A 65,333-nucleotide genomic window follows, 5' to 3' on the forward strand; every position below is an offset into this window, starting at 1 on the left:
CCTACAACAAACGTAGTGAACTTTCAACGCCCACTCATCCTGATGTGAAACGATACTCGACAAGAACCACACCCACACGTGATACCCATAAGTCATATAGTGTCAACCTTGTAAGCCCCATGAACCAACACAAACTATACACAACAGAAACACCTCTCTTGGCAACAGTAACAGGCATTCCCTCATTCCTTACCAGAAACATACAACCTCCCCAACTAACCACAATAGGACTAAAATTGCCCACCACACACAAGGAAGTCATAACGTTGGCCTACTTGGGAACCCACCTACTAATTCTAGGTACTATCTAAGTCAAGCCACCCAATACAACGGTTTAGTCCCCCCTAATTCGACATACACACTATCTCATCCTTTTTTATCTCTCTCCCCCTCAACATTACTGCTATGGGGTCTCCAAATGTTGAGGGCGACAATCCCACTATTCTGAAACCATCTATATACTCCGATTTAATGGGGAGTGGCACATCCTACTCAACTTCGATAACTGTCCCTAGTCTTAAAAACTCCTTGACTGAACCCCCTGATCATTCCCCGGACACATTACCTAACCATTCAACTCTACCTTCCACTCTTAGATATACTTCTTTCACCAAAACCACACCCGACTACCCTTCTTGCATTAACCCTACTGATAATAAACTAAACGCTCATCAATATGGAGTCAACGCTCCCAATTCTCCCTTTTCCCATGGCAAAACAGACAAACCACTGGGCTTACATCATATCCTTCTACTAGACAAACAGTCACCGTACCTGACACTTATGTTAACGCTCGATCTGTACAAAGTAAGATGACTTACCTACGCACCCTATTACTTCTAAACAATCCCTCACTTGTTTTGATAACGGAAAGTTGGCTGTCCTCCGATACCACAGACACATATCTACAAATAGACACCTATGAGCTCTTCCGCTGTGATCGAGTCACCAAGAAGGGTGATGGTTGTCTCGTTTATGTATCAAAAAATTTGGGAGCGGAAATCTATAGCGACCACGTCCTCAGCAAACTTCCTGAATCGATATGGCTTACTGTGCACACTCATGAGTGTAAAATACTAATCGGATGCATATATCGAGCTCCAAACACTCCTAGTTCAACTGACACTATTATAAGTGAGTCATTTGCTCAGGCTGCCTCGCTTGACTTCACTTACAAAATTGTATGTGGTGATTTCAACCTTCCCACCATCAACTGGAAAACACATTCTGGCCCATTGTGCTTTGAAAGCATACTTAGGTCCTTAGACATACATGGCTGGCAACAACGTGTACACCTGCCTACACGAAATCACAACATTCTTGACTTGATATTCTGTCATAATGTCACACCAACATCAATGGTGGTTGGCGAAAAGTTTCACAACAGCGATCATAAAATAGTCCTCTGCACCCTTCCGATTCTTGCCATATGCAACAAATTAAAGACATTAAACACGCGATTCCAATATAGAGACTATGCAAACGCTGACTGGGAAAACTTTCGATTTCTAATAAAGCACTCTAACTGGGGCAGTTTCTTTACCAGTAATAACCTTTTAGAAACATTAGAAATATTCAATATCACCACCAAATCTGCACTAGACACTACTATACACTCTAAAATTGGTTTTACAACAGTTAATCCCTATATAAACCAAAAGACTAGGTCTAAACTGAGAAAACTGAGAAGGACGTACTATATATCAAAAGACTTCGGTGCCCTGCACCAGATATACTCTGTACTTGACGGAGTACAAAGTCAACACAACAAGCATAAACAGGTAGAGGAACGTACTGCGCTCGCTGCTGCATCTAAAGCCCAAGCCTATGTCGTCTCCTCACAAAACGCATAAGAAAGAACACAGACCACAACATTCACTCCTTACTGCACGATGGAGAAACGTATAATGACCAAGCCGTCATATGTGAACTATTAAGTGAATGGTTTTCTCACAATGGCAATACATCTGATGCTCCTGATATCAACATAAAGTGCACCGGCAAAAACTATCTTAGTACCATAAACTTCGACATTAGGAGTATACATACCGCCATTAAAACCCTTAAGCCAAATGCGAGTTCTGGTGCCAATGACATCCCTTCAATCGTTTATAAAATGTCAGGACCGGACATACAGACGCTACTACTCGAAATATACACATTATCTTTAGAGACAGGTACATATCCGGAAACCTGGAAGGTAACGTATGTTCTTCCCAAACACAAATCCGGACCGAGAAACCTGGTTGAAAACGACAGACCTATAAATATCACTCCAGTCATATCACGCATAATGGAAAAAGTGATACAAAATCAACTATCTGATCACCTACTCAAGGAAGATCTAATAGACCCGTCACAACACGGCTTCATTAGGACAAGGTCTTGCAGTACATGCCTGATAGACTTCTTTAACGAGGTTACCCGTATACGCGACCAGAAGACACTAGTTATTATACTATACTTCGATATTAAGAAAGCTTTCGTGAAGCACGCCAACTGTAGTACTGATTTAAACCATCTACATCTATATCTTATAAACTATCAACCCAGCTATGTAATTTACTACACTGTATATTGTATCATTTGTATCAATTTGATCTTGCCTGTCAACTGGCATGCCTCATGTAACAAACTGTTATTTGAGAATAAAATTATCATTATTATTATTATTCTTATTATTATTATGGAGGTTGCGACGTGCAACTGATAGTCGGGAGTAAATCCACGTGAATTTGAGAGCTTCTGAGAACCATGACTTTATATCCTTCTGGGACATCTAGAGCATCAATGATGGAGCAGGATGAATTCACCTGTTCCATAAGTGTTATCGTGGGCATATCTCAAGAGAGCTGAAAAAAGATAGGGACGGGAAGCAAAGTGTGGAAATAGGCACGACAAACTTATTTTCTAAATAGTTTTTGATATTACCTGCATTTATTTCGTTAATTCTCATAGCTTGTATATTGACCACAAATGTTTGTGAAAGTTGTTTAAAATTGCATGACTTTGAAATCTTCCTCTTCCGTTTTGAATCCCTCATAGTGCGACACATGCAGTTACCCGCTCATAAATACACTGCCAAACACATGGCAACCTCATATTTCGATGTCCATGCATATTTAAATTGAGTTACTTGTTGTGAAATAGTGAATGTATGTCTACTTAGTTTAGTTTTTTTATTATCAAGGCACGTTTTGGGCAAGAGCATTCTAGTAGGTTAAAGAAAACAACCGCAAATATTTTATGAATGAAGGTGGTTCGTAAAGATGCTGAAAGTGTAGGATTATGTGACATTTTAAAATATAGTACTGAAAACAGTATTCTTATACACAAATGACTATCTCCCTGTTTTGTCGAAGCTATTTCAGGTCATTTTTATCGATTTCACAGAGTCATGAGCAGGCTTCGGTTTTAGCAAATTGTTCGGTTTTGTTTGTGATAGGATTACTCGGTAGGAAGTGGAACCAATTCAACGTCACGAACATGATTTAAAGAGTTATTTTGTATAACAATTTAGCATAAATTCCATTTGTTCGTGACATCCTATTTGACCATAGGGAGCTTTCATTTAGCACAATGTTCTGCCCTACAAACCTAGATGGATCGAAGTTTTCTCCCCACCATCAATTTTGCTGGTCGGTAGTGTCACCATCCCTTATTTCGTGATAATAAACTCTCTAAACTTTGTTGTTGGAACACAGTTTCAACTAGTTCCGAGCAGATGGTTAAGGCTACTGTATTGTGGGTTAGATATCCATTTAGCATATCACACTGCCATAGAGACAACTAATGGTAAATGTTAAAAAACACAGGTCAGAATATAAGTGGTTTAGAGATAGAACATCAAAGAATGTGAAAGATTTTAGAATTGTAAAATTTTCGGAGCACCGGAGCATAACAAAACACTGAGCGACTCACAAGGATCCAGATCATTATGAGCATCTCATGGTCGGCCGTAGTTGATCAGCGTCCATGAGACCAGTGGGTTATCTGCCTACTTGTAATAGAAACAAATTACATGACATTTAGGACGAATACTAGAGTTATAAACATTAGAGAGATTCGAAATTTGAAAGTGTGGAGTAGGAGCATTAGGGCATAACTAATAATCAATGAATAATGGAAGAGAGCAAACTGTGTGTTCTATCGTTTGGTTATATTCATATTAATGATAATGGGAGTCTGTTATATTCATGATCGGTCTAGATATTAGGCGGTCCATAACAAAGTGCCTCATTGGTGTGCAGAAGTTCATGGAATAGTTGGTGAAGCTCTTTAGTGTCAAAAATAGTGTTAATATTCGAACGTGATGAGTCACAGTTACGGATTGGTATTGGCAACCTGTTCCATAACAAACTATACTGCACTGTAAAAAACTTCCAACGCAATGGTTTTTGGTGTTTTAATTTTGTAGACTGGGTTATAGGTCATGGCTCGGCAGGAAGTTAGAAATGAGAGTCCGTATCTTGCTTTGTATAGAAGTATCAGATTGTTCCTTAGCCGACGATACCATAAAAGTTCTAGGGAGATGTGCTTACACCTACCTGTGTAGTTGAGAGCGTAGTTACATCCTAGCAGTCGACGTGTGAAGCGTCTTTGGACATCTACTCTTATCTTTTCTGTGGTATTCATGTTTGTGAGGATAGATGAGCAATGTTCAAAAGAAGGTAGTATACATATTTTGTAAAGAGTAAGCTTAGCCTCTATTGTGAAGAAATTTCTCATTATGAAACCAATTAACCATCTAGATTTATAAATAATAAATGAGGCATGTTCTTTAAAGTTCAGGCTTCCTGTGTAATTAATTCCTAGATCGTGTACTGATTTAAGTGTTTGAACTCTACTTTTATTTAAGTAACGTTGTAAATCCTATGGATGTTTTCCGATAAGCATGATCCCGCACTTGTTAAGGTTTAACGTTTTTGCTATTTATCACTACGGATATTTAGATTATTAAAATCACCTTGAATCTGGGATACGCATTCAAATAGAGCCTCAGGCTTATAGCTGCATACTATTTTGAGATCATCAGCATGGTATGGTTTCCCAGACTTTATGATGTTACATATATTGTTTGTATACATACGAAACAAGAGGGAACCTAATACACTCCCCTAAATTACTCCACTAGTCGTTGGTCTATGTGATGAGAAGTAGTCATTGTACTTCACCATTCGTTTAATTTCTTCTACGAACGTAGCAAACTATGAATATAGTGGGTTGTTTATTCCGAAGGACTTTAGTTTGACCAGAAGCCTTTGGTGTGGGACCTTATCGAAAGTTTTCCTAAAGTCTGTGAATAGGATTGTTACGAGGAGTCCGTTGTCTCGTTTTAGAGTTATATCATTCAGGTAATGTACTAGGTGTGTATCGCATGATCTGGACCTAAGAAACCCATACAGGGAGGCCGGGATTAGGTTATGAGTAAGTAGATGTTGATCCACCGACGCCCCACTACTTTGCCCTAGATACCACTAAGGTTATGTATATGGGCCAGTAATTTTCAGCATTTGCTTTAGGTCCTGTCTTAATTTTGGGAATGATATGTGTAGTTTTCCAGGCAGTAGGGTAACACACTGTAGAGAGTGATATCGCAAATAGCTTGAGGAGTAAAACACACATATCATCACCTCCACGTTTTAGCATGCTAGCTGGTTCATGAGTGTAGGCGTGTTCCAATGTACTAATTGTCTTAGAAAAATTCTGTACATTGAAGTCTACATTAGTAAATTCACAGGAAGGTACTAAGATTGGTTCTGACTCATTTATTGATGTTTCGTTAGTTAATGAGGAACAAAAGTGTCCACCAAACAGTTCCGTAATAAGTTTAGGATTTTCGTATACTTGCTTGTCCTTAATAAATACGTTTACACCTTTAGATTTAGCACGTTCAAGTGATAGTTCCCACGAATTGTCATGGGTTTGTGCCTACCAGCTGTGGTATTTATATTAAAGCTACATATGACAATGTTATGATCACTACCTGGAAACATTTTTCCAATATACGCAGTGCTATGGGTGGGGCCACTGGTAAAAACTAAGTCCAAGATATTTTGATTTCTGGTAGGGCTACTGACATAATGAGCTAGACATTCAATAAATGATTCATAACGTTTTGGCGCCTTGATTGAGAACCAAGAAATTTCGGGCATGTTGAAGTCACCACAAATAAGCTTGCCTGTGAATGGGACGGATAATGCTAGTGTGAACATCGCCAATAATACTGCTATTTCACCTACTGACGTGTTGGCTTGACGGTAGATACAGCCGAACAGTAAGAAAATGGAATTTGAAGGCTTTAAAACAATCCGCACTGAGTCCTGCAGTTTGTTTAGCTCAGGCATATCACATAATAGTAAGTTCAAGCTAGAGTGAGCGTAAACAAGGCACCCTCCATCTCATCCTTTCAACCCTTCATTTCGATATGGGAAATAGTTATCAAGAGATGTACTTAGGTCGGAAATATTACTGTGAGTCCATGCTTCAGATATCACTAAAAGTGATTACAACTTCGACCCTGAGGAATGTAGACAGATTGTGGGGTGATAAACCTATCATTATCATGCTTATTAATGGTTTTAGGCTTTAGGGGTGAATGAAATCATTGGCACGCTGATAGTTTTATTAGTCTGAGTGTGTAGTGGGTTGCCACCCCCAGACCTAGCACTAGTTTTGCAACTTCGAAGTGTCGACGGCAAGTTATATGACATCAGCGAGGAGAACCTGTTAACTGTTGTTAGGATACCTATGTAGGCCTATCTACAGTAGCTAGCCTAATGATGTAGATCTTGACTACTCAATCAGACATATACTCCATTCCTTAACTAAGTGTGCACAAGGTGACCACCGGGTAGACACTTGCAACAAGTCTGTATGCTACCATATAGACCCTAACAATGTAGATATAAATTCCAATGGTCACACCAATGGTAGTTCTAAAAGCAGTCAAATAGAACTTAGCCTCATCTGAACTATTCAAGACCTACTAAGGTACAAATATTTAATCGGTGTTCCAGAAAATCCTGATCTCGAAATCATAAAAAAATTTGAAAAAGTAATTGACCACATGTCATCTGAAGTGTTGAAAAGACTACAGTGTGTGCACAGTGTCACTGTATATAATATACCTGATAGTGCGAGCGTAAAGTTTGCTTAAAATCCTCCACAACAAGAATGTGGATCGTCGAAATCTTGGTGAGTAACAAGAAGATTACGTAGAGCACAAACTAAAGCCTCTTGTCCCATTCTATTTTGTAGTATCACGGAAGCCAATCACTTCCTTTATAGACAGTCATTATTGAGGTGTATTCCGACATTTGATGATTTTAGATTCATCCATGACAGGACTGATATCTAGCGTCGAATCTTCAATGAATTGCAAACCAGTCAACCTAGTCTACGTAGTAGCGGCAGTTACAACGTTGGCCATTGCACAAATCCCAAAACACCATATCCCACATCTCCCAAAAGCGGTAGAAACCCACAAGTACTCCGGCACCCCTAACCCACCACATGCACCCCTTCACAGCAGTAGAATGCCCTACAACAAACATAGTGGACTGGCACTACCCACTCATCATAACGTGAGGCTACACCCGACAAAAACCACGCCTACACGAGATGCCAGTAGGTCATATAGTGTGGACCTTGCAAGCTCCATGAACCAGTACGCCACACACAACACGAATACCTCTCTCGGCAACAATATAAGGCAATCTACAAATATTTACCAGAAACATAAACCCCCAACTACCCACAAGAGGACTAACATTTTCCGCTGCACGCTAGGAAGCTATAACGTTGGACCACTTGAGCACCCGTCTATTGATTCTAGATACTATCAAAGTCAAACCACCCTATACAACTCTTTGATCTACCGTGGTTCGACATATACACAACCTCATCCTTTTTTATCTCTCTCTCCCTCGACAGTGCTGTTATGGGGTCTACAAATGTTGAGGGAGACAATCCCACTATTCTGAGACCATCTTCTATATACTCCAACTTCATTGGCAGTGACAGATCTTTCTCACCAACGATAACTGTCTCTAGTCTTAAAAGCTCCTTAACTGAACCTTCTGATCACTCCCCGAACACACTACCTGTCCATTCAACTCAATCGATTCTACCTGTCACTCCTAAACATACTTCTTTCAAAGAGAGCAAGAACAAAGGTTAGTGCAGAATAATATGAATTCGTTTTGTTTCGTTAGGTTCTCATCAGCTGCTTACAACCTAAAATATTTGAAATTCAACGTTATTATAGATATTGACATACTTATACAACAGAGGGCGATGAATGATGAATATATGTAAAATAATGTAGCAAAGATTTCGTTAGAGTTAGTGAGGTCATAAAATTTTGTTTTGAATATATAGAGCTTGGGAGAGAAAGTTCCAGAAAATTGAGACAGTGATTAGAAATCATGGAATTAAAACACATTAGACGATTATGTAATGAAGTAACTGAAAATAGATTAATGTTAATAAAGAGAGATATGAATTGAAATTGGTCAGTTATGAATGATGTAATTATAAAATTCAGAAAGAGTTGGAATGACGTAATAAAAATAAATAAAAAATAAAAGGGGGTGGAGTGAATGTTACTAGGGCAAAGAAAGATTTATTACTGTTTATTTTTGTATACAACGATCTGGTTTTAAACGTTTGATTGCTATCGCTTCGACGAATTTCAAAAGGTTTGAATTTGAATGTTTGTTGATCACCTTGAAGGACTTCAGTATATCGACTTCGTGTCCTGTGTCAAGGAGATGTCTTGCGACAGTCAACCTGCACTACACAAAATCAACCTGATATACTGCTAAGTTCTTATCAGTCATTCATAGTGAATTATGGGTCATTGCTGAGAAGCACTCATCTCACTGAAGGATACTATCGTGAAGTCAACTTTTATTGCATACTACAATATCAGAGCACTCATTATTACCGTCATAGGCACATCCGACTAGGCTATGAGAGGTGTCTTTTAACGTTGGGCAAGCAAAACATGTCAATCCTCGGCATTCTTCCCATGTCCTTTTCACGTTACTCAATCGAGATATAACATTTTTAGCTGGTGACTCCTCGTCATGTGTTGTAGTGTACGGTATGTTTGCCATTATGTGGTGGGTAGGTACTTCACTCTGTTAACCGACCATTAACCACCTAAGCTATCTCTTAGTTTGTCTTACCAGTGAATTTGTTCAGCAATTTATATATTTTGCTGGCCAGTTATTATTAAAACCGCTCTTGCGCTCGGCGCCAAGCATTTGAATTCTTCACCTCTAACTAACGTCAGATATAAGTTGTAATGGTTTACGTCATATAATACGAGTTCACTTAGAGTTGCTAGCTATGAAAACGACCAAGGGTAAGGTTTTCATTGCCAAATCATATCATCTATAATTTAATGATGCTCAGCGTCCCTTTTCTTTACTTGTAAAGAATTTCGAGGTAAGAGTTTAGAGTAAAACTATTCTGTCTAGATGTACAAGCTACCTTGACAATGTATTGGAGCTCTTCAAGTTCTTAAAAAGGGGATCCGCATTACGAACAGGAGTCTTATCTAAGTTAACCTAGTACACTAAACAATGAGTATCATCATACAAAAGTCTTCCAAAACGTGTTTTACAGTGACCATACATTCAACTAATTCCAGTTCATGACTGATATGGTCTGTCAAGTGGATCAGCTGGTCCATCCTAACGTATGTAAAGCAGGTATGCAGGGGATTGACTCTACGCTTCTACTGAAAACAGCAAAACTGACGCAGACACATCAGTGGGCAAAACATGGACTTGTGAGTTTTGTGGTCTAGGTCTGTATAAGTGCACTCACCTTTAATGCTAGATTAGCACACCCAATCTGAAATTTAAGCTCTGTCATGATATAACTACCTAATCTATCAGACACTATATGTAATTCACGTCTTTTTACATACTAACTCGTCCTGTTATGACAGTCCGCGGTTGCAACTAAAGTATTTTGAACAGACGTGGGATTGGGTTCAAATAGAATCGTTAAAATGATAAAGCAGTAAATTACACAAAGTAGTCGCACTTGAAGTGCTGAGCGATGCCGTCCATTCTTCTTTCAGCATTCACCATACCTGACCTTTTCTTTAATTTAGATATTTAATGTAGGTCTTTACAGTTATTGTATGTTCGAATTCAAGGATCGTGTGTTTGAAGATCAATGCCTCTACTTACCCCTTTTCGAAAAATATGCAATCAAGTAACTCATCAATTTATACTCTGAACAGTTCCATCGAATTTTCCTACCATCAATCGTGGCACAACAAACACAACAGAACGCTACAGGTTGGTCTTAAATAAGTCCATAAGCATTATCCAGACCAATCTGTGGTCAAGGAGCCAAAAATACTGGTCTCGTATGTCCATTACGGGACAAGAACGCATCATTGCTTTCTCATCTTAATTACGTAGAGGATCGCATTTCAAATGACAAAGATCTGGACAAAGCATAAGCAATGGCACACTGGTTCGAAACAGTTTTCGTTCACAAGGCTCTTTTTAACAAAGAACGTGATTCAAATGCGAATTCGCAAAATTGGTAACTCATTGTGGGCTGTGATCTAAGTGACCTACTGAAGGCACTTATAAACCATAACAATGGCTCGCTCAGAGAAGAACGTATTATTTTCTCTTGGAACTACATAAGATAAATCCTTTCGGAGACATTTACTTATACGCGGCGTTTTTCGCCATACGGTGACATTTAGCAGCTTATATAGTTATGTACATACAACTATTTACCTATTTTGTTTATCTGACAGGACCACAGACAAGCACTTTTAAAGCACTTATAATCCCATAATAACAATAAAAATATTTATGCTTCAGATTTTACAAATTATTGCCTAAATTGCACTTGGATGCTATAATCAACACATTTTCTGAAAATTACCTGTTACGTTCATACACAGATAACTTACCATCCCTTTGGGCGTTGCTCAAATTGGCCGATCATATGAAGCTCGGAATATCATAAATTATTGTGTGTTCATTCCAGTTTGTGTTCTACAGGTTAATAAACATGATTATAACTATTATCATGCAAATATTGTTTTCACCACTTGCCTATCGTCTTACTCTTAGATTTCGCAACCCTAAACTCATTTTTCATATCCTTCGATCAGCTATCTGCCCTTATCGTCTCTAATCGATATACTATTTTACCAGTATGTTACTAGTCTTAGTAATCATACCACTTCATGAATGACTAAACTTCACTAGTCGTGTTCTGCTTCTCGCCCTTCCTTTTCTCTCTCCTTTACAACACTCTCGCATCGTACTACTGAAAACATATATGAAACATATGATTTCATCCTGCGCCGTCATTATAACCCCCGATATTCATCTGGAACCACTATCAAGAAGTACAAAATATTAAGTTAAAGTTGACGTTTTTGACCGACTGGTTATTGATTTACCGCGTTGCCTCCTACCATAAAAAACTCTGGAATTTATTTTCATTCATTCTAAACCACCAACTGCCCATCACGACTCATCCTTCACAAAACGCGACAACCCTTATGTAAGATATTAGACTTTTACTAATGATAGTGTTTTAATTTATGAAAACTTATCCCCTGGTACTATGACTACTGTCCTTTATTACATATCAACCAAATTGAGTAACTTATCGTTAAAGCCTGTAGCATGTGTGACAACTCGACCTCTCCTGTAAACTAAAATATCTCATATAACGTCTTATCACTTGAGAATGTATTACTATAACGCAATGAAAAGGAATGGTTTTAACCTAGAGGGTTATTTGTTTCATGTTGTGGAGGAGAGAGAGAAGTGCCCGTTTTATACTCATGTTTGTTTGATGTGTGACAAGTATGGCCAACAGGAGAAAGTTATTCAGAGGCCAGTTTGGCGTAAGAATTACGCTCGGAAGTGGGTAGGTGGAGTAGAGTGAGTTTTGTGGATAAGTATTGTATTTTGGGAGTAGTTAGGATGGTCAGTCAAAGAGACTGGTTGGCTAGTGACAATTTCGGTGAAGGAAGAGGTCTATCACTCCCCATTAAGTTGGAATATGTGGGTCGAAGCCTCAAAGGAGTCCAATTGTCATCTCCAACAGATGGAGGCGCCATAGCAAAAATTTCGACGGAGAGAAAGCTGAAATAGAATGAGGTGGTGTGTAGTTACGGTCTACTTCGTTATTATTACTGCTCCAATAATAAACCTAATCTTAAAATTGTAGATTTGTCATGATGTAACCGCCTATCTATGAAATCTCACGTGGAAGTCACATCATTGTCTACACCGACTCATTGCCTGCAAGGCCAAGCCATGCCGTCCGATGGATTCGAACTAATTTACTTCATTGTACTGACCTTCTTCATCGTTGGGTTTTTCTCCACGTTAAATGCTGAATGTCTATTTTCCTAGTTCTTTCGTGTTCAGCTTTGAGAATTGTATGATTAGAGTTCAATGCCACCACACGTATATGTGTGAATCGGAGGAATACCAAGTGCTAAGTAAAATAGCTCAACTAGAACGGTGTCTGTGATCATTAGGTATGTACCTAGATGGCCAATATTGTCGTTTTATCGCATACTATATGCCAATTTAGCCCTTTTGAGGCTAGTTTAGTAGGTCGTATGTTTTAGGTTAGAATAAGAGAATTGTTTGAAACTATTTCCAAGGGACGTGTTTGTGTTGTGTAGGGTTGTGCTCTGTTTATTAGAATATTCAGGGTTTGCTCTAAATGGCTTACCAGTGTGGTGAGCTGGTGTGGTGTTAGACGGGCGGAACCTGAAGTTAGGATGGTTGGGTACTGTCATTCTTCTATTTGCTGTAAAATATTCGATTGTCGGTGATGGGCGCCTGTGGTGGGCGAAGGGCGGTTGAGTGATAATGTGTTCCTTCAAAGAGTGAAGTATTATTACGTAATTGTAGTGTTTGAATGAAGTAACGATACCTTTGTACTTACTGAATGCTTGATTTCGAATTCCAAATACAGTACATTCGTTCGTGTTTATCTAGTACTTCTTGATTCGATTACGTTATTTCTGGGATTCTTAGTTCATACTATAATTCAAATAATTTGAAACATTATATTGGCGTCGCGAGCAGAATCCTGTGATGGAACGGTTGTATATACATTCAGATTTTGATGCTTTTGAGGATTACTTTGGAAGGTTCAAAATCTGGGCTATGACCAAGTAAGATGATGAGGATGTTAATATTGTGGCACATTTCCTTACATTATCGGAAAAGAAGCATAAGCTTATTAAGAATTCTGGCTATGCCAGAAAAGCCTATCTCGCTTCCTTGTACAACTCTCAAGGAACTGTTGCTAGATTGTGTTAAGTATACAAATTTAGAACGAAATAAAGGAAGGTTTTTAAAGTGATTCATGAGGTTATAAAAAATTTCACTACATTACTACGTCATCCCAATGCAGTAAATACTCAAGGCTATGCAGATAATTCATTGAGGAGTTGCAATGCACTTCGCGAAGATGGGCACAAATTTGGTCAATGCTTGTCCTGTGGCAGGTTCCACTCTTTTAATTCATGTAAATTTTGTAATTCTATGTGCTTTAAATGTGGTGATATTGAACATATTCAGTCAGTTTGTAATACTACTGTTCATATTACTGCAACTAATATTATGTCTTGTAATTCTGATTCTACTAAGTCGAGTATTTATAATGATCATTTATCTTTATCAACGATTTTAAAAGACAGTGTGGAGTCATATAGCAGTTCGGAGTTAAATGAAACTCAGAATCCTTGTGAGAAAACGGTTTCTAACCAATCAATTTGTCAGAATCCTCATGTTATTGTACCAGATAAGGCTTTTCCTAATGATCCACCTATTTCTGATGAAATTCCTTGCAAATCTGAAAAAAATGTATTGAGTGAACATAATTATGGTCGAAAACCTGATGTAGTTTTGATGGATGCTGACTTTTCTAACAATCCTATGCTCGGCAATGACATTCTTAACAAATTCGAGGAAACTATTTCAGAAGAATCAAATCTTGTGATATCAAATATTATTTGCCCTCATAATGCATTTGCTCCTTGCGAAAACTTGTTCAATGCGAAGCACGAGTACTAAATGAGTTCGATTGTGATTACAGTTTGGATGATTTCATATCAACTGCTGTTTATCCTTATCGCAAAGTCACTTCTAATGTTTATTCTAACCAATGTGAGAAATATGTTTTAAATGAAGCCACAAAATTTACAACTTGGGAATATAAATATCCAACATTATTTCGTGGGGGAGGATAGTGTTGAAAAATCTGTGGTTCGAATACTGGATATTAATGATTCCAGTACAAAACCGACATGCTGATTGTATGAAATTCCAGGTGAGTCTGTTCCGATTTCGGTTGTTAATTCCAATACTGATGAGCACATTCTAGATGATACCGAGTTTTTATCCAGTAAAATGTCGGACAGACATAGGATGAACTTAAGAAGACGTGCAATCGATTACAGACACGTAGACTCTAATTTAAGCTGTGTTGGATGTGGTGTTTGAATGAACTAATGATACCTTTGTACTTACTGAATGCTTGATTTCGAATTCCAAATACAGTACATTCGTTCGTGTTTATCTAGTACTTCTTGATTCGATTACGTTATTTCTGGGATTCTTAGTTCACACTATAATTCAACTAATCCAAAACACTATAGTAATTCAGTGATCGAGCGGTTACAACTTCCAGAGCAATTTCTAGTAGGGTTATTCTTAGTCATTTATGAGTTTTTACCGGAGTCGCTAGAGTAATACTGAGATATTACAGTGGTATAAATGGATTGATATTTCGAAGTAGTTGGGCGTTTCGTCTGGGAATGAACGACTGCAGCTGTTTTTTGGACGGTAGTGATCTTAGAACTAGTTGGCTTACGTGATGTGCCCTCCTTTTTGGTATGTGGGGAATAAGACTTTGGTGTTTGGATAGTGTTCAACGTTTCGCATGTTGCCAACGCAGAGTGGACTGATTGGTTTGCAGTCTGCTGATGATTCGACGTTGGGTATAAGTCCTGGGACAGATGATCCTGATCTTTTTAAATGTCGGAATGCACCTAACTTACGACCGGTTATTAAAAAGGGCAGTTACTCTTTGGTGTTTTATATCGTCTCCAGATTGGAATTTTTAGAACATTGATTGGATATTTGTACGATCAAAAAAAATCAGTGATTTGAATGGCCTTAAGTTCTATTTGGCTGTTCTTAGAGTTGCCATTAAAGATTATATAAATGTTAAGATACTGCTCCTTATGGTCTGACGGAATGCCACGAACAAATGGTATTCATGAGAATCCATTATACAAAATACCTCTTTAAATCATGTTCGTGACGTTGAATTGGTTCCACTTCCTACCGAGTAATCCTATCACAAACAAAACCGAACAATTTGCTAAAACCGAAGCCTGCTCATGACTCTGTGAAATCGATAAAAATGACCTGAAATAGCTTCGACAAAACAGGGAGATAGTCATTTGTGTATAAGAATACTGTTTTCAGTACTATATTTTAAAATGTCACATAATCCTACACTTTCAGCATCTTTACGAACCACCTTCATTCATAAAATATTTGCGGTTGTTTTCTTTAACCTACTAGAATGCTCTTGCCCAAAACGTGCCTTGATAATAAAAAAACTAAACTAAGTAGACATACATTCACTATTTCACAACAAGTAACTCAATTTAAATATGCATGGACATCGAAATATGAGGTTGCCATGTGTTTGGCAGTGTATTTATGAGCGGGTAACTGCATGTGTCGCACTATGAGGGATTCAAAACGGAAGAGGAAGATTTCAAAGTCATGCAATTTTAAACAACTTTCACAAACATTTGTGGTCAATATACAAGCTATGAGAATTAACGAAATAAATGCAGGTAATATCAAAAACTATTTAGAAAATAAGTTTGTCGTGCCTATTTCCACACTTTGCTTCCCGTCCCTATCTTTTTTCAGCTCTCTTGAGATATGCCCACGATAACACTTATGGAACAGGTGAATTCATCCTGCTCCATCATTGATGCTCTAGATGTCCCAGAAGGATATAAAGTCATGGTTCTCAGAAGCTCTCAAATTCACGTGGATTTACTCCCGACTATCAGTTGCACGTCGCAACCTCCATAAAGCGCGCCGACTGTCATATAGACAATACGGATCTTACTGATATTATTCGCTTTCATATGAAAGAAGCGTTATACTGCACAACTTACTGATAGATGTACCTTATAAAATATCAAGCTGAGTAACCTACCACGGTGAAGACTGTATCTTCTGTAACAATTTGATCTTGCCTGTAAACTGGCACGCCTCATATAACAGACTGGTATTTAAGAATAAATTATTATTATTAATTGTTGTAGTCGAGATGGTACGGGAAATCGTGGAAATTAATATAGACCACAATAACTGCGTATCCTTAACTCTGAAGGCTCAAACATGGATCTGTCAGTAGACTGCCTACGTTGGACGATACCTGAAGTGTGTAGTCACGTTTTGCTACCTAGAATAGAACTCGAAAGAGTTAACCAGTTCATATTATCCTAATACAAAAATATTCGACACTGACATAGATTTCCCGGTTTAACCACATGCAATGTGTGTACTTTTACCGAAGAAGTTGTAGCCAGATTTTTGTTGGCAGCTTGATGCAAAAGTCGGTCAACTTAAAATCACTTGTATTATTTTGCCTTAAATATCTTATCCTCCAAAGTCAGCTAGTGTGGACGGTGGCCAGAACTAGGACACTCATAAGCACCCTAACAAACGCCTATGTTATATAGTTTCTGACTTCTCATGGTAACCTTCAGTTCGCTTGCAACTGATAGGTCAAAACGAGTAAGGTGGCTTTTGGGGAAGTTCACATAGTCTCACTATGTTGAGGCCACTAAAGCAACACATAAATTGCTTGGTAAACTTCAGGAATTCATAGTTCACGTAGAGAGCATTTCAAGGAACGGCGAAAATTCCTTCGATAGCTTAGACTGCACCTATATTGCTCATTCGTAAGAAACCAGGTGCTCGATCGGACACGCCATAATAATAATTATTTTTAATGGGTCTGTTTTTCAACGGTGACAGCTCCGAAGCACTGTGGTAAACGATAAAACTGGAAACGGAAAGTGAACGAGGAAATATCCCACACCACATCATAGAAGCTTGATCCTGGAGCTAGCGATAATCACAAATATTGTAATGAATTATGAAAAACCATCGAGCGACTTTGGAAACAATGAATTAGCTCATTAGAAAGTTCGTAACACCTAGATACACAACGCAACTAAGTTGCCTCCAAGCCTCAATGATGGAAAACGACCGCAGATCATCAATCTAATCAATTTACGTCGATGCCAGGGGTCTACTTGAGAATTTAAATTTCTGTAATCGATTGTACTTTTTCTCTTCAAGTTCTTCTTGCTTCTCTTGAAGATCGTAATGTTGAAGCTCGTAAAATGTGTTGGATATAGACTATGTAATATGAGTAATCCACTCATTAGTATTAGAGTTAACAAACGAGATTAGGATAGACTTACTGTGTCCTGGAATTGAATACAATCACCATGTCGGTTGTTTAGCGAAACCACTGATATCTAGAATTTGAGTCATGAATGTTCCAAAGCGAAATAATGTAGATTTCTTATGTCACGATTTCATGATAATTCGACGTTCCGAATTCGGGTTATCTCCTTATATCACAAGTTTCGGTTATTATGTGCGCATATTTGCGGACACACATGACACATAATTTGAGGCACTCCCTCGTGTGTTTTTGACTTGCATAAAAATATGATACATGTTCCTTTTGCTATTCATACTACAATACACAGATAAATATGCATTGATATGTATGATTAACACGTATGATTCACCTGTAAAACAAACAAGTGAAAAATATGCAACTGATAGGAAATCAAAAATAATTTCCTCAAATATGTCGAGCATTTAATTAAACAATAATAGATCATTAGAAAAATTATCATCTATCAAAACTGCCTCGGATGTTTTATCACGATTTAATTCGTCCAACATATTTTCTCTCGATTTATAAGAAATCCTATCAGAAATATGTGAATCATTAAGACCAACCATATCTGACAGATGGTGCTTCAATCACGTACTGAGGTAACGAATTCCACACATTGATAATTCGATGAAAAAGTTGATAGTTAGCTGACTAGTCATTTTTTCCGGGCTTGCGAACTTTTCGGAGTGTTCTCGTAAGTTCTCTGTTTTGAAAAACAATAAAAATGAGGGCATATCGGGTGCATATTTACCACTAAGCAATTTGAAAACTATGATCAAGTCGCCACTAGTTTTTCGATATGACAACAGGAATAGGTTTAGCTTGGCCAGTTGAGCATCATACGGGAACTTCACTATTCTGAGAATCAGTTCAGTTGCTGTTCTCTGAACCTGTTTCAAAAGCTCACTGTTTTTTTAATCAGGGGCTAGCCGCTTGTATGTAGCCCTCATGTTTAGGACACACGAACACTGCGTACAAATTTTTAAGAAGTTTTGGCGTCGACATGACTAAAGACCCTACTTGTTGAAATAAGGTTCTAAAACATTTGGTGGCTATTGCACTGCAGTGTGCAGCAGTCCTTAAGTTTTGGCTAACGATGATTCCTAAGTCATTATGTGTCTGGACAACGGGTAGCTCAGTGTTATTGATTGTGTATGTATCTGTACCTTGGTGACGGATATGCACCACAACACACTTGGAAGTATTTATTGGCAACTGCCAAGTTTGAAACTATTCAGATATTTTCTCCAGATCATTTTGGAGTTCTAAGCTATCACCCTTACTTCGTATTGCTCTTCATATCTTGACATCGTCAGCATATAGCCAGACCGATGATGAAAGTGTAGCGTGGCGTCGTGTCGCGGTTCACTATGATCACTACTACAAGAAGATTGCGTACCAGAACAGGCTCAACCTTCGAGTAAACCAGAAATCAGAAGGCGATTGAAGGTTGTAGCGAGATATATTTGTCGGCGATCTCGTGGTATCGAAATAATACCAAGATCGTGCCAAAGGAGCACAAGCGGAACTACTGAGCAAACGTAAGCTTGTGCAAGGTCACAATCAGTGGAAGGAAGAATGCCTTTAGTATAGTTAAACAAACAAGAACGGTAAAACAATCGCTGGTACAATGGGTTATAGTAATAATTGTTTCCATTAAATCAATCGCGTTCTCTTGATAAAAGTATATCACTACAATAGTAAACGACGAAGGTCATTTACATACAAGAGGAATAACACTGGCCCCAAAACTGTATACTTGGGCACTCCACTAAGTACAGTTTCCCAGCTAGATAACTTTGAGTTCACCCGTACTCTTTGTTGGAGCCCAACTAGGAAGTCTTTCATCCACATCAATCGGTTGCCTCCAATTCCGGCATTTCTTGGCTTATATAACAGCCAGTTGTGCGGAACTTTGTCAAAAGCTTTGCTGAAATCAATGTAGGCTACGTCTACGGGTAACTTTTGGTCCTCAAGAGCGCACCAGCTTTCACGGGCGACTAATAAGTTAGTGAGACAAGAATAACCTATTCTGAAACCGTGATGCTTCCACGAAAGGATCCGGTTCTCATCGAGGTACTTAAACAGCTCCTTCCGAATAATTTTTCTAATATTTTAACAACCACACTAGTTAGACTAATGAGTCGGTAATTCTCAGGTTTATGTTTCGTGCCTGTTTTGAAGACAGGACTTACTATGGCGTTCTTCCAGTCTTTTGGTAAACGACCCTGCGTTACGGATAGATTAAAGCATATATTCAAAGTGTTCGCAGCAAAGTTAGATAATTCCTTCAGTAGCCTAGGATGCAATTCATCGGGCCCCGTGGATTTACCTATGTCAAGCTTATTCATCAGACCAAAGACATCAAGTTATTTAATGGTCACACTATCCAGTGTATGTGTGGGGGGATTTGTGTGCGCTGACGAAAAGTGTGCTTCCATGATATATACACTGCTAAAGTAGTTTGAGAACATTTGAGCCTTACCAAAGTCGTCCTCCACCAATGATGCGGCAGTACTGTCTCCACATAGTGCAGGAATATTTCCTCTTCATTTTGTCCTTTGGTTTATATAGGAATACAAGGGTTTAAGACATTCTATGGATTCCTTATCAATTTTTTCTTCGCACAACGTTCTAGACTTACGGAGGGTAGAGGCACAGGTATTCCAAGCTTTTCGATACTGAGATTTTGTCTCATCAGTCTTCAGTAACCTAAATCCATCCAACATTTTTGTTCTCTTACGGAGAAGGATGTGAGCCTCCCTACCGAACCATGGTGGGGAGTTTCTCGGCCCCCTTGGTATAATCCAATGGATGTGGGGTGAGGTAACTTTTAAGTATATATTTCGAAATGCGTCCCAAGCTGATTCAATTGAGGACTTTGGGTCTATTTGCCAATCTACTCACGACGCTGAGTGCATGATATCTGGTATGTTTGCTTTCCAGACGTTAAGTCTGGATTAACCTGATGGATCCTCATTTTTTACAGATGTGTGGAAGTCGAAGGTTAGGACTGCATGATTGCTTTTAATTAGGGGTGGCATGTAATCAGGGTTCGTGACGTCATCCTTATAATCGGTCATTATAAGATCTAGTAAGGGTGAGTCCGGGTCGTACTTAGTCGCTTTTTTCACATGTTGTATTAGGGCACATGTGACAACCACACAAAATAGTTCTTGTTCGAAGGAATTTTCTGAAAATTCAATTATCAGATTTGTCCAGTCTACCGTGGGTGCATTAAATTCTCCTAGGATTAGACATCGACCACTTTGTGACCAAGTACTGAGACTGGTTAGCAAGACCTCATTCGCTCGGACTGCGGTAAAGCAAACCAATCGATAGCTCTTGTCCCTTGGAATGCAAGGGCTAAGAGTACTAATTCACACGTCCCACTCTCATGGGATACACTGTAGATAATAATAAATGAGATAGTATTCCTAATGAATAGAGCTACCCCCTTCCTTTACGCTTCTAGAATATGTCGGCTCTTACTAACGTGAACCCCTCAAAATCAAATTCCTTACCATCTGTCGGCCGCATCAGCGAATTTTCCGTGACTGCGATTGAAACTGTATTTGCGCAGTAATCCGTTTTTGACCTTGAAATGTCATTTGTAACGTCCCTTGCAACTAAATTGAATGAGTTTCTACGTAACGTTTCGACATATCTCTGTCGTTGTCGCATTGCTTCCAGTAATTTCACTGATAATATGTGTTCTTAGATGTATGACTACGAATCCATGTAGCTGGCTTGATTGCACAGTAAAGTGATTTATCACAACGGGAACTTAGGCTTTGTAGGATACCAATTACTTACCGTCTCTAAGTGCTGCTACTGCTGGTAATGGACCTCACAGAGTAATATGGATACTATCAATTCTAATTAGTTCGATTGGGCGGCTGATACTTCTATCAAACAGTTACATAAATTCCCGTAAATTCTCCGATCCATTCTCAGGCGGAGACTATATGTGCATTTCCAACTTGCTATATCTTTCAAGTTTTATTGAAATATTTTCGCTCAATATGCTTAGCATTGTTTCTTCATCTGATAACTACAGTGAGCGTCAACTTTACAACAATTCCTTTCAGTTCAGCACCGCAATTACTTCTGTGTCTTTGCTTTGTTCTCGGTGGTCTACATGATAACAGATGTTTACGTATTACAACTTAAGCTTAAAACAACTGAAAATGCTTTTCTGGTAAGAATAATTTAACCCAATTTCTAAAAACAACTTAACTTGATTGCCGATAATGAAATATGTATCATGTTTTTCTATTCGGTCTTGCCAGTGATTTAACTTTGAGAATTTCATCCGACGGTGTTGTCATTTAGTTGAGTGGTTTGCTCACGTAGTTAAGCTATTCATTTAGCGAATATATTGTTTGGAAGTTTATTGAGCGTAATTAAAACCACGAGTCTGGTATTATGGGTGGTGTCCATAGAGATGTTCCATATTTCCTACTGATTGACTTCCAGGCTACAGTGATGATAATAAAATGCTAGGTAACATTAATTTAATACTTCTCGAATAACCGGATAGTGAAAAAGGTCTCGAAATACCAGGGTGTGAGTATTTCTGTCGTGATTTTCGAGTTTCTATGAGTAGCTAGCTATATATGAATGAAATCATCTAGTGTACGAGACCTCGATATAACTTCCCAACATACTGTTAGACAGTTAGCACAAGAAGGAGAACACCAAATTCATAGAAGCAGTTACTTCAGTGGTAGTAATATACAGAAGGCGACTGCATATAAGAGTATGATACGGGAGGAAAGAATTAGTTTGTGGAAAGAAAGGTATAAATTAATTTTAATCTCACGGTTCGCTCGCAACTGATATTTCCCATTTTGCTGAGGCGTGGTTGCTTGGGCAGGTATACACTCCCACCAACACCTACGTTTTAGACGGTCGATTATCCAGGACATATTTATGAAGTATAATTTACCTTGGCAATTACCTTCTTTGTACAAATGTGTACTAAGCCGCTTTCAACGTCACTCTATGGATGTAACGAGTTTCTGATGTAAGTTTAACTAACACCCAGGTAAGGTTTAAAAACATCGAGAAGATAATTTTAGACTTAACGTTCAAGTTTTGCTTTCACAAATTAAAGTAACATCTATAGCTTTCAGTAAACTCTGAACACACATCAACTTGGTCTAAAGTATTTTCGTGATTAAAACTGAAATGCTGCCAATAATGCGTTTTTATAAACACGTTTTTCATGTGGTTGGATTACATTGTATACGTGTGAACAAAATACGTTGAAGGTGAGGCACAACGAAGTCGAAAGCGCTTGTAGGAGGTAATATACCTGAACTTTTAGTTATGAAGAAGTGTATGTTATGGCTGTTTTTGGCTTCTTAACTTCCAACCGTGTATACACATGTCTTCTTGAATCATTTGCTTTACATAAATGTTTCATGCACCTATATTTTACTATCTAAATATACCGATGATTTCATCGTTTTCCAGAGTAACATATTACGAAAGAAGATATATCTTATGGCGTTCTACTTAATTTGTTTGTTGATTGATGGACTGTGTTATTGGATTCACATGACATTTTGTCCTCCATATGGTACGTTTAATAAACTACAGTACCTATCTAATATTTTAGTTATTTTATTCATCGTAGGGAAAATTCCCAATAGTTTTCTCTGTGTAGTGTGGGTGTAGATTTTTTATTTAGGAGCTCAGTGATACCAAGCGCTTTTAAATGAGCATAATTTCCATTTCATCCTGTTAATTGCTCAACCTAACTGGTGTTACCAATTTTTGACTACCAGTTGATAAGAAGCAACGCGGCGAACAGATTTTCAATCTGAATGTGAGAAAATGGTTCTCTTAATACTAATATGATGTTTAGTAAGGACCGTAAAACAATCCAGAACTGTGTAGTAATCTTGAATTTTTACGAAGTTAATTCACTGGCTAACAAATTTACTGTGAACCTTGAAACTACGTAGTTCACTCTGTCCACTTGAATTTATATCCATGGATATTCATGATATGAGTAATCACTTCTAAGAGAGGAAAGAAGCTCCAGTTGATAGGTTCTCCCAAATGGCGTAGTTGAGTGGTATCCGTGAAAGTACAATCATATTTATAGTGGATATACTTTAAAATCAAGTTATTAAACACAAACGTTTGTGGAACAGCCTATACCTAAAAATAAACTACCTTTGTTGAGTTTATTAAAAGCCAAATACAAACCGGTATTTGCCGGATGTGTTATGTGCTCCCTGGATAAAACTTATACAATCTGAAGAATACCAAACTGCCTCGCAGTCTCGAATGCTACACTATATTTACAGAGGCGTGTGCAACTTGTCTACTCGCTTTATCGTACGAATAGCTTTAATATTTTCATTCAAAATTCACAAGTAAATTCTGATCCGTTATTTTAGTAACGACTCATTCATCTTTGATGTTTCTATTCTAGTTTTTACTGTGTTTTCTGCACTTGAATATGCTGCAATATTTGCAAACATTTTTTATCACTATACAACCTCCAGTACATTTGAAGATATATCAGTGAGGAAAATGATCATTTACTTTTCCACCGGTCGAACTATTCCGTTCGTAAATATGAAGTCAGAACTACCATTGTTGGAAGTAAAATGAATAATTGTTTTTCAAATAGAATTTTATTTAATTCGCTATCATTCTTATGTACGTGAGATTATACAACCCATTAGATTACATAAAGCATATTTTGTTAACTGTATAGTAACGTCGATGAAATACAAAATTTCACACAATCTAAGTGTATATGTGTTACGTCATTGATCCGTTTGCCCACTAATGTACAGGAGAGAATTGTCTCAACCTAGTTTAAAGTCTTGAGGCTGGAGAATGCGTGAGTTCAATTGTGGCTGGAGGGTGTTGAGAACAGAGAAAAGAAAACTTGTATAACTGACCTATTACCTGATTATTAGGTTAACAAGACAGGAAAGAGAAGAATTGGACGGAAAATTACTCGATTTACTCTTGATCTAGTTAGATGTATGACTAGAAAAACTACAACTCACAACAAATAAGAAAAACACAGTTGCGTCCAGTCTAGGGCATTAGAGTAGAAAAATGGAGTGCAAACGTTACGTCAGAATCCCAGTAATTTTGGAATAGAAAAGATTACAGTGACATATACGTTACACGAAAGCTTCCAACATAAAATAAAACAGGGACAAATGTTAGTACTTTAGAGACTTTGAACTAAGTGAAGCGATGTCCTAGGAAATGGCTTCCGTTGTTCAATATCGCTTTTCTATTTCTCTTCACATCAATAAGTTAACACTTAACAATAACGCAATAGGAACATTAACTACTAAGTATCAGTAATGATCTAAAGTATGATAATAAACTGAGACGTGTAAACAAAAACAAGTTGAAAGATAAGTTTAGGGAATTCATTATTTGTAACAGCATAAAGAGTAAAGATATCTCTACCTTCAGCCATTATATGACGCCTACAATCGCTGTATTTTTGTGTCCATTTGAATTAGCAGTAGGTGACGACTGGGCGAACTAACACTAATAAAACCTCGTCTTTTCGTCATTTCCAACTACTCCTCAACATTTCGCGTTGCTCATGACGACGGTTTTCTTCGATATATACCCTGATAGTACCACTACTATCTCTTTTAAAATTAAAAAGAATTATCATTCCATTATGCTTTTATTGGGAAATCCTCACAGATCATAACCTATGACACACGTATACTAAAAGATGAGTTCAATGGCAGTACAGGAATGACTCGTTGTGTTTCTGTTTGAATATATATTTGTAAAGAACATCTGACGAAAAATCGTTACTGTTACAAGTGTATTTCAATAAAAAATCATAAGTGGGAGGTCTTATTTGCTTTACCCAAGCTGGAATCTGCAGATTGTGACAGCTGATGTAAGCTCTGAAACAATTCACCCAAGTTATATGAAAATAAATGTTCTAGATATTTTAACAAGACTTTATTAATTAGAGGTTATCAATAAAGGTTCATGGAAAAATGTGGTACACTACACATATTATTCAGAAGCTTATTCAAAATCACTTCCATACATCGGTACGATATCGTCCTTGCTTTCGTAGGTTTAGTATATAGCTGGTTGCAGCTTCTCTTGTTAATTTGGAATGTTGTACTACTAATTCGATTAAACACAATTGCATGTCACGCACCAAACCAGCGGCATCCCTAGGAAACATGTCGAAAAGCATATTTAGTTCAGACTAATGATTAAGATAAGCAGTTGCACAAGTGATCCCTATTATAAACCACCTAAAGTTATCTAAGGACCATTGGTTAATCTCGCTTAATGGACATAATTTGAATGACACTGATCAGTGAGCTATGAATAGAATTCCGATAACATAGATAAACTATATCTTTCAAAAGGCTTCCGAATATAAATAGGACACATTCGAAAACTTGGTTAGTTAGACGTAATTTGGGGGATTTAAAACTGGTAACTCAAAACAATTATATTAGTAAAGCACCTCCAGCGTGAAAGAATTAAAAACTGAATAAAGCTACGGTTGATAGGAAAATATTGGACTATGTGAAAAGGATAACCAATTTAAGTGACCTACAAAAATCTAAATATTATCAAGAAAAAAGACTCATTACCAAATTACAAAGGACTTGACGTTTATCATCTTGGGGCGCTTTATGAATGTGGCATATGCAAATAGCGTTTATAAACTTGAGATTCAAGTAGTGCGAATGATGAAATTTTGGTGAAAGTAAATACATGGTTAGTCTTAAAAGGTTAAGAAAAGCTTATAGCCTTATGAGCTTTATAAAGTTTCAACGGACTGTGTTTAATATTTATATGACATTGAAGTGGAATTTTCAAAAAATCTAGTGTAAATAATACTTTGCCAACCAATGTACATACTTTTTTCCGTAATCAAATACATTATACAGATACCTCACAACACCTGCCGCGAAATGACAACAAATATCAGAATTTCTTCACAACAAACTTCAAATGTTGTTGAGCAAAGTTCAAAATTACTTACCCACATACATAAATATACGCATAACATTCATCCAAAAGTTTCCACACCATGTTACCCATCTCAAGCATCTTATGCTGAACATAAACTTTATTACCATCGGGAGAGTCACGTGAGAAAGCAGTAAACATTTCAAGTAGGCCAGTAGAACAGGCTTGTTTTAATTCGTCTGAATAAATAAAATCTTCATTTTCATGCCGGCAACCGAAAAATAATACCATCTGTCCATTCTTGCCAACTAAAAAATAGACATGCATGGTATATCGTAAAGAATAGTGAACAAACTGATAAAATACGACTAGCTGCAAACGTAGACAGATGTGTCAGATTTGTGGTATGCAATTACACTAGGCTGGATTTCACTATTTCCGATCGTCCTAATAAATTCAAGAAAAGGTTATTCAGTACGTAATAATATATTTCTATGGTTAGTTTTTTTAAAATAGAACTATGATAAATCCAGTCACTAAAACTACAAATAAAACAGCATTAAACGTTTATAGCTTAACATTGATTTATATTAACTATAGATTTTCGAATTCGAAGTCTGTATTTTATGAGCTACATAATATAATCACATAAGAATATCATCTTCAGTATTTGATGGCGACTATCTGTTATATCCGAGCGAAGATTAAATCACGAGTAACTTCTGAGACATTAATTGACTAATATTATCTATATATTCTTATGGTATAACTATTCAAAAATTAGATTATGTATATTTATATTCCTCTTATTATAAGCTTTATTTTGACCTAGAATTTATTATTGTACGATTTATGGTTCTTAAGCTATGTTCAGTTTATTGACTACTGCTTCCCAAGTTCACAGCCACATTTGGCCAAATATTGTACAAATGTTATTTTCTATTTTATAGTACGTTGTGGTCTGTCTGGTTGATACATAAACCGAGTATATCTGAAATAAACGATTCGATTCATATTGCAGAAGCTGGTATTGTGTTCTGGACTCAAGTGGAAGGGCTATTCGGACATAGGACCAATAAGGACGCTAGACTGCTCATACCGTCGAAGGTTATCGGTTTGACACAGTGCTAAGATTGTATAAATCGTATTTTGATTGGCGGATAAATCACGTGACAAAAAGCCGGACATAAAATCATAACACGATCAATTAACTGAAAAGTAATCAACTTCTCTGTAGCTAGTGACATTTAAATAATCATTACAAAACAATCCCGATTTTAAGTAAGCAAGTTACAAAGTCAATCCAATTTTGATAGGCTATTGTTATTATCATCATTTAGACTATGAAGTGAGACAATTAAATCAAGACATTCCCACTTTATAACATCTAAACTCAAAGAATTGGTTTGAATAAAATTCACACCCTAATGCAGTTAAATTGAACACTTGACTTCGTGTAACTTATCACGCGCGTTTCTATCAGGAAAATGTTGACAAAGATGTGGGCACTCCTGATGGATTCCTTACTTCTATCGATAATTATCACCAGATACAGCATAAATACTATTTTAAACAATATCAAGACACATGTACAATAATCCCGTATGGTAAAATAGAATTGTCAAGCTGGTCCCAAAAGTGTAAGAAACGGAAAATCACAAGCTTCAGTGACAATAGTAGTGTCTCTTCTATAAAAAAGCACCAATAATTTTAGATTTCATGACTAATTATCCATAAATCCTAGGAGTTTGAATCTAAACATTTAGTTGACCTAAGCTACAAATATAGAACTCATATATGTAGTAATGATTTTCTACGAAAAATTATAATAAATCGATGCATTTAGGGAACACCAATGAATTCAAACTGTGGATCACCTTTATCGTGAGCCATCTTTAAGCGCTCTTGTATAAATGCACGGAATGGAGCCAGTCCTGTCCCAGAAGCTATCATAATGACTGGGATTTTACGACTCCGCGGCAAGTTAAAATTACTGGTATGAATGGCGACAGGTATTTTCAAATGTCTCTGAGTGTCTGCTGTCTGCAAGGATTTCAACCAGTTAGTAGCTAGTCCTTTGAATATTCGTCCTGAATATACAAACAACAAAACAATGATACCAGAAAAGATTATTTTGATACATCACGAAAAATTAGAAATAATTTTACTGTGCTATAATATACCCAACATTCGTAAAACAAATATTTGGATTAAATTTTGAAAAACAATTCACTTTACTTATCAGAAAGTTAATGGAAAGTAATTAGTTTGGTAACTGACTGACAAATTATTTTGGTCACAACAGCGTGAAACTCTTCAACAATAGTGAAGAGTTGAGAATCCAACTAAATAATGATATAGGAATTTTAAATTGTTGAAACCAACTCTTTTCAGTGACTTACAAGGTTTATCATACCTACAAAAACTCCAATTATATTACAACTAATAGGTGCATTTTTGGTAAAAGCCTTATTAAAACACTGAATACTTTAACTACTGAAATATCCAATCCACTTATTCTAAAACCGGGGCTGTTATAAAAGTTTTTCACTTTCAACGTTCGCGTCTCCATGTAGATCTATCAATAAACCAGTCTTGTTATAGATCAAAACAAGCATGGCATTGATACGTGCTGTATCTCACGTTTAACAGACAAATAAACTAATATTAATGTGCGATTCAACTGTCATCTTAAAAGTACACTTTATTTACGCTCACCAGGGTCACGTACCATTGAAAATTTAAACAAGCTAAACCAAGCACCATCCCAGCCACTGGCAGCAAGAAGTCTGGTGTGAGCGAAACAATCTGCGAGGATGATGGGATCCCAATCACTAACATCCATCGACGTCATGGACGATGGGCAGAATTTTTCGAAGGGCAGTTCAACTGGCCTGCTGCTCCGGCAACATCGGTCAGACTGTCCTGCCCTCCATGGCCGGTGACGACTGATCCACCGAACGACGAGGAAGTCCGCAAGGAACTCCAACTCTTGAAGCGCTACAAATCACCTGGCCCAGATGACTTACCTCCGGCTCTTTTTAAAGATGGTGGTGACTCTCTGACAAAGGAACTGACGACGTTGTTTACAAAGATCTGGGAGCTAGAGAGTGTACCAACGTCATGGAATGAGTCGATAGTTGTCCCTATCTTTAAAAAGGGTTCATGTCGTTCCTGTAACAAATATCGGGGATAAGTCTACTTCCGATTGCGTCCAAGCTATTGGCTTCCGTCATACTTCGTAGGTTGTTCAGAACCCGTGAAAGATTGACTCGCGAGGAGTAGGCTGGGTTTCGTTCTGGTTGAGGATGTATTGATCATATCTTCACCCTCCGCCAAATGTTAGAACACCGCCATACTTTTCAAAGGCCAACAATCGTAGTGTTTCTTGACATCAGGGCTGCCTTCGATTCGTTGGATAGGACTGTTCTCTGGGATTGTCTATTGAAGAAGGGTGTGTCTGAGAAGTTTATTAACATCCTAAAAGCCCTATATACAAACACTTCATGCAGAGTGAGGGCATACAAACACCTTTCTCCATTGTTCCATTCGAGCAGTGGGGTTAGGCAGGGTTGCCCAATCTCACCATTCCTCTTCAACTTTGCCATCGATGACATTCTGGAAACAGCTCTGATGGATGTAAGTAATGGTGGTGTCGATCTGTTGCCCGGAGAAAGACTTCTCGACCTTGAGTATGCGCATGATATTGTCTTACTGTGCGATAATGCCCAAGCCATGCAATCCGCACTTAATCAGTTGGCAATCAGTGTCCGTAGGTATGGTATGTGCTTTGCACCGTCGAAGTGCAAAGTACTTCTACAAGACTGGCAGGATTCCAATCCTGTACTCACCCTGGATGGTGAGCAGATAGACGTAGTTGAGAAGTTCGTGTATCTGGGTAGCTGCATAAGTGCTGGTGGTGGCGTGAGTGATGAGACCAATGCACGTATAGTGAAAGCCAGAGCGGCTTATGCCAATCTGGGGCATCTTTGGCGCCTTTGTGATGTAAGTCTGGTTGTAAAAGGTCGGATCTACAACACGTCGGTGAGAGCAGTTTTCCTCTATCCTTGTGAAACCTGGCCTCCGAGTTGAGGATGTTAGACGATTCTCTGTGTTCGATCATCGCTGTCTCCGAAGGATTGCTGATATCCAGTGGCAAAATCATGTTAGTAATGCAGAGGTTCGGCATCGTGTGTTCGGGCACAGAGATGATAATGCAATCGGTTTCACCATCTTGAAACACCGACTTCGGTGGCTTGGACATGTTCTACGAATGTCATCCCAGAGAATTCCACTTCGTGCAGTATTTGCCGATGCTGGGACTGGTTGGGAAAAGCGGAGAGGTGGTCAGTGTATGTAATGGTGTCGTGGTATGAAAGAAATATATGTACGGCTGGTTTCTGTTGGTCCTTCATGACTCCCTGGCTGGGGTCCGAGAGATGGTACAACACAGTGGCTAGAGACGTTATCAGATATGGCTCAGAATAGAAGCCAGTGGCGATCATGCTGTAACCTTCTTTTACTTTCTTCATAAAACGTGGTTGTATCTTCCTTAACTGAAAGATTTCTTCTGATTGTACCCTTCTGTTCCCCTACTATTACTATTATTATTACACTAACTTACACCAATCTCTTCGTTATTGTTTTTTTAGTATTTTTTTTACGTTCCCCACTTTTTTCTTTTTCTTCTTCTTAAATTCTCATTGTTTTGTGTGGCGCACATATATTTGGCGCAATCCTGTACCAATATATATGTGTTCAAATAAATAATAAATAAATAAATAAATAAGCACCGAAACCGAATGCATAAGAATCCACTAGAGCTAATATGAACACTGACTGATATGATGTTAAGGCAGAAGGTTAAATTAACAGGCAATACGAATGGTATGATGATAGTTGGTCTTCTTTGTGTACATCGTAAAGCATAGCAACCTGGATGCTATTATGTATGAATTCTACCACCGACTGGGTAATCACAAGTGTTTTCGACAAAAACCACAGTATTATCTGGAGACTTGGTCAGATAAATCCGATTTCTAGACATGAAATCATTATCATGAGCTTCACATGTGCAGGACGCATACCAAACACTAAAGTTACACCTTATATTCTAAAGAACTATGTGTTTCATCAGTATCAATATCGTGTATACTCCAAGTTAAGCAAATCATTAATTAGTTTAATATGCAAAATAGATTAAATGTATTCTCCCCTTCAAAAATCCTTAAGAATCATGAATACAGACCTGAGTTTGTTTTGTAATTTAGTATAGCAGCAGTTATATGTATTCGATTTGTATGAACTAATGAAGATGATGATATACTATACAATCTTGGTTTCAGAGGGTTCAACAATTCCAACAAAAGATCAGCTGGTGGTCGAAATGATTTTAAGTCTTGTAACAAATCGACTAGTCCACGATGATCTTCTAAAATCCATTTTGAGTATAATTTCTTTAAAATTATTAGGAATTTGAAAAATAATGAAAAATAGCATATCTTAGGTAACTTTTTAAAACTTTCTAATGCAAAAAAAGACATTTACGGATATACATACACATATTTAGCAGCATAAAACTTTATGATTACGACCAAAAATCAAAATCCTGCAGACAGCTAACAATCAACTAGTCGATAAATCAGCGCTAGTTATTAGATTGATTAGCATATCGTCACATCATCATGTCAAACAAAACAGTGAAAACTCCATACTGTTATTCTAAATGTTACCTTCAAAACCCTACTTGGTTAAAGATAAATAGTGACTCTATAATCTGCACATTACATTACGAACTATGAAACCATAGCTTTAGAGCTTACTTCACAAAGTAACATATATGACATAATATTCTGTTTGCTTTGCTCTCTGCCACTTATGGTATAATCGTGTCTAACGTAATTCGTGTTTGGAATGCTGAGGGCTTGGCAATCCAAGTATAAAAGCTAATGAATGTTAGAGATAGATGTCGAGTAACTGAGCCATGTAATTGAAGTAGTAATAATGGTAATAATAATAATAATAATAATAATAATAATAATAATAATAATAATAATGAGTTTGACTGTCGACTTCTCTTCCAGACTCAAGGCTGGGGATAGAGAGCAAATTGCAGATTGGCGACCAATAACGGTGTAGCTTACGTTAGCTCAGGGTTCATTGTGCCGGACAGAACCCTTCACTGGTTAGGGCTAAAGACGCTAGGCTGTAGTCAGGATAGCAGACAAGTTTGGGAGATTTAACATCGGAAATTTTGATTAGCGAGTTTAGCACATCATATCGATTAGCATCTGAAGATGTAAACCACGTCAGTCTACTTGACATGAACCATATTCTTAAACCATTCCCTCAGCTTTTTGATGATAAAGATTGATATTCTACTGCTTTACAGGCTTGTCCCACCAGTAGTCTGTGATTGACTTGATTTATTCCAATTATTTAATATTTCTCTGATATTCCAGACAGCAGATTTATAAATCTACTCAACGTAAGGATGCATACGATTCACTATTTTGCTGCACAAATTGAATGGAATAACCTGTATGTTCCCTTTAAGACGTTTTATACAGAAGCAAGGGATTCCTAATAACTAGGTTATTAAAAAAAGTGTAGTACCGAAGTCAATTCTGTTATACAGCACCATCTATCTGTTCACTGTGATAAGACTTTTACGTTCATATTACTTATAAACTTCTAAATGACGATGTAAAATCAGGTTTCTTTTAGATATATAACATTCTGTGATTACTGTTAAATGAATTTGTTAAGTTCTAATTAAAAAAACTACATTATTATGAAGAATATTTATTTACACAAATTATAAAAGTATAGGGTTAAAACTGACAACCAATTTTTGAGTGACTGCTGAGATTATTACGTTCGCTCGAAATGTCTACACTAAACCAAACTGTAACTTCTAATTAGATGCATGGTCAGACTTGCCTATCATAATAAGTGAATTGAGCTACTTTGACTGGAATAATTTTTTCTTGAGGTTTTATCATCCCACGTTGGTCACTTGGATTGATATAAAACGAAAATCAATGGATCTAAGATCCTAGGTAGAAGTATTGCTATACACAAGTAAGTGGTTCTAGTTTATGAGTGTAAGATGCTGTAGTAACAGATAACGGTTTAAATAAAAGCTTGGAACTAGGGTAATAAGAAAATAATAAAACTAAGGTACTTAATGAAAAACCAGTTAATATATGTACAAATAAAATTGTAGAAAAATGGCTCCGATAGTTTTAACCTCAGTCAAATCGTCTCTTACAACAATTGCTGATTGTACAGGGATGTCATCGTAGTAAGATGTTTCCATTAAGCAACGCTAACTCCCTGTAGCGGAAGGTTAAACAAGATCAGCGGTGAAAATATCAAATCTCGGTCTAAGGATTCCAGCGCTGAGGATAAGGGCTGAAAAATATGGAGCGGGTAAACCATAAACTATTTACAAAGGACTATGTTTCTCATCCTTAAACAACTGTTGTTTGGGCCGCTAAGACTACTACTAGCCCAGTCCATTTTTACAGCACTTCAAGAAGAGATACCTCTTCACAGGTGTGTGCGACCAGCAAGTGACGAATCCACACATACATCTTACCATAAAGGCCTCAAAGTAGGACCTCTTCTACATTTTCCGGTTTCAGTTCTTCGTTCGAGGTTTAAAACTGCAAAATTTCTGGGGACTAAGAAACATTTAGGTGTCTATTGCCTAAGCATTCAAATATAAGGCTTATTGTGATTAAAAAGAAGTATTATCCTAAGTAATTTTTTATGGATAGCAGTTTTGCAAGGTTGGAAAACTACTACAACCACAATAAAACTACAGGTATTTATGAACTGTTGTCTACGCAAGACATTCCAGACCCGTTGGTCAGGCACCATCAGAAGTAACCTACTGTGGCAGAGGACAAAGGAGCTTCAAACTAATGAGAAAATTAGGAAGTGGATAGGACACACGCTGATGAAGCAATTAAAATGCACCACGAGGCAAGCCCTAACTTCAAATCTTTGAGGTCAAAGGAAAAGAAACAGACCAAAGAACATAATGCACCAGGAGTGAGAGGCAGACATCAAAAGAACAGGTGTAAGTAAATAAGTAAGTATTTATCCAAAGTGAAAAGTAGAACGAAATTCAACCAAGAGATGATGTCCAATAATCAAAACTTTGTTATTAAATATTTAATAAACAGACTATAAGTACAGCAACGGCTGTATCCAAATACTATGATGCAGAGATTTGTCGACAACAAATTGTTAACATGCATAGGGATTTAGGGTTTTAGAGATATTTGTTTAAAGAAAGCCATGAAACGTTTTTTCGTACAAACAGATAGAACGTACTTTTCCATCTTCACTATCAGAAATAAGAAGCTGAACAAACTGTGATTCTTCAGGATTTGCGACTGAATCTAAACATGCGGATAATAAACTCTTTCCAGGAGGTCCAGTAATATCAACAAAGTGCATAAATGCATGACGATAGGTACATGGGCAAGGGAAAGGATGCTTTGTTAAACTATAAGCTAATCAAATAAAATACATAAATCCATGAAGTATCAGGAATGTATAAGAAAGAATGAAGAAACCTCAAGTACATTTATAAAAAGCTATAGCCACTGTTACTACTCAAGAAATGATCACCTTCCAAAAGATCTAGTCCCTAACGTCGTAGTAATTTTCTGCTTCCTTCCTTTTCAATAGGTTTATGTCTAATAGTTCTTAATTGTATCGTCCTGAACTAAACATTTTGTTATCTTTACAAACTGAGACTTTGAAATGAGGCAACTTGAGTTGGCATACTATCATCTTACATTTTAGATCACAAACAATAGAAAATTTGAAAAGTATCTTAAATCACTTTAAAACAATGAGCGAAAACTTGATGTGGGTTGTGTAACTATGTAAACAATCTAATGATCTTAATCGACTTTATTTGAACATATGAGTATCAACTCAAGAAACATTTTCTGTACATTTAACCACTCAGTATAAGGAACAATGTATTAAACAGAGAAGCATCGTTAACGTGTACGTGAACTAATGGTACAACATACCTTAATAAACTTCTGCATACGAAGTAAAATTGTAACTGATTAATTACTGAATGAAACTTAAATGACTAAACTAATGGAATGCATCTATTTAAGAATTTATGAACTATCTAGTGATTGTCAGTTAGTGAGTACAGCGCACAAATATAATTATTAAAAAAATCTAAGAGTAAATGCAACCTAAAAGTTCAAATACTAATCATAAACGATATGGAAGATTGTCATCTATTTTGTTTTGCAGCTTTTTGAAAGTAACATTTACCTTGGTTTGTGTTCGTTTAACAATGGTATGGAATGTGCAACATAAATTTCAATTTTCTTGAAAAATTTACGATAAAACAGTGCTGGAAACACTTACGATCAACAGCATCTAAACTAATCATTTCATTCAAATCAATGTTTAAGAGATCACCAATTTTTTCGACAAGATCTAAAGGGTTTGGTGCAAATATTGCAATATGATCACCAGTTTTATATCTAATACGAAAAAAGAAATTACTAAATAATACAATTTATGAAATTGACACTAACAATATATATAAGGATTCCAAATAAAACGATTAACATTTTATGTTGATACTCTTGGTTAGGATATAATTTCAGTTCATTTAGTTTTATAAAACTTAACACTCCTAAAACAAAAAAGCACTCCGACAGTAAGCATGCCACCTTGACGAAATAGTAACTATTAAAAATGCAAAAAAAATACAATCGGAAATATAGGGGGTTGTAGATTATGAAAAAAACTGAGTGATTTTCAAAATAAAACTTTGAAGAACGCTAAAATAACAGTTCTGCTTCAGTCTGAGCAAGCGGACAGCATCACAGCCCACATAAAAGTCAAGTGACTTTTGTGGCGTATATGTATTCGGTGCCTCTTTGTACCAATATTTATGTGTTCAAATAAATAAGATAACAGCTGTTTGATGATAAACTTTTCATTTTACATCAAGACAAGAACATTGAAATCTCGCTGTTGATTGCTTTTTTTTAAAAAAAAAAGGATAGACGCTGTTAAAGTTTTAAAAATTAAGACTACAAAGTTAAGAAGTGCTTTTTCAAAGGGCCTGTTTACTAAATGCCATTGTTAATTTAACTAGATAAGTGTAATCAGGAAGTCAAAGGCTGACAACAAAATGGGAGTATAGAAAACTATAATCAACATTATTCTTAAGAAAATTGGAGCTATATCAATAAAAAACTGTGGTTATTTTATTCAATTGGTATTTCTCATACTTACACAGAAATTAAATAGGCATTTTCTTTAAGAAACATTTGCACATACTATCGTTAACAAATGTATGCCAGGCAAACTTTAGGATCAAAAGGATTAAACCACTTCCTCGCAAAACAGCTAATTGCTGCAGGAGAGATGTCTATCTCTAATCGAGAAAAGGAGTATATTAAGCATAAGTCTACTATGCCTTTCTGTTTTATTGTAAAATACTAATAATCAATTACGTGTCTTCGTGGGACGACCGTGTGAAAAGTGCTGAGGTTAGGGCAGGATATAAAGACGGTAGGTCGGTTGTGAATCTTCATCAGCTGAGGTGGTTTCGAAATGTAATGCGTATGACTAACCACAGTCTAGTCCGATAAACGATGTTAACTGGTGCAGAATCAGATTAGGATGAAGCTAAAGACATCTAAACTATATATAAATCCCCCCAAATGCCCTACTATGGCCGAGAGTGGGGAGAGTCCGCTCTTCCTCTCTCGAAATGCTCTCACATGGTTACGTACATACAACTACTCTCAGGGAAGTCCTACTCACTACCTTCCCGCGGCGTGGGTTTCAATTACGAAAAGGAGGGCGAAAAGCAAATGTCCGGCGCTTTAACCATGTTGGTGGATATGGAGGATCCACCAAGAGGGGTTGGCAAGTACTTATTCTAAACCAGTGGTGCACATGGGCTCCAGGATCCTAAGGAAACAAATGGCGTATGAACCTATTGTTAGTCACCGGCTACCATGGGACTGCATCTCCTCACATTGCTCTACTGTCTTGTGGACTAGATCTTTAGGTTGAAGGGTCCGGGTGTGGCCTCCTAAGATAACCACGTGCTCCGGACTGGGCACCCGGGCAGTATCACAGCCCTCGCGCAAATCGAATGATTTATGTGGCGCATATCTATTTGGTACCTGCTTGTACTAATGTTTATGTGTTTACATAATAGATAATTATAAATATATGCTCGATTCTACGTCATCTTTAGCTGACCAACCTGCGAAAGATCCTGTCAAAAGATATCATTTTATTCGTTACAGTCGACTAATGTATAAAATTCTGGAGTAAACAATACATGCTGCTTCGATACAATTGCTATAAAGTTTCCAACTTCATATTCTTTCAATTAAATAACCGTAGCTAATTGATGGGGCATATACAGATAGAAAGCTGAACAATAAATGCTAGATTTTTAAAATAACATTTTTCAAGTTAATATGAAGTCAGAAATAATAGAACTACATAGTCGCTGGCAGCATTGACTAATCAATATGAATGCTAAATAAGAAGTCCAATTCAGTATTTTTTTTCACTATGTACCTCTTCACCACAAAATAAGATCTGACCAAAAATCGATACGGTAATTAGAATTCTATCATTAAAGCAAATATAATAAAAATAACTAATGACGTATGGCGACTAAATTGAAGAGCCTTGAACTAGAGTATCAGTGATAATGAACCTTAATGTTCAATCTACACTGCAAACTATAAAAATAATTCCATTTTCATATTAGAAACATAATAAAATGGTGGTGATAATGAATAAACATACCTAAGTTGAGAAGCAGACACATCCAATTCAATGTGGCGACAAGAACGTGAACTCCCATGATACAGTTCTTGATTTTTAACGACAGAAGCATAGAAATAATTGTCGTTTTCATATGGTCTAAAATTTAATTCACGTCATATGAATAAGATATGGTAAGCCTGAAAAAGTATGGCACTAACTTCTTTTTTATCTTTGTAATTTATAAATAGGTCTGAATAGAGTGCAAACAAAACGTTTGAATAAACAAAATTGTCAAAAACGACTCAAATAGAATGTTTTACTAATTCTGAATAAGTTTTAAGATCACATAAACTGTTGAATCACAGATGAAAACCGTGATATATTTTAGCTTCACAAGTCAATTATAATGGTTGTTAGATCATCTAAAACCTAAGAGAAAACACTGGTCTGCTAAATAAGGTAAACCTGGAAAAGCTATATAACACGAGGATTTTGTACGTTATGCAACAAAATTGTGAGTTCAGCTGGCCCACAGTCACAACTCATTTACCCACTTTCCTCAAGCAACCTGAAGACCTTCAATCATTAGTAAAGTTCAAAAGGCTGTAAGTAACCTAAAGCAAAGGGGAGCATCAGGGCCTGATAGATTAACCCCTGAAACTTTTAGGGATGGTGGTCAAGTTTAGACAGTTAGATTAACTGAAATCTTAGCTAAAATCTAGGAAATAAACATAAGCCCACCTAGCTGGTCTCGACCGCTGATCGTCCCAGTCCGTGAGAAAGGACGAAAGTCCTCTTGAGACAATCACACAGGAATCACTTTAAATAATATAGTGTCTAGAAGATTAGCCTCAATAATACTTCGACGTCTGACTAGATCTCATGAAGAACAAACCCAAGAAAACCAGGCTAGTTTCAGATCTGGACGTGGATGTATAGACCGAATATCTACACTTCGGCAGATTCTGGAACACAGATAAACCTATCGACGTCCAACTGTAGTTGTATTCGTTAAACTTAGGGCAGCGTTCGACTCTATCGATCGTGAGGTTCTACGGCAGTGTCTGTCATTCAAAAGTGTACCAAATAATTACATTAACCTTATACAGGCTCTCTACTCGAAAACTTCTGGTCGAATAAGAGCGTCTGACGAACTGTTGTTGGAAGTGGTTACTCTAAGGGATGTTTGTCAGGGTTGTCCGCTTTCTCCATTTATATTTAACCTTGTCACAGACATTCTTTTGAAGATAACACTTTCATCGTCCGACTTTACGGGAGTCGATCTTCTACCAGGAGATTCACTTGATGATTTCAAATACGCAGATATGGTTTACTTAGGTGAAGACGCTGATGAATTTCAGTCTTCTGACCACCTTAAGTAACAATATGGTCATGCTTCGGATATGGTTTTCTCCCTTCAAATGTAAAATATTACTTCAGGATTACTAATTTGTTCGAGTGATTCATCTTTGTCTAACACATGTTTGAGATAACTGAATTCCAAGTTTCAAAGAATGCAAATCATTCGTGTTCACAAATCCAATAAATTATATGATTGTCAGTTATCAAAACTCTGAAGAACGTCCAGGTATAAAATGGAAATGATAACTATTTGATGCATCTAACCAAAAGCACTACAAATAAAGTACTAAACCATGACCCCCTCTGCTTAATAACGGAAAACATTTGCACCGACTTAATAGGCTTAGTATGTTAAACATACCGTCTACTTTTGAGATTACCTTAAAAGTCACTTTACATTAGAGGATTTGATATCACTCCTTTCATTTTGTCCAAACTTTCCTTGCATTATTTCTTTTGTTTAATGACACAACAAGGTGAAAGTTGAAACGCTGTCTATCGGCATGGTATACAATAATGTCAGAATGAGATTGATAACATTTTTTAGTCACTTGGGTCAAAAACACAAGTCATTGTTTGTAAAACCTGTGTAATGTAACAATATTACTTACAAGTAACTATTATTTTGTCATATAATTTATCTGCTCGTACTTTACTATCTAAGAAAGACTTAACTTTCTTTAATTGATTATTATTTGTCAGGGTACATGAAAGCAGTTATTTTACATCTACTTAGTAATAAAAAACCACTGTCCGTTGATAGTTTCACTTTGAAGGCAAGTTCGTAACGAATGTCATGTAACAGTTTAAAGATCGAGACACAATCATCAGAAAAACAGAATACCTGAGTGCACAACCATTTTCAATAACTTCATCATCAGGCTTTACAAATAAAACATTTCGGGTGTAGTTAAACCTTAACCGACGCAAAAGTTTATTATTTTCAACATGAAATAGTTCAGTTAACTTTTTCATGTATATGTTATTTTGCAATCGTAACACAAGACTTATAAAAACATAGGGTCAAACTCGTCAGGGGATATCAGTCCCACCAAGATTGAACGTACACCTTGCAGGCGAGTCCCAAGTAGCATAAAACACAAGTCCAGAGTTTTCTCTTGAATACCTCAAACCACCACCTTACATACATATAACTCTAATACCTGATGAATTTATTGAAAACAACTATCAGCTCAATCAATAAGTTTTTAATTTCACATATTTGTTTAATATTATTGTAGAATTGCATGAACATACATTTTTTTCAATTTAGGACCATGTTCTATTGTGTTTTCATCTCGTTAATGATACCAAAACTAATCTGTGATTATGAACATCAAAAACGGCGAATAAACATGGCATTTACCATGAATTCTCGTTCAAAAAAGTTAGCCTACTGTGATTTTTAATTAACGAACCCCGTGGGATAAGAATATATATGCGGCGCAAAAGTACATGTGCAAGCAAGACTATGAATTAATTTAAGTTGGATCTTGAGATCGCTAGACTCCAACTCAGAGGTGTGTAAACAATGAGCTGGCAGAAACCGGATGGTCCTAGGTTCTGTTTTTGACTTTGTCGCGTACATGTGAACACTGTCGAGTTTTTGTATACTAGGATGAACGAGATAGCTGTCCAGCACTTCCTATGTTTTTAATGACTGATGTCATTACGTGATGGAAACTACAACAAATCGATCTTACCTTTAGAAGCAACTCAATTTATTATTACAGTTTTGTTTCGTAGTTGTTTTAAGAATTATAGAAGTTTCTGTTAGTATTAGATGGTGAAAGATATTGATTTACTCTTTAGTGACGACAGTAACAGCTTAAGTCTACTTTGGAAGGATACCCTGATGGAAATTATTAATATACAGCTTAAACTGGTTATTTTGCAATTCTGAGTCTGAATGGTTATGAACAACTTTAGTGCTTAAAAATGAAAACTTACGTTTCCATAACGTGAGCCTTATTTATAAACATATTCACGAAGTGCGAAACAAGCGGGACATTCCAGTTAATACATTTTAAAGAGTATATTCGTTTATACTGCTTGTTTAAGTAATTTCTATCATGGTCATTTAGATTAAAAAAGCCGATCAATAACGAAGTTAAGTGACTCCTCCAATTTATAAACGTAGATTCTAATTCATCCACTTCATCTCCCAAAGTCAGTGCTTGTAAACGTTTACCTCCATGTTTGGTAAGCAAACGGTCGATTGACTTTCCAACAGCATTGAAATATGTATACATACTGTTGCCCAATCCGAAAACCTATAATCAGATAGGATTTTAAAGTTTTCAAAAATTAGACAAACAAAGATTTTGTCCATGAAAAGTTATATCTACAACCCATTACTTTTACATATGTTCATTACTTGATGTACAGTAGAGATTTCTACAGAGATCTACAGAGATTTACACCAGGTTACACTGAATCACTAAAAGTTAGTAAGCTTATGAAAAACATCGAACTTTTAAACTCCTTTTCACAACTTTGAGGTTAAATCACAATTTCGATGAAATGCTGACACTTCCAGACTTTTTGAAAATGAAAACAAACCTCGAGTTATCATTATTGACGGTAACTTCATATCAGTAGATGCAGACTATTCGGTTGGGGTCGGCGTGTCTATCGCAACCAATGGTTGTAGACTCTTGGTGACATGGCTCAGAATTGATCACAATGGCGTAGGTGTATACACTCTGTCTTCCCTTAAACTAAGAGATTAAAATCGCTTCATATCTTTCTTTCTACGAACTAATTATTTCTTCCTGTACTATATCCTTATATGCAACCTTTCCTTTATATTACCACCATTGACTTAACCACTCCTATGAATCCGGTGTTCATCTTGCGGTGCTAATGCGGTATGGCAACTTGGACCGATGCATATATGTGCCTGGTCTTACATTGTAGCTGACTGACTGAGTAGCCACAATTCATAATCATACTGTTAGTCAATAAGCAGAAGAGCTGTATTTTGGAGTGGTTTTATCCGTTTGCATAACACAACTGAGTTTTCTGGACTAGTTAAAGATCAGGGTTTTTCAATTCTATGACTAATAACTAGGGCTGAAATAAGAAACTTATTAGGTGTTATATTGTACGCGACCTTTATGATTTCACTTGATCGTTATAATCAGTCCACAACTAGATATGAAGATTTACATCTTTGGAGCATTATTCTCATCAAAGTAGAAAACTAGTTAATTAATATTTTGCTTCATAGTCTCATAATGAGTAGAGTGCAAAAATCTTTAATTATATAGCGCCTAACAGCTGGTCAACCAATCACACAATACTGCATGAACTTGTATACCGCCAAACTCAACTTGACTGCGACCTGTCAATACACGGTCAGACAAGCTTCGTTACAAGGAATATATGAATTAACAACTTTTTGGGTTTTAATAAGTTACAATTAATCGACAAACACAACAGTCTAAACAATTTATTTTGAATGTTAAGGTATTAAGACAATTCTGACCAACAACTAGTTTTCCCTCATACATATTATGCGTTATTTAATATCTTTATAGTAAAACCCAATACTTTGAATCGGCATCCTGAAAGAAAAAAACTTAACTTATGCATAACAACGATTAATGAATACTAAGAGTATTACCGCAAAGCGTAAATTATCCAACTTCTGGTAAGAATTCTTCAGATTATCCATAAAATGTCGAGCACTATCTGTTGGTTCACCTTCACCATAAGTTGCAACAACGAACAATGCTACGCAGGTGTCCAGCATAGACAAATTTACTAATATGTCCTAATAGAATAAATAAAGTTCTTATGTTATATATATGAAAGATTGTAAAATGAACTTCGGCATAACTGCAGGACAGAATAAATCTCGGGTACTCAAACTGATAAACAACGTATGAAAATATCGACTAATGTAACTCACTGGCTAAGTTATATCTACCCTAGCTTAAGTCACACTTTCCCATATAAGGGCTAATGATATTGTCTGCCACATTGAAGTGGGAAAAAATGGTTGAAACCCACAACTCTATGGTTGAAAATCGAGTGATTTAACCACTAGGTTACGTTAAATGAAACAAAAGCCTATTTAGTTTAGAACAATATACATGCATTACATTTTAAGTGAATTAGGTTTAATCAAAATAATTATAAAATTAGCAGTCGTATTTTCTGCTAAATGTAGTAGTAAGTACATAAAATATAGAAATTAAGAACGACAAAATATACGCTATCTTCGGAATTACTGGTAGTAGTCAGTATCCTAGAAAGATATTCCCAAACTGAGGTGTATAACGAAGACGTAGATCATGGAAATTCTACGGTAACTATCAAAAAGGAATGATATCATGCAATTTTTCACAATAGAAATGTAAAACTGAGAATTTATGCATCACTGCTTCACGAAATCACCATTTATTCCGTCCATGAATACAGAACTTTTAAAATTCTGTTCAGAAACATGTAAAATCAGGAACCTAATGAGCCTTAGTAGTTTATGTGAACTGTTGGTGCGCAATTTTAAACAGATGTATAAGATTAGATCATACTAGCTATCCGCAAAGTTACTTTTTAGGTACCAAGACCTCGCATCCACATATCAATTCGTAGATAACTTGTTGATTATTATATACACTCAATAAGGACTACATTACATTTGGTTTTGAATAAAATTACCAAATAACTTGTATGAAAATAAACAGATAAAACCTATTTCTACTCACGCGTTTATTTCGTTCACTTTGTTGAAAGAAATGAAATATCATGTTTATGGTACAAGAGTGACAGCTCTAAAGCAATCGTGTGACACAAAAAAATTACAGTAGTTCCTATTGTTAATCAAATGAAGCATAATCCAACCTGTAATATAACTGGTATTCTATGATACTTGGGTAACAAGAACCAATTAAATGATGAAAGACATCTAACTGTGTAATAATTATGTACTAAATACTTTAATCGGGTAAAGAAGCATTTACAAATGACAATGGGTCGAGATGACCACATATACCTTTCACAATTACGTAAGGTATATGTTGTTTTACTTAAGTAAAACAACTTTGAGGCTTTAATATTTTTTCAAGGAGAAAAAAACCAAAAGCAACAGTCAATAGATTTAGACGAATATTACGAAGAGAGATGAACGTTTGACTCCTAGAATGTATGAAATGATAGGCTAAATTATTCAAGGAACAACATATCTAATTTTTTTTCCTCTTATTTTCCATCATACAATACCTAACCTAAACGCATAACAAATGGAAGGAACCATAGACAAAAATTTAGCTGATGTGGAAGCAAAGTTTTGCATTTTAACTTATCAGTCAGATTATGAGCCATAATTGAAGTGTGAGGGCTGATGGTATAACGCTGTTGACCAAGCCGAAATAGATGGAAAGGAAGTAGAAGCTCGCCTTAACCAATAACCCACTAAGTAAAGCTTCGAACAAAACTGATTAGATCAAGTCCAAACAGTGCACTAAGGAACGAGTGTTTAAAAGAAAACTCTATTTATTTCTAGTTAGTACTATAATGATGATTAAATCAAGATATTTGTCAAGTATGATAGTAAATACCCCATACAAATGAACATAACGACAGATTATTGAACATATGTTCAATAATACTGAACACATTTGCTGATAATTCATATATTGAAAAACTCATTTCTTCCTAAGTATTCAATACACCATGAGATGGAATAACAGGAGAGATTGCACATTTGGATCTTACCATGTTTGTTTGTCTCAAATCCACCACCAAGTTACGTACGCCGCAGTTGTGAAGATGATGACCAAGATTAGTAGCAAATTTTTTAGCAGTCCCTGTTTGAGATCCGTAAAATATAGATACTTTGATATCCTAAATACGATAAACAATCCTTTAAACGAATATCTTACACTTCGATTGATTACTGCTAAAAGGTCTTCATGATTAGAACGTTGTGGTTCGCACTCAGCACTAATACTACGAATCTTTTGTAGATGTTTATGTAAAATTCGCTTCAATTTATTGAAAGTTGTACACAACACAACGGTCACAACAACAACAGCACAAAATCCAAAGTTATCCATTAATACACTTGGAGGGAATATCTAAAATTGGGTCCAGGCATTGATAATAAGCCGTTATATTGAGACGGTTTTACATTGCACATCAGCGGCTGAAACATAGAGATAAGCGGAAATAACGATTTCAAGTCTATTAACAAACGTCCATGAAAGAAAATGCTTAATCACGTAAATCATGCAGCGATAAAGATGAGTATCTGTCTCAGTTTTCAGATGTTACTTTGACATGGGAGAGAAACAACAAGATGAATAGCAGGCATGCCTGCAAATAAAGTTGATGTTAACATTTATGGAAATGTTGGATAGGGGAAACTGTTCAAGTGCATAAGTTTTAGTTGTGACATATAAAAGCATGTGGTTATAGTCCTGTTTAAACAGTAATATTACTTACTAATTAGTAATAATTATTACTTCGTTCGAAGGACCTAGTTGAAATAGGAGTTGACTCCGACCACGAGTGAAGGGGTAATTTCGGGACTGTTTTCCCCAAATTTTTGTAAAACTATAATTTATGAACAACCTTGTAGCAACGCTGAAGTGACCTTGAGTGTCCCCTTGTAAATAGAATTTGTATAGTTGGGCATGACAAACTTATTTTGTTAATAGTTTCTGATATTATTTGCGCTTATTTTGTCAATTTTCACAGTTTGTTTATTTACTATGAAATAATTGCACATGTTGTTTAAGTGCATGACTTGAACACTTTTTTTAGGCGTGTTACACTCAGCATGACACACACTATTAACTGCTCGTAAGTACACTACTATACACCTGACTCTCGTTCTCCATTGCCTTTGGTTATTATAACTGAACTTTGAAATATCTATTATCTACATTTATAGACTGCAGCCACATTTGAAGGCTACGGCGGCCTGCTTGAATATCTGTGCTACCTGTTTCTGCCATCTAATTATTATATCAAGTTGTTTGTTTTTCATTTGTTTTAACCTACCATTATGTCCATTAATCGCATAATCTATTCAGGCGCGTTTATGAAATACCTACGACCTTTCGCTGCACGTTACAAAAAAGTACTATAAAAGACATCGTAGTGGTTGGCAATATGTGTTAAAGAGAATGAACATTATTCGTATGTGGGTTCCCGAGCTGCAAAATTCTAACTGCCAATCACTAATCAACAAAGTAGACTATCTGCAATTCCTACTAAGTCAAAATATGTATCGTAATTGTGGTGTCATCACAATTCAAGAATCTTGGTTAAATGATTTACAGGTTGATTGCTTAGTATCTTTACGTGATTTCGAAATCTATCGTCAGGATCGATCAAACAATAAAAAGAGGTGTGGTGGCGGTGTAGCTACGTTTATAACGTAAACTGTTGTCGATCTTCGTTTGTGTGTTTTAAGTTTTCAAATGAATTTATCGACTGTCTAACTCTAAGATGTCGTCCAAAACATCTGAATAAATACAAATATGTTTGTGTTACCAATAGCTACGTGACTTCAGACTGCACATCATTTGCGTTATCTGATTTATCTGATGAATTCACTGAGTTCGCTGTTGCTGCCTTCAGCGATTCATTTTCATTTGTATGTGGTGATTTCAATTCATGTGACTGTAGCTTCCTTACTTCACTAGGTCACCAAAATGTAGTAGATTTTCCTACTCGTTTGGATGCTCATCTAGACTTCGTCTTCATTAATGATGTGGGTATATATGAGACTCGTTAACGTGCTCCGTTGTCGAGCTCGGATCACTGTATAATTCGTGTTCTACCTAAAGTATATGGAAAGCATGGGAAGAGTACACTCTTGCATCAAACCAAGAAAGTCAAATATAGGAATTACTCAGAAGAAAATATCCGAAATCTGGAAAACATGTTTCATACGACTAACTGGGAATTATTTACAGATGACTCACTCGAAAACACTACTGATGTTATCACTTGTTACCTTAAGTTCTGTTTTGATATTTGTTGTCCCACTGAAACCATTTTTGTAAGTTTTGATCGACTTACATCTTCACAACTAAAACGACTAAGGAGGATGAAAGAAAGAATGTAAAAGGAGAAGTACTCAAATGAAGCTGGTAAGCTAAATGTATCTTATTTGGAAAGTCGTACAGTTTTCCGGGTTTTTTACCCCTTTTTTATTTTTCTCTTTGTTACTGTTTTTTGCGTAATTAAATTGTTGAAATACGCTGTGCGGAGAATTCTAAATTGTACCAAAATATAATATGGAATGAAGCCATTAATAATAATAACAATGATAAATCTACGTCTAGCCATATAAAGCGCGTCTACTGTGAACTGACAATATGATTCCTAATAAAACCATCTAAATTTATATCATAAAATATCAATCCGGTTGAGTAATTTGCTACGATGAGAATTGTATCATTTGTAACAATTTGCTCTTGCCTGTAAACTGGCATGCCTTATGTAACGGACTGTTATTTGAGGATAAATTATTATTATTATTAACTATGAAGTGAATCACATGAAATGCTCCAACACACAATATTCACTAGAAGCTGGTTGTTCTTATACTTTATTTCAGAGACAGTCTTATATTAATTGCTTAGGATGTTGATAGATAACTTTATTAACTCCAAACATTTTAAGAACTTAACACTCAAATTTTTCTTATTATTATTATCATCAGCTTTATTGAATATTATATTTTTGGTACAATATAGAATTCTCAGCGTATAGTATTTCAACAAGTTTCCGTTTCTTTCTTCTTTGTCGGTTCTGGCGATAAATACCGAATGATCGCCAGTTAGATGTTAGCAGTTAACTAAATGAACATCTGAATAATGTGCATTCTTTTCGCTGTATATTGCCAGCAACCACATTGGTTCTTATTGAGTTTCTTGTAACTTTGACAACGAAAGGTTGTACACTTTTCAGAAACGCAGCAGAATAGATCATGCGATTAATAAACATAATATTAAACATATATTAAAATAAACAAAAATAGATAACTTGTTGAAATATCTAGACGGCAGGAACAGGTAGCCCAGATGCTCAAGCAGACCGCTCTTGTTGTGCAATATACATGTTTTCTTCACTGTAGCCTTCGGCAGGTTTTCATCTGGCGTGAAGGTACCTTGTGTATTGGTGTGAGGAGCAGTGACACAATCCAAAAAAATTACTGGCGAAAATGTGAGCCAAAGAATCAATACGTACGTAGAATGCACTTTCACTTAATACTCAAACTGAAACAAACAAGAAGGGAAATGGAGGCAAACTTATGGGGAAATTCATAGGGAAAATCGATGTGAATATTGTCACTATTGCATAAAAATGTCACATTTTCCCCATTTAGAGGTAAAGTGTCAGACTGTCAAACAGTTAATTTCTATTTAAAACTGACTTACTAGTGTACTATATACTTCGAAAATTCGCTTTCAATTCCCTCGGTCGTAAAAATCATATGTATGCTGGAAAATAAGTGCGAACAAATTATAGACAATTTCTACATATACAGTGTTCAAGAGCATTTACATAAAGGGAACAGTGAAACGTCCATATCGCGAATGACAAAGACGTTGCTTTTAACCATATTCTAGCAAAAAATTAGTGAGAGGTTTGCGTACAAATATTAAGAAAGCTTATTTGTTGATACAGGGTACTCATGCACATCAGCCTTTACCCGCTACATGTAGTTCGTTTCAACGTACTCGATAAAATTGAGTGTAATGGGGATGATTTAAGGAACATTATTTTAACAAAAAATATTTACACTAAGGGTTACTTATATAATAGCAATGTTTTTATTACTTGAATTCCAAAACAGAACAGCAACTGAGTACTATGGATATCTTTGTAAAGTACATACTTACGCCTGTTAACACACACGGAAGAGCATAACCCTCCACCAGCATTCTCTGCCAAACTCTGTCATGGGTAATCCCCTCTAGTTGCTACTTAGTTTTATAATGTCTGCCTCCGATTCCCGGCGCAGTGTGTTCCTTAGTCTTCCTCGTTTCCGTCTCTTTTTAGGATTTCAAGTTAGCACCCGGCTTTTCAATGCCGTTTGATTTCAGTAATGTGTGTCCTATCTATGTTCAAAGTCTTTACCTAGATCTCTCTTTAGCTGGAAGCTAGTTTGTTCTCTTCCACAGTAGACTGTTGCTAATGGTATCCGATCAACGAACATTGAGTATCTTGCGTACACAATTGCTTATAAAAACTTGTAATTTATTGTAAAAGCGTACCCTTACGCTAACTGCGACAAAAATGCCTTCCGAAAAAAAGACGTGCACTGTAATGTTCAAGCGCATTTTTTGGCCGGTTCGACGGCGGAACTTTCTACTTCATCTTCAACAGTTTTATTCAACCCCATTTAGAGTACGGAAATATGGCGTTTCCTGACTTACTCCAAAAGGATAAAGACACTCTGGAACGTATCCGACAGCGAGTCACGAAATCAGTTTGGTGACTCAAACTCAAGTCTTATGAAGAGAGCCTCTGATCAGTGAACATTTCTACCAATTGGAGTATAAGCATCTTAGAGGTGACCTTCTAATGAATTATAGCATCCTTAACAATTCTGAGTATACATTTAAATAACTCCTTAAGCTTAGTCCTGTGTTTGACCGTGACGCCATGATATGTCCTCACTTACATCAATGCACGTAGACTACTGCAGTCACCCATTCGATTAGAAAAATGTGATGATTTTGGATAGAGGCAATTCCGAAAACACCAGAAAATCCTTAGGAGCTTGGCACTCTGGTCAATCAGCAATCAACAAGCACACTGAAACCGATCGAGTTTCTCGACCAGTCAGGAAATTTATGCACAATCATAGGAGCAAAAATCAAGTCAGTGGGAGATACAACCCAAACAAAGAAGTAAACGATGACAGGTTAAAGGTCAACAAGAACCAATCAACAACGAGGTGTACAGGACAAGATGTGCACCACATGTGGAGAAATTCGAACACTTCACTTCTATCCGATGTTTGTGCTGATGATGTCGTCCAGAAGAACGGTGAAAGCTCCACAACTGAACCGTCCAGCTCAGAGACCGAAACTCCACCAAAATCATCCACTGAGCTACCTAGGACGGAACGTTGAGGTACTCCAATAAGTACTGGTCTCCAGGTGGAGCACTTGGAATTTATTCTTACTTTCTGTCTACTAGGAAATCCTTAAGCCGTTTAAAAAGAGGTCCGGCAATATCAAGGTTTACTAACTTCAATAGCAGTCTATTTGTTGGTACATTGTCAAAAGCCTTACTGAAGTCTATGTAGACAACATCCACTCAGTTTCCGTTGTCTAAAGCTTTTATCCAAAACTCCCTTGCTATAAGGAGGTTTGTTGTGCAAGACAAACCCTTTCTGAAACCACGTTGTTCACTGTTTAATAAGTTGTTGGTATCCACATAAGTCATTACGATCTTTTTGACTATTATTTCCAATATTTTAACTACAACACTGGTGAGGCTTACAGGTCTGTAGTTCGATGGAAGTTGTCTTGGTCCTGTTTTATGTATGGGAGTGACGATTGCCTCCTTCCAGTCCATAGGTAACACACCTTGGTCAAGTGACATATTGAATATCAGCCAGTGGTGCAGCGATATATTGTGCAATATGTCTCAAGATTTTGCGGTGTAGTTCATCTGGTCCTGTTGACTTTTCCATGTTTAAGGTGCTAAGAGCCTTAAGCACATCGTCTTGATCGAAGTCCACGATGAGTAGGTGGTTTTTTGACCTTTTATTTTGATCTAGTTCTTTGTCTAGAGAAGGTTCTTGAATGAAAACTGCCTCAAAATAGTCAGCCATAGCTTCCGCTTTTTCCTGATCTTCCTCTATCATTTCAGATTCACTCCGTTCTTTAATTAGGTTGAGAATCCAATGATGCATCTTTGTTCTGTAGTTTATGTATGAGAATATTCTCTTAGGCTGCTTGAGTGCAGATTGTGACAACTGCATCTCATATTTTCTTTGAGCTTCCCGAATTTTAGTTATGCACATGTGTCTTACCGATATGTAGCGCTTCATTGCACCTGCTGTGCCAAGGCTGATAGCAGCATTCCAACATTTCTTCTTTTGTCTTAGTAAACGTCGAATATCCCGGCCCATCCAGGGATGGCCGTGCTTCTTCTTTTTTGGGACTGTCCAGGGTATGTATTGTTGAGTCACCTGATTGTATAACTGCCTGAAATGAGTCCATGCCTCTTGTATTGATACCCTTGAGCCAATTTCCCAGTTTTCAGCCGATGCTGCGGAGTTGATTGCCTCCATATCTGCCTTCCATATATTAGGACAGGCAACTGTTTGACAGGCAATCTCAGCCATGAATTCAGATAAGATGACTGCATAGTCACTTCTCCGTAGTGGTGGGAGGAAAGTCATTTGACCAATGTCATCACCATGTGTGAAGGCTGAATCTAAAAGAGAAGAGTTCCTTAAGTCATATCTTGTGGGATTTATAATGTGTTCGAGTAAAGCTAATCCAACTGAGGTTTCTAACAGTTTGCAACCAGATGACGCCATCGATGACCCCAATTCTAATTGAAGCAAGTTAGTATACGTGCATTAAAGTCGCCTACTACAAGGCTTTTACCCTTGTTACACCAGGACTTAGGTTTACTTAGGAGAAAATCATCTACTACACATTCTGGACTGAGATATATTACAACTAATTCAATATCTTGCCATCTATATTTCAGCTTGCATCGCACCAGATCACATGTTTCTGAAACACGTGTCACTGACCCAACTGCTCTTATGGTTAAGGTACTTTTCGTGTACTGGACAATCCTGCCTCCCCTACAGTTTACTCTGTCAGCCCTATTGGATAAAAAACCAACCAACTGAATTTCATTATCTAATACTTCTGACGTTAACCAAGTTTCTGACACAGCCATAACATCCAGTCTTTCTTTATCCACCATTTTTTTAGTAGGCTATGAGCATTTGTGTAGCATATCTTTAAGTCTGTGGATAACTTTCCCTTACCATCCAGAGTAGCTTCGAGATCGTTTTGCTCCAAACTTTTACCATTTAAAAACCCTCAAGAACGAGGTTTTCTTCACTGTTTCGGCGGCGTTCGTTTATTTCTACTTCTGCAGCTCGTCTCTTAATACGATCAGCTAGGGTGAGATCCTCATGGACGTATATTCCGGATCCAATCAGTTTACGTGAGTTGTCTAGAATCAGATTCCCTTCTTCAATTGTGGCAAATGTAACCTTGGAAAGGTGGCTTTCCTGAGAACTTTCATAATCCACTTTTGTCCTATTCTATAAAGCTTACAGATGCTAACTATGATTCACCAACTGTTTTTTCTTTTTCTTCTTTTATTAATAATATGCTCAGGTTCCTACCTTGAGTTATCAGTGATCCACTGTTACTAGATACGGAAGCCCGTTAAGCGTGAGCTTCTTCTGTTCCGTTAAGAACCACTTGAAACAATTTGAGGCCCATAGACTGGCGCCAAGCATAAATGGTACGGTAGCATCCCTCAAACTTTTGCTGTGTTCTTACGCAACAAAAGTACCATTTCCAATCTCAAGAACCTGTTTTGAGCTATACGTTCGGTATATTACCTTTCTTTTTGAGTTTTATCCAACTTAATAGTTAACTGTGGTTTTGCCTCAGCTTATAAGCTCCCGACCCGAGCTCCCTCAAACATTGGTGGTCATTTGACTCCGGGACCCAAGCTGTCAATTTTGGGGAAATTGAGAGCTTTGGCTTAAGCTTATAATTATAGCCTATAATTGTAGGCGGAAAGTAGACAATTCGGAGTGTATTTAGGCGAAGAAAGGACAATGTGGCGTATATTTAGGCGGAAAGTAGACAATTCAGCAACGATTGATTGGGTACTATTCGGTTCTTCAGCTTTTCACGTCACAACTAATTTTAATATATCCTAACCTTTTGCACCACCCGTTTTTATCCATTTTTACTTGTTTTTAGTGCATTGTTTTTTCACGATCTTCGGCTTTTTCTAGGGTCTATACAACACTTTACGTCACTATAGTCATGAAATTTCATGCAAACGACCCAGCTGCAGTTTTCTATATCTGGCATGCAGTGCAAAGGTTGGTTCCACGGAGCGTGCACAGATCTCACAGTAACTGCTTAAAACAGACTCAGTAAGTCCGATCATAGATGGGTACGTGCCATGTGCAACACGGATGCTATGGTTTTTCTGAACATCATTGTCCTGTTAACAAGTCTGCGAAATAAGTTGTCAGGAACCTTGAAAAAAGTCTTAAAACGGGTGGACAAACAAAAACGCTCAATGAAAACAAGGGGATTAATCTCGACAGCGCTACTATCGTTGGAACATCTGATAACACTAGTGATGACATGCTGAAACTCAGCACCACCGTACCATCGACGGTATTACACTCCATCAGCAGACTTGAATCTTCTAGCACAGGATCCTTGAATGCAACGGTAATTCCCAAAAACTGTAGGTGATTGAACCCCCGTTAACAAAGTTAAAAATGACCAGGTGTCACCGTCTAAGAAGCTGAACATCCTAAGTATCGTAGGGAAACCTGAACGCACCCAAAAACCTGCGAAAACAATAACGGTTCGTGATGATTCTCTCGTAATCATGAATCTTAAAGAAAACCCTGACCTCCCCCTCAGTTTGCAGGACAAACATGACAGGATGCTCTGGGAAGAGTTAAACAAGAAGCCTGAACTTCCGAAAATAGAGGATTACCTACTAGCTAGTTACTTATTGAAATCAGATGGGAATGTAAGAATACTGCCTGACACCGTATTCTAAGGATAATCTCATCCGGAGCATCCCTAAGGAATCTCGTGAGTTTTCCCGCTGAAGAAATATCATCATGCAAGGTGTGCCGGAAAACTCGGACCCTGACCACACAAAGTGATATTCGAGAATAGAAATTTATCAAGCAATCCTAGAAGCTCAAAAACATTGACTCAACAAGTGATGTGACTAGCCAAGAAAGATGGGAATTCTAGACCCTGGCTAATGAAGATAGTCTTCTCATCCAACCATATGGCGGGTGCAACTTTGGGAGCGTTTCGTGCCAATAGACATCGGTCGCCAACTAGAATCCATACGCATCCGGATAAGCCGCATGATGCCAGGATCAAGCACGAAGGCAAGTTGGAGCTGACCATTCCACTTGTAAGCTGTCTTGATCATAAAAAACGTGGAAAGGACAGGGGCTACCAACACGGGAAACCTTGTATAGGTAGGCTACCTGTCCATTTACATAAGGCTCATACAGACAAACAGGGTGGGGAAGCTCACGCGTTTCAAATTTAAAGCATAAACTGCTTATACACGAACACCGCGAGTTTGTCGAATAAAATGGATAAGCTACGTGAACTCAGCTATGCTAATAATGCTTATCTGATATGAACATCTGAAACTTGATTATCTTCTCAGCTTACGGACCAGCTAGAAATACTCGGGATGTCTTTGTTTCGCAATGACAGAAAATCAGGAATTGTGGGTGGAGTAGCCTTATACTTACGATCCTGCCTAGAGGTACATCAAGTGCACAACCATGAGTTTATCAATGTTGGTGAGTCCGTACGGTGCTCAGTGAGATTGTCTACCACCTTGAGGTGTCTAGTTGGAGTCATCTACAGGAAGCCCACTGCTAACATCGAGTACAACAATCGTATGCTAGAAGGATTATCCCGCTCTACTCGCCTCGGATTCACTCATATCTTGATTCTAGGGGACTTCAGTTTTCCTAAAGTCAATTTCGCGGAACATACGTATATTGGAGGTGGAAACTCTACTGAAGCTCGGTCTTACAACCTTATTGAGGATCTGGGATTATTCGGAAATGTGACGTCGGCAACTCGATGGAGACTGGGTATTTACAAACGAAGAATTCCTAATTGACAATCATTTATGGCTCCCCCAGCTAGGAGCGATCACGCCGTCACAGCCTTTAGTTCTATCAGTAAAACAGCTAAGACACCCCACCAACAACAGGCTCTGCTTGAAGTCACTAACTTCTAGTCTGAGCCATGTTGGTAGATGCAGACTACTTGGTTGGGGTCCGCGTGACTATCGTAACCAATGGTTGGAGACTCTTGGTGATATGGCTCAGAATCGATCACAATGGCGTCGGTGTATACACTCTGTCTTCCCTTAAACTAAGAGATTAAAATCGCTTCATATCTTTCTTTCTACTAACTAATTCTTTCTTCCTGTACTGTATCCTTATTGCAGTCTTTCTTTTATATATTACCACCTCTGAATTAACTACTTTTATGAATCCGGTGTCCATCTTGTTGTGTTAATGAGGTATGGCAACTTGGACCGGTGCATATATGTGCCTGGTCCTACGTTGTAGCTGACTGACTCTGGAATTTTAAACGCTTGAATGTGTCAGCTTTACAGGACAATCTACAACAGGTGGATTGAGAAATTCACCCTCAACTAGATGTGGATGCTCATTGGGGTTTATTGCACACGCTCTTATGTGCTACAAAGCAGTCTGTTTCTCAGATGTTCCCAAAATCTATAAGCAACCTGCAGTCATCAAGAACCACACTCTTCGTTTGCTAAGCCGCAAAAGGCACTGTTGGACGGAATACAAACGAACTAACAACAACGGCGCATATAAGCAACAAAACGTGTAAGGAACATATGTACAAAGGTAATAACAGAAGACAGGCTTCAGTACCAGATAAAGCTTATTGGTAAATTTGTGTCCAATCCCAAAAGCTTATTCCGTCATACAGCCCGACCAACAACGACGGTGACGTCGCTAACCTGGCCGAACAGTACTCTCGGATATTTCAACCGACCCACATGAACTATATTGATAAAAGCTTCATCTGCAACTGCACAGGACTTTCCGAAGTGAACCTGAGAGCTGGATTAGTGTACCAGAAACTGCAGCATTTCCTGGTCCGGATATGGTTCACCCTGCTATACTGAGTGAAGCAGCTTCAATCCTGACAACACCGCTTAGCGTGATGTTCTCATACTCGCTGAACCGAGGCACATTACCGGAAACTTGGAAGCTGGCTCACATCACACCAATTTCCGAAGGATGTCGACGCAGTGAACCTTCAAGCCACCGACCGGTGGCTCTTTTCTCTATCCCTTCAAAAATTATGGAGTCTCTGATATGCGATGGTATACGCGCCTATTTATTATTTTTAAACTTTTCACCTCGACAGCACGGTTTCGGGAAGGGTCATTCTTGTATAACCAACCTGCTGATTGCAGTGGACAGATGGACAACCATCCTTGATCGCAAGGGAAAGGTTGACGTCGTTTACCTTGAATTCTCAAAAGCTTTTGATAGGATCAACCATATATGTCTTAGCAATAAGCTCGAACGATTAGGTATCAAATCACCCCAACCAATCTGAGGTTTGTGTTATTTCTGATTGTTGTCGATTGCTTCTGTTATTGAACGTAAGTGCGTTGTGTGCGCTCGGTGAATCGTTGATTTACCTTTTTTTGTTTTCCAGCCTTTCTCTCGCTACTCTGCATCCTCCCCTAGTACACAAAGTGCCTTGTGGCTAAATCCGGACCTTTACATTATTTACACGGTTGCTTCTATTTCTGAATGCTATTTATTGCAACATTTCGGCACGTTTGCATTGCTGCCTCATCACTCCCAGCAGGTGCATTGGTAATATGTGTTCTATTATGTTTGGCTACAAATTCATGCGTCCAGACTCATTGCACGGTAAATTTATTACAACGAAAACTTTAGTTTTGTAGGATGCCAATTTCCTACCGTCCCTAAGCGCTGCTGTTGGCAGCAATGAACCTCAAAAGACGATATGGATCATATCGATTCTTATTAGTTCGGCTTGGAGGCTGTTGATTCTATTAAATAGTTACATAAATTCCCGTAAATTCAATTCATTCTCAGGCGGTCATTTATCCCTTTCCAATTTGCCATATCTATCAAGTTTTATTGAAATATTTTCACTCAATATGCTTAGCATTGTTTCTTCATCTGATAACTACAGTGAGCGTCAACTTTACAACAATTCCTTTCAGTTCAGCACCGCAATTACTTCTGTGTCTTTGCTTTGTTCTCGGTGGTCTACATGATAACAGATGTTTACGTATTACAACTTAAGCTTAAAACAACTGAAAATGCTTTTCTGGTAAGAATAATTTAACTCAATTTCTAAAAACAACTTAACTTGATTGCCGATAATGAAATATGTATCATGTTTTTCTATTCGGTCCTGCCAGTGATTTAACTTTGAGAATTTCATCCGACGGTGTTGTCATTTAGTTGAGTGGTTTGCTCACGTAGTTAAGCTATTCATTTAGCGAATATATTGTTTGGAAGTTTATTGAGCGTAATTAAAACCACGAGTCTGGTATTATGGGTGGTGTCCATAGAGATGTTCCATATTTCCTACTGATTGACTTCCAGGCTACAGTGATGATAATAAAATGCTAGGTAACATTAATTTAATACTTCTCGAATAACCGGATAGTGAAAAAGGTCTCGAAATACCAGGGTGTGAGTATTTCTGTCGTGATTTTCGAGTTTCTATGAGTAGCTAGCTATATATGAATGAAATCATCTAGTGTACGAGACCTCGATATAACTTCCCAACATACTGTTAGACAGTTAGCACAAGAAGGAGAACACCAAATTCATAGAAGCAGTTACTTCAGTGGTAGTAATATACAGAAGGCGACTGCATATAAGAGTATGATACGGGAGGAAAGAATTAGTTTGTGGAAAGAAAGGTATAAATTAATTTTAATCTCACGGTTCGCTCGCAACTGATATTTCCCATTTTGCTGAGGCGTGGTTGCTTGGGCAGGTATACACTCCCACCAACACCTACGTTTTAGACGGTCGATTATCCAGGACATATTTATGAAGTATAATTTACCTTGGCAATTACCTTCTTTGTACAAATGTGTACTAAGCCGCTTTCAACGTCACTCTATGGATGTAACGAGTTTCTGATGTAAGTTTAACTAACACCCAGGTAAGGTTTAAAAACATCGAGAAGATAATTTTAGACTTAACGTTCAAGTTTTGCTTTCACAAATTAAAGTAACATCTATAGCTTTCAGTAAACTCTGAACACACATCAACTTGGTCTAAAGTATTTTCGTGATTAAAACTGAAATGCTGCCAATAATGCGTTTTTATAAACACGTTTTTCATGTGGTTGGATTACATTGTATACGTGTGAACAAAATACGTTGAAGGTGAGGCACAACGAAGTCGAAAGCGCTTGTAGGAGGTAATATACCTGAACTTTTAGTTATGAAGAAGTGTATGTTATGGCTGGTTTTGGCTTCTTAACTTCCAACCGTGTATACACATGTCTTCTTGAATCATTTGCTTTACATAAATGTTTCATGCACCTATATTTTACTATCTAAATATACCGATGATTTCATCGTTTTCCAGAGTAACATATTACGAAAGAAGATATATCTTATGGCGTTCTACTTAATTTGTTTGTTGATTGATGGACTGTGTTATTGGATTCACATGACATTTTGTCCTCCATATGGTACGTTTAATAAACTACAGTACCTATCTAATATTTTAGTTATTTTATTCATCGTAGGGAAAATTCTCAATAGTTTTCTCTGTATAGTGTGAATGTAGAAAATGGTTCTCTTAATACTAATATGATGTTTAGTAAGGACCGTAAAACAATCCAGAACTGTGTAGTAATCTTGAATTTTTTTACGAAGTTAATTCACTGGCTAACAAATTTACTGTGAACCTTGAAACTACGTAGTTCACTCTGTCCACTTGAATTTATATCCATGGATATTCATGATATGAGTAATCACTTCTAAGAGAGGAAAGAAGCTCCAGGAGTTGATAGGTTCTCCCAAATGGCGTAGTTGAGTGGTATCCGTGAAAGTACAATCATATTTATAGTGGATATACTTTAAAATCAAGTTATTAAACACAAACGTTTGTGGAACAGCCTATACCTAAAAATAAACTACCTTTGTTGAGTTTATTAAAAGCCAAATACAAACCGGTATTTGCCGGATGTGTTATGTGCTCCCTGGATAAAACTTATACAATCTGAAGAATACCAAACTGCCTCGCAGTCTCGAATGCTACACTATATTTACAGAGGCGTGTGCAACTTGTCTACTCGCTTTATCGTACGAATAGCTTTAATATTTTCATTCAAAATTCACAAGTAAATTCTGATCCGTTATTTTAGTAACAACTCATCCATCTTTGATGTTTCTATTCTAGCTTATACTATATTTTCTGCAGTTGAATATGCTGCGATATTTGCAAACATTTTTTATCACTATACAACCTCCAGTACATTTGAAGATATATCAGTGAGGAAAATGATCATTTACTTTTCCACCGGTCGAACTATTCCGTTCGTAAATATGAAGTCAGAACTACCATTGTTGGAAGTAAAATGAATAATTGTTTTTCAAATAGAATTTTATTTAATTCGCTATCATTCTTATGTACGTGAGATTATACAACCCATTAGATTACATAAAGCATATTTTGTTAACTGTATAGTAACGTCGATGAAATACAAAATTTCACACAATCTAAGTGTATATGTGTTACGTCATTGATCCGTTTGCCCACTAATGTACAGGAGAGAATTGTCTCAACCTAGTTTAAAGTCTTGAGGCTGGAGAATGCGTGAGTTCAATTGTGGCTGGAGGGTGTTGAGAACAGAGAAAAGAAAACTTGTATAACTGACCTATTACCTGATTATTAGGTTAACAAGACAGGAAAGAGAAGAATTGGACGGAAAATTACTCGATTTACTCTTGATCTAGTTAGATGTATGACTAGAAAAACTACAACTCACAACAAATAAGAAAAACACAGTTGCGTCCAGTCTAGGGCATTAGAGTAGAAAAATGGAGTGCAAACGTTACGTCAGAATCCCAGTAATTTTGGAATAGAAAAGATTACAGTGACATATACGTTACACGAAAGCTTCCAACATAAAATAAAACAGGGACAAATGTTAGTACTTTAGAGACTTTGAACTAAGTGAAGCGATGTCCTAGGAAATGGCTTCCGTTGTTCAATATCGCTTTTCTATTTCTCTTCACATCAATAAGTTAACACTTAACAATAACGCAATAGGAACATTAACTACTAAGTATCAGTAATGATCTAAAGTATGATAATAAACTGAGACGTGTAAACAAAAACAAGTTGAAAGATAAGTTTAGGGAATTCATTATTTGTAACAGCATAAAGATATCTCTACCTTCAGTCATTATATGATGCCTACAATCGCTGTATTTTTGTGTCCATTTTAACTAGCAGTAGACGACGACCGGGCGAACTTATACTAATAAAACGTTTTTTCGTCGTTTCCAACTATCCACCTTACTCATGACCATAGTTTGTTGTGGTCAGTATCTTTACAAACCATTTTTACAAAGCATTTAAATGCTACCAAAGCCTTTTCGTTCTGCCATATCACTAATATAAATCTCATTGTATCTTTAAAGATCATGCGGCTAGGGACCGGTCTCATTACATCCCCTTTTAAGGACGAAACCGAACTGAGTCAACAAATAACCCTAGTCACGTTCAGGCTAATAATAAAACTAAAATCGCTACTTTTGCGTAAAAGATTGACATTAGATTTGGAATATTTAGGTGACCCCCTGGGTGTTCACTGTGAGAGACTTAGATTTTACAAATGATTGGATTAGGCTCTTTAGAGGAATATAAATTTCTAGTTGACGCCTTTTGACACTAAAATAAACTTCGAGCTACACAAGTTTACGTCATTTCTCTAAATTTGATACAGACTGCTGATAGGAACTACAAAGCTCCAGGATATGATCGGAGAATTCCAAAACTTGGCTAAATCAAATCCTCAAGCTTATGAAAATAAGCTAAAAGTAACATTAAAGTGAACCCATGCCTGTGTTTCCAAGAGATTAGCTCCTGATAAATCTAAGATCGCTAAACCTGAACTTGAACTAAGTTAGATTTGGATACTATCCATTCCTCTGTAAGCCAATGGACATCATCTCTACAGATGGAGATCACAGAGCCCTCAGCCGTCACACTATACCAGCTAGGTATCCAGAGCCAACTGCTACTGATTTTACGTAGTCTGAAAGGTTTGACTACATATGCTGAGACCGACAGTCAGAGCATATCACGATATCCCAGTAGCTGAGGATGAAGTCTTTACAACAACCATTACCACACCTGGATCGTTCGAGTTCATTCAGTTGTTATTCAGTCTCAGAAACGTGGCACGATCATTTCAAGGGTTTATGAACATTTTATTTCGAGATGTGCTTTTCACAAAAGGATGTACCGAGGACTCATCAACCCCGTATTCATTTAAAATTAAATACAGAAAATGCGAGAACCGTGTTAAGCGGAAAAAGTAATGAGCGTACACCAAAGTAATTGTTTGCGGACTAATAAGATGCCCAAACAGAAACACATCAATTAAAAAAATAGATAGGGGCTATTCATGAATAGCCCCAAAATCCCCTAAACTTCCCAATCTTAAAATTTCCCCAGATCAGGGGAATTTCCCCAGGATCTCATGACACTTGGGAAATCGGCCTATATTTATTAATAAAACCCCAAAATTCCCCCTTAATTTGGGTTTTTTCTCCAAAATTTCCCCTGAATTTTGCGTTTTTCCTCAAAATTTCACAATAATCTCATTATAGTTTTTGCAAATTCGTTTTAACGCAATAATTCTCAACAAATTCCTACAGATATCAGGGAAAAGCCAGGCGAGAATAACCACCTAGTTTTTACTCCGATATTCCGTTATTTTCATTCAATTACGCAGTGCCAAAGAAACTTAACGTTAATTGATCTATCGGTGTAATTAAAAGACTGATTAGTGACACATTCAAATGTTTATTACGTTTATAAAGTTAAAAATCATTCATTAATACATATTCTCTTCACTGCTTAGTAGCCTAAGCACGTTGAACTATCATTCACAATGTTCTACAGAAATAAAAATATTCTTAAGTTTACAAGCAAATATCGTGCTATGTAAAACGTTGATGACGTACCAACGGTATAACAGTGTTGTCAATAAAGCGAACAAAAAACTTACAGTTACGTCTGTTAAAACTTGCGAAGCCAGCTGAAAATAAGATGGACAAGAAGTAATTGTTTTAATAAAAATGTTTATCAAAAACTAAAACATTAACAAAAACCGGTTTCTAATCAAACTTCCAAAGTGCATATAGCTCACCCTTTTTATGGTTTGCGATTCCCCGACGATATGGTGTAGCTTCATTTATTAACAAGTTTTAGATGACGAAATGTCCCCCCCGATTCATCTTTCAATGAAAGAACAGCTAGACAGCGTTGTAATTGGGATGATGAGAAGAGGTGACATAACGGTGAAAAAAGCTAACGAAATTTTGGACCCTTTCCAGGTGTACCTTTCCTACTAGTAGGTGCCCGTAATCAACTGATTGAAAACACCTGGGGACTGAATGCGTTATTCTTAAAAAGACTTGACACCCAGAAACGAGATACTTCACATTCGGATAGGAACTTACTGCGATTTACCTATGCAAGAATTACACTACTTATTTTTAGCTTAGAAGTTGTCTCAATCTGAATCAGCTGTAATCACTTATTGAGGGTAGTTTGGTCTGATGTGATACGACCAGCCAGATGGAATTACGTGCAGTTCCCAAATTCTATCTAAGACCTCAGTCAACCTCACTGCTAATACTGGACCACCATCCTTAAAAATCTCAGGAGTAAACCTGTCAGGGCCTGCTGCTCTCCCTCGCCATTCAGGTTTACTGGAGATCGTGGGAAACCAAAGTGTGGCTACAGACCAATTGAACTGATCCCTAAAATGTTCTACACATCGATCCAATCTCCTAGATTGGGAATGTATAATATGTTCGTCTTTTTCTGAGATAGTTTCGCCAACAGTCGGGTTCCTAATACCGGTTTCCCACACTTTGCTTCATACTGTGGCGAAAACAGTGTTAAGTTGTAAAACAATGAACCAGTTTGGTTAGAAACTTCGTAAACTTATTGTTGAGATTTAGAGTTAGGAGTAAAAGTAGAACAGATAACTCACTAATCTTATGGGTGCTGATCAACTAAGGCCGATCATACGAAGCTCGAAATGTCCTAAAGTCTTGTGAGTTGCTCAGTTTTTTTTTTACCCTGAAAATTTTACAGTTTTATACTCTTTCATATCCTTTGATTTGCTAGTAGTCCTTACCATCTTTAAACCACATATAATCTAACTTGTATTTTTTACCTTTTACCATTAGTTATCTTCATAGGAGTGTGACATCTAACCCATAATACAAATGCGTTAACCATCTGATTTGCTCGTAACATGAAATTAGTAGAGACAGTGTATTCCAACTATGGGCTTTGATTAAAGGATTATTCATACTTACCACAAATCTAAGCCTAACATAAAAAAAGAAGGAAGGGTGGCGTTACTAACCAGCAAGCATGATGGTGGGGAGATAACTTCAATCTACCAATGTCTGTAGGGCAGAGCATTTTGTTTAATTATGGCTCCTTATGGTCTAGTGGAATGTCACGAACTAATGATATCGATACTGATTTGTTATGCGAAATACCTCATTAAATCGTGTTTGGAACGTTGAATTGGTTTCACTTCCTACCGAGTAATCCTATTACAAACACACTAGACAATTCGCTAAAAACGAAGCCTACTCAAGACCATATAAAGAAGCTCAAATAGCTTTGACAAAAAAGGGAGACAGCCACTTGCGTATCACAAAACTGTTTTCTGCACTATATTTTATAACTACACACAATCCCATAATTTCATCTTCTTTCTGAACCACCTCCATTTGTCAGTTGTTTATCCACTCAGATTCAGATTTGTGTAGTAAGGACAGAAGGCCTACGGCCTATGTTATTCCTTTTCTAGTATGTTTCTGTGAGTGTCCAGTCTTCTCTTGAAAGAGTCAATTGAAGGTGCGGACACCACTGCTTCAGGCAGCAGGTTCCAAGTATTGATGACTCGGTGTGAAAACCTGTATGCCACGGGTATTTTGTTCGTTCTTGACTTTTCTACTCGCCTGCTATGTCCTCTGAGGTGTCCCGATATCTCACACCTTGTTTACACTTATTTTCCCTAACCTGTTAGAATGCTCTTGCTTAATAGGTGCCTTATTAAAAGAGGACTAGACTGAACAGTCATAGTTTAACTACTCCTTCATGAACATTGTGTGTTCTTCTCGTCTTTTCTTTTTTTCCTGCACCATTTTTCAGCCCCCTTGAGATATACCACCGAAAACAGATATGGAACGGGTGAGTTCGTCCTGCTCCATCATCAAAACCTCATATATTCTAGAGGGATATATAGTTTGTGGTTTGTAGAAGCCCTCAACTTCACATGCATTTATCCCCGTACATTAGTTGCACGTCGCAACGCAACGTTCATAAAACGCGTCAACTGTGGTACTGACAATATGATTCCTAATAAAACCATCTAAATTTATATCATAAAATATCAATCCGGTTGAGTAATTTGCCACGGTGAGAATTGTATCATTTGTAACAATTTGCTCTTACCTGTAAACTGGCATGCCTCATGTAACGAACTATTATTTGAGAATATATTAATATTTTTATCTTCCATCAATTGTTCCACCGTGTGTGTTATGACCGATGTGGTATTTATAGTTCCTGATGTGTGTTCGGGGAC

At 37.1% G+C, this 65,333-nt stretch overlaps 3 protein-coding genes across 9 annotated transcripts; 2 read left to right on the top strand and 1 right to left on the bottom strand.

Annotated features, from left to right (window-relative positions):
• Positions 1-21,142: 21,142 nt before the first annotated feature.
• On the top strand, positions 21,143-24,209 carry PGAP2_1 (Post-GPI attachment to proteins factor 2; the record flags this gene model as incomplete). Of its 2 annotated transcripts, XM_012943890.3 has the most annotated exons (5): positions 21,183-21,305; positions 21,345-21,603; positions 21,636-21,745; positions 23,026-23,131; positions 23,996-24,209. In XM_012943890.3, 5 exons carry the CDS (start codon positions 21,183-21,185, stop codon positions 24,175-24,177), a joined length of 780 nt encoding a protein of 259 aa, XP_012799344.2. In that variant the 3' UTR covers positions 24,178-24,209. The 2 variants fall into 2 exon arrangements, with proteins under 2 accessions (XP_051066447.1, XP_012799344.2); XM_051215901.1 differs by having other exon boundaries at positions 21,143-21,745.
• A 127-nt stretch (positions 24,210-24,336) lies between these two features.
• Positions 24,337-46,519, bottom strand: MS3_00007594 (uncharacterized protein; the record flags this gene model as incomplete). Of its 4 annotated transcripts, none has more annotated exons than XM_051215904.1 (12): positions 46,114-46,519; positions 45,552-45,814; positions 45,385-45,513; positions 43,289-43,438; positions 41,611-41,933; positions 38,338-38,454; positions 35,914-36,032; positions 34,846-35,027; positions 31,748-31,955; positions 28,377-28,589; positions 26,573-26,807; positions 25,217-25,463 (listed from the first exon to the last, which is right to left on the bottom strand). In XM_051215904.1, exons 2-12 carry the CDS (start codon positions 45,723-45,725, stop codon positions 25,289-25,291), a joined length of 2,025 nt encoding a protein of 674 aa, XP_051066449.1. In that variant the 5' UTR covers positions 45,726-45,814; positions 46,114-46,519. The 4 variants fall into 4 exon arrangements, with proteins under 4 accessions (XP_051066448.1, XP_051066449.1, XP_051066450.1 ...); XM_051215903.1 differs by having other exon boundaries at positions 25,225-25,745; XM_012943889.3 differs by lacking the exons at positions 25,217-25,463; positions 46,114-46,519 and adding exons at positions 25,601-25,745; positions 45,865-46,113 and having other exon boundaries at positions 45,552-45,746.
• Positions 46,520-53,125: 6,606 nt separating this feature from the next.
• Positions 53,126-60,205, top strand: PGAP2_2 (Post-GPI attachment to proteins factor 2). 3 transcript variants are annotated; one of them, XM_051215908.1, is made up of 6 exons: positions 53,126-53,233; positions 57,132-57,352; positions 57,388-57,640; positions 57,673-57,782; positions 59,063-59,168; positions 59,882-60,205. In XM_051215908.1, exons 2-6 carry the CDS (start codon positions 57,230-57,232, stop codon positions 60,061-60,063), a joined length of 774 nt encoding a protein of 257 aa, XP_051066452.1. In that variant the 5' UTR covers positions 53,126-53,233; positions 57,132-57,229; the 3' UTR covers positions 60,064-60,205. The 3 variants fall into 3 exon arrangements, with proteins under 3 accessions (XP_051066452.1, XP_051066451.1, XP_051066453.1); XM_051215907.1 differs by having other exon boundaries at positions 57,388-57,782; XM_051215906.1 differs by lacking the exon at positions 53,126-53,233 and adding an exon at positions 53,647-53,791 and having other exon boundaries at positions 57,132-57,782.
• The last annotated feature ends 5,128 nt before the right edge of the window (positions 60,206-65,333 follow it).

The sequence above is a fragment of the Schistosoma haematobium genome, chromosome 4 (genome assembly GCF_000699445.3).
Source record: "Schistosoma haematobium chromosome 4, whole genome shotgun sequence".
In the NCBI taxonomy this organism is placed as follows: Eukaryota; Metazoa; Platyhelminthes; class Trematoda; order Strigeidida; family Schistosomatidae; genus Schistosoma; species Schistosoma haematobium.

Excerpts from the sequence above, each read along its gene's own strand:
- PGAP2_2 (XM_051215908.1), top strand. The coding sequence starts at position 57,230 with ATGCTATTTATTGCAACATTTCGGCACGTTTGCATTGCTGCCTCATCA. Across the intron at positions 57,641-57,672 it reads TTCTTCATCTGATAACTACA|TTCAGCACCGCAATTACTTC; the intron begins GTGAGCGTCAAC and ends AATTCCTTTCAG. Across the intron at positions 59,169-59,881 it reads GACATTTTGTCCTCCATATG|CTTATACTATATTTTCTGCA; the intron begins GTACGTTTAATA and ends TTTCTATTCTAG.